Source organism: Cryptomeria japonica, chromosome 9 (assembly GCF_030272615.1).
Source record: "Cryptomeria japonica chromosome 9, Sugi_1.0, whole genome shotgun sequence".
Lineage (NCBI taxonomy): Eukaryota > Viridiplantae > Streptophyta > Pinopsida > Cupressales > Cupressaceae > Cryptomeria > Cryptomeria japonica.
In genome coordinates, this window is record NC_081413.1 from 217558273 (window position 1) to 217630361 (window position 72089).

The following is a 72089-nucleotide window of genomic DNA, read 5'->3' on the forward strand; positions in this document are numbered from 1 at the left end:
TGTGACTTGGGTTGCGAAGGCGGTAAATAAAACCTACGGAGATAACACTTGGTGCTCACAAACGAGGATGGGTGGTGATTAAATTTCAACATGGAGGCCACCTTTTCTTTGATTACATCGAGGCAACAAATCGAGCTTATGGGTAAAATCATAAAGAAGAGAATGAAAAATCTCTTCAAATTTGACAAGGAAATCTTCATACAAATCATGGAGATCCTTCTCGGTGAGGAATTTTTTATGACTGAACATAGGTACAAATTCAATATAGACATTATGTCAATGGTGGTAACGCGGGGGCTAGAGGTTGGATGGAAATAAGATGTTGAGTGGGTTTTGAAGGGTTGTGTGGAGAATGATTGGTTGTATGGCTTGCAATCGGTGTTGGAACAAGCGACTTTGAGGGCAACGTTTATGCTTGTAGAGGTGGCCAAGGGCTTAGATGAGGAGACTCCTCAACAACTAATATCATTTATTTGCTGGGCAAAGGAGACTGATAAGGATGAGCATCAAGCAGACACGTACATTGGTTGGGATTCACTGATACATTACTTGTGGGTGAAGGAATGAGAGTGAGCCAAAGGAAAGAGGAAGGTTTGGTCAGTGGATGAACCATATGCAAGTTTCAAGCTGAAAGACTAGTGGGTCAATGGGCCATTAAAAGTAGCGAGGAAGAAATAAAATAAAAATCATTGTGTATTTTGTTTAATGCTTGTTTTATGTAGTTTCATTACTAACTATTATACCTTTCAAACTGTTAAAATGTATAAAAGGGCATATAGGGTAGAATACCGGATAGGTAGGGGTAGGGTTTTGGTTGAATATTCATTAGACTTTGGACTTCTTTTTTGAACAATTTTTGGTGCTATTTTTGATGTAGGGTAGATGATACTAGACAATTACTATACTCTTTCTTTGAATATCAATAAAATATATATTATTATCGACCAAAAAACTTTGAGGTACGATCCACATCTCCTGTACCACTTTCATTCACCCCCTTTATATAGCTCGCCAGAAAATATGCTTGAGATCAAAGCAATGGGTGATGAGGTCCCAAAGTAAGCCTCTCTACTAAAAAATTAGAAGCTATTGTGTTTTTCGCTTACCCCCAAGGTTACATGAGCATTCAAGGAAGAGGATACACACAATAACTTGGGTTAAACAAAAATATGCAAGCACACAAAATATAATAAATAATGTTCTTTAACCTTAGAAATGAAATGTGAGTAATCTAATAAATGCAAATGCATAAGTTTTATGATAGAGTCTTCTTTCAACATCCCACAACAAAGATTTCAATGTTTTGTGATCAAATCTTCCCCAATCATTTACCAGAATAGCTACACAGATAGATCAATAACACGAAACTTTTATCTAGTTGAATCAAAGTACACTAAATAACAAAAATCTAATAACATACAATGAAAAATAACAAAGATCTAACAACATGCGATGAGAAATAAACCAAGATCTAACAACATGCAATGAGAAATAACCAAGATCTACTAACATGCAAAGAGAGATAACCAAAACCTAATGACATGAAATGAAAAATATCAAATATCTAACAACATGCAATGAGAGATAACAAAGATATAAGAACATGCAATGAGACATTACCAAGATCTAACAACATGCAATGAGAAATAACCAAGATTCAATAACATGCAATGATAAATAACAAGGATCTAACAACATGCAATGAGAAATAATAAAGATCTAACTACATGCAATGAGAAATAATAAAGATATAAGTACATGCAATAAGAAATAACCAAGATCCAAAAATATGCAATGAGAAATAACCAAGATATAATAACATGCAATGAGAAATAATAAAGATATAACAACATGCATGGGAGATAACAAAGATCTTACAACATGCAATGAGATATAATAAAGATCCAATAACATGCAATGCTCGAGTTAACAATGATCTAACAACATGCAATGAAATAACAAAGATCTAATAACATGCAATGAGGTAACAAAGATCTAACAACATGCAATGATAAATAACTAAGATCTAATAACACGTAGCAAGAAAGAGCCAAAATCTAACAACATGCAAAAAAGATCTAACAAAATGCAATGAGATCTAACAACATGCAAAAAGCTCTAACAACAATTGTTGTATGAGAATGTCCCGTATGTGTCTTAGGATCCTACAATTGTCAAAAACTCCAATTTTTTTTCTCAAAATTTATTAATATGAAGGACGTATTCCATGTCAAGTTCACTAGAATATAAGGACAAACATTAGAAACTTGCAATAAATCCTCAAAAAAGTAACCACAAACCTTAAATTTAAATGCTAAAATTAATCCTATGCAATAAATAATGAAATAGCATGCAATCAATTATGAAACTAAACACAAATTAGCATAAGAAAGATCAAATTAATAACGAATGGTGAAAGTTTTCAAATTAATATATTTGTTTCCATTTTGGAAATTGGAAAGGAAGTAAGTTGATATAGCTACTATTTTTCAAAAATTATTAAAAAAAAATAAAGACATTTGTTTCTATTTTTGAAATTGGAAAGAAGGTAAGTTGATAAAGTTGTCATTTTAAAAAAAATAGTAAAACAAATAAAGATATTTGTTTCTATTTTTGAATTTGAGGATAGATTTTTACATTTAATCAATGCATAAAAAATAATTAAATTAATTATTTAAAAGAAAATAGTAATTAGTAATTATATTAAATAATTCAATTTATTTAATAAATGTGGAAAAGTGAAGGGAATGCTAATTTTCAAAAAATTAAATAATTTAAAGAAACATTAGATTAATTGAATAATAAAATTATTTGATTAATTTAGAAGAACAATTAATGAAAATATTGTTCAAAGGCATTAGACAATTTTTTCAGTTTCTACACTATTTCTTTTCATCTCAAGGAAAACACCTCAGGAAACATCCCTTGGGCTTGGCCTAATAAAGCTTAAATCAATAGAAGAAATTGTCCATCCTTAATAAGTGGTCCATTATTGTCCCAACTGATCAAGTTGCAAGTCCCTAACTTTGACACCTTTGATACTTAGTCATAACGTATCTTTAGGGATCTGATAATCTACGACTCTAGGAACCATTACATCCAAACCTTGTTCATATTTGAAATAAAGGATTTTAATCAAAGACATTAAGTTTCCACAATCCATGATAATATGCTTGAAGACTTCGAGATTCAACTGTGTTTATCTTTTTGAATCAATATTTCAGATCACACTCCATGATCCATCATCGAGATAGTGAGCTGGAGAGAAAAAAGTGACACAGCGAGGTAGAGAGCAAGATAGTGAGCTAGAGAATCTTTTGGATTCCCTTTTCTGCTCTTTAGCTCACTATCCTGATGATGGATCATGGAGTGTGATCTGAAACATTGATTCAAAAAGATAAACATAGTTGAATTTAGAAGCCTTCAAGCATAAAGAATTTTAAATAATTACAAAAAATAAATCATCCCTTTGGATGGAATAAGCTTTAAGGATAAAACTCGAGGGGTTATAAGATAAGTCAAGCTCATTAAAATAAAATGGAAAAGTAATAACCTTTTCAAAGAAGAGTCAAATACAAATAAATAACCATGCAAGAGAAGCATTTCATTGTTGTATTAATGAACTTAGACTTTTAAAAATTAAGCAAATAAGAGGGGTTATAAGATAAGTCAAGCTCATTAAAATAAAATGAAAAAGTAATAACCTTTTCAAAGAAGAGTCAAATACAAATAAATAAGCAAGAGAAGCATTTCATTGTTGTATTAATGAACTGAGACTTTTAAAAATTAAGCAAATAAAATTAGGCTACTTTGTTAGAGACAAATATATGTTATTACAAGTGCCACTAGTTGATTTGGCAATGCAATAATGTTAATGTTAGACAATTTTTTTATAGAATTTATAAATTCTTTACTTGTCACTTTTGGTGACCTCCACAATTGTAGAATTGATCTTTGCAAGAGTGGATCTATACTTGCCCCATAAATCTAAAATTATGGACATATATATGAACTTGACTAGTTTGGATGTTTAGAACCTGTTTAAGTAGCTCTACGTATGTTCTTAAATGACAGTACAAAGTAGAAGTGGAAGCTTGTAGGCCTTCATTAGTGTATATACAATAAAGAGTGAGGGGTTGTCTTTAAATACAACACTGTAATACATAAATTATTAATTTTTGTGTTTTTGTTAACTCACAATGATTAATTGAAGATAATACATGACTTTTAAAAGTTCAAAATCTAATTTGCATGCACAAAACTATATTGATTCAGTTATGTGATTACATTAGTAGATTAAATGAAATAAATACACATTTATTTATCATCTTTCTCTTCCATTTATATGCTATTCATTACATAAGAATAAAGTTAAAATATTTATTGACTGTTTGCTATAATTTTTTTTGTTTTTCTAATATAAAAGAAAAAACTTTAATAATTGTATGTTTTTTCAATATAAAAAAACAACTATTATAATTATATGTTTTTTCAATATAAAAAAACAACTATTATAATTATATGTTTTTTCAATATTAAAAAACAACTATTATAATTGTTGTAATATGTTTTTTTTAAGGAATTTTGATTTATCATACAACTCTGAATACTTTTTAGTATATTTCCTATTATAATTGTTGTAATATGTTTTTTCAGTAATTTTGATTTATCATACATCTCTGAATACTTTTTAGTATACCTCCTAACTTCCACACTTTCTAAGCCGTCCATTTCGCCTTTCATTGCCCTGGGCTTCATTAATTTACACCTAATGTGGTTTTCCAACTAAAATCAAGGGCTGCCGTAGAAATTGCAATATTTTGCACACTGCCGCCATTACTAGGTAGACACTCCATTTTTGCGGCCGAGGCGGCTCTACAGGTGATGGTTCGTTAAGGATCGATCGCTGAAGAAGAAGCTATTTTTCTGTATGCTCAGAGGAAAGTAGATAAAAAAGGGAAGAACGAAGCAAAACAGGGCAAAGGCGCGCTGACGCATCGCATGGCAGAGATTTGGGGGGGAGGAGGAGGAGGAGGAAGAGGAGGGCAGGGAGGGGAAGGAGAGGCGTCAGGGTCGTATGGAGGGGGCGGAGCAGGCGGTAAGCTCCGCACGTCGAGGTCAGCGCGCCGAGCAGCCTCCACACCGTATGACCGACCGCAGACGGGGCGCCATGCACCAGCGGCTGTTAGGGCAGCAGCGAGAGCAGAGAGTGATAGCGGCAGCTGGGTGTGGAGAGCAGTGGTGGATCCGGCCAGCCGTCTTATAAATAATGGTGCGGTGAAATGGTTCAAGACCGTCTTCAGGAAGCGCGCTCTCCCGCCGCCCACGCAAGGTGTGCCTCTTCCTATTTTTCTACCTTAGTTTTCCGCCAGGGTTTAATTTTTTCATTTTGTCTAGCTAGGGTTTGCTTCATTTCATCTTGTCTGTGTTTTTATTTTTATTTTTTATGTTAAGAGTAGATATCAGGTGCTCAAGCTGTATCGTGCATTGGAAATCAATGCAATTTTATGTTGTTGTGAAGCTACTTTTTGTCAAGTTTGACTGAAGAGTATTAACGCTCCAAAAATGCTGATTTATGATTTTTTTAAACGTCAACTCATTATCCTGGAGAGTTGTTTACATATACATAGGGTTTGGGATTCTCCTACAGGCTCATCACAGCTTAATGTGTAATTGCTTTAGCTGTGAGCCAAACTTCATATACTCTACTGTGTTAGTGTGGATCACCTATTGTTATGAGATTTTACCTCCCTAAGGATGAACAATGAGTAATTGACCCAGATAGGTTATTTTCTGCCATTTTATTATTGCCAATAACTTTTAGGAGAGGTATATTTATTTTTCCTCTGAATAGTAAGATAGTTTGAAGAATCTATTTACGGTAATAATTTATCATGCTAGTGGAATTGTTCTTAGGGGCAAACAATGTCATATTGATCCAGATAGGTTCTCTTCTACTAATTTATCATTGGCAATAACTTTTAGGAGGGATTTATTTATTTTTCCTCTCAATGCTTATATAGCTTGATGAAGCTATTTTCTGTCATAATTTTATCATGCCAGTGGAATTGTTCTCACGGGGATCATCTGTTGAAGCTTATTAAAGGGTTATGGCCTTGTATGCTGTTTTCATATCAGTATAAAATGCAGACCATCAGTAACTGTGAGGATAGCAATAGGGTCCAACAATAGTGACTGTTAGTTATTGGAAGAACCCTTTGGAATTTAGTGCTAAAGAAGTACATTGGAAGATGTCTTTTTGCACTTTGTCGTCAGGTACATTCAGGCATGTTTGGGTGCTACAATGTGTAAGTTAAATTGTTTTCTTATTGTAAATTGATCTGAATCGTGACTTTAAAGTTTAGTTGAGAACTACAGGTGTAAACTTTTAATGGAGATGATCATGAAAAACACTTCTGCCATATTGATTTTTTTTTTATGTTGAGACCATGTCTTTTAAAGATTCTTTGTTAATGATATCACAACTAGGAGGAAAAGTACTTCCATCATTGGTTCCGAATTATTGAGCTTTAGCCTTTATCCTTTTCCTAGTTTCAGATATCAATTTCAGATAATTTCCTTGTCCAAACATATTTGATTTGCATTAATTCAACATACAGTTTCTATATATAAAACTTTAGAATTTTCAGGAGAGATAACAGAGTGTTCCTATTACCACTTTATTAGATGCATCAACTCTCGCTTCTTCTTTAACAGGTTTTTGAGTTTTCATATATCTTTCTGGCTGTGATTGGAGATTTAGAAAACTAGGAAAGTTCTAGTTTGACTTAGGGAAAAATTTAGACAGTTCTTTAATATGATGGGATTTTGTCTGATATTTAGTACTCTCTCTCTCTATCTGTGACATGAGGAAAGTTCTAATTCCACTTAGGGAAATTAAAATACAGTTCTTTAATATGATGGAATTTTGTTTGATATTTAGTACTCTCCCTCTCTCTGTGACATATCTAGAAAAATTACAAGAAGCAATGATGATGGCTGCCTATGAAAGTAGTTTGTGTCATGGTGATTCTCAGGATTCCATGTAGGAAGTATCTTATGTATTTGTGGCTTCTTTTACAACCAGTAATGGTATTCATGATAGGTTAAAAGTTTGCAAAAGGATTGTCAATTGTTTGTTTACAAAGAATATGGAGTAGGCTTCACTGAAGATTATTTCCTTGCAGATAAACATGCTGTGCTTTAAAAAAAAACAAAATATGATTTGGGAAAAGGTTGTTAACTAACCACATGTTGCTTTTTAGTAGTTGATAGATTGTATCATACTCAGAGAAAGATGGCACAATTACAAGCATTGCAATGCTATCCAAGCCTCTGATCTAAAAAATAATGGGCAAAGTATAGTAGGAAAAAAGTATAAAAAAGACAATGTGCAGATATAAAGAGAACTGGTTAAGACATTTGATTTCAGATATATGGTCCCGAAACAAGGAACCATGGAAGTAATATCAAGAACCTAATGGTTCTATGTTTCCAGTAATAGTAGACTTATTGGATTGGGTGGTCCTTAGAAAATTCATAGGCCTTCTTTCCCAGTCAGAAATACAATGACAGCCTAATATTGTTGTAAAAAAGGTTGGAGACTGGCTCAGTTAAAATAGCCCCGCAGGTCTCAATCTATGGGTGGAATCCAACTTTGCAAAATGTTCTGTGCTTGCTTTCAATGTTTGTAGTTATGGATTGTTTTAATGCTAAGTTTCTCCTTTATCCAACCGTTAAAGATTGGTTTTGGAGAAAAATTTTCTGGGACACTTTGGTTTTGGTTTTAGAGGGAAGATCAAGTTTGCTTAGAGTTTTTAACATCACATGCTTTTTTTCAGTGAATATATTGACTGATTTTTTCCATTATATACTGCTGAAATTTCGATACCTATTTTAACAGAACTTCAGGAAGAAAGCCTTCGAGAAGTCGAGGAAGAAGCTGTGGAAGTAAGTTTATTCACATCTTGAGTATTCTGAAGTACATTTTACTTTGTCTTACTCACTTACTCATGTTTGTTAATTAGGCTGATAACATATAAAAAAGCACACCATGTTGTTCTGAGGTGCACAAATATTATGAATTTCTGTTGCTTTATGAAACTGGGTATTTGCTGTTTTTTGAAAAAAATGTGTTTCCTTGATGTTGAATCATGACCTTTACTTGTTGTACTGGGCATTCTCTATTGATTTTCGTTTAGTACTCTCAATTTTCTTAAGGTTTTGCATTGTTTTGTGTACCTTAATATTTTCTCTCCATTTATGATAATATTTTCTGAACCTCGAAATACCTTTTTTTTGCCTTGCGCAGTTGGTAATACTTGTAGAAGAGACTAGATTCTTGTAGAATAAGAAATCCAGTAGCTTTCTGTTAAGATTTAGTATTAATTAGTTTGCTTTGATGTATTTTGTTCTTAATCAAGATCATGTCTTTTAGTTTTGATGGGATAAACAATGTGGCAGAATATGGCTCAGTGTAAAACAGGACTTGCTTCAGTCTAATAGGTTTAATAATTGTTTAGTAACTATGGCTTGTTTTGGGAAGCATAAATTTGTTTTGTGTACAAGTTAGGTTGATAGCATTTATCTAGCATTGACTGACAAATTTCAAAAGAAAATAGCAAAAAATCTCACTAAATTAGTTGTAATCAAATTACAATTTCATTGTTATTGTGTTTTAGGATCTGAAAAAAAGTCATTATTATTTAAATCCCCTTTTCACTTTTTATGAAAATTATTTATGGCCTGTGATGGTGGTTGTGCACATGGTAATAAGATTGACATCCGTTAGTTGGTGAGAATGATGGCACCTGAGAACAGATACATTTGCATATATGGATTGCATTAATATCCTATCTCTAGGGCTTGACTAGTAAAATGAGCCATATATTGGCAACATATGGCATGTAGACTATAGCTTAAGACAGACAAAGGATCTGCTAGGGCATGCTCATATGGTGATGATGACAACGGGGACTTTTAATGTTATTTAGACTGCATGACTGCAGTTTGTGCCTGGCCTACCAGAAAGCAATGTTACAGATTTATGGCATGCCTAATCCTTTTCTGGATCATCATGCAGATCATTCCTGGCTTCCTTCACAGCTACCATTTCTTACTAGTGTCAGATCAGATTTTGGTTCGCATGTCATATCATTTTCCTATCTAGAACTACATGTAGATTCTATAAATGGTGCACTGTCTCTTTGTGGTTGCATTTTGACAGAGCTTTGGCTGGTTCACTTTGTCTCTTGAGTTCAGTAAAATTCCTTTATAATCCTTCATTATTAAAATTAGAATATTCTTCATAGTATTCTTTATTTTTTTTATTATATCTCTCCTTGTGTGGGTATCTTGTTAATGGGTGGTTATATGACACATGGTAGTGGGGTTCAAAAGTGATGGTTGTATTTTTAGGAGTTTATAACTTTATATATTGAGTTATAAAATACTAATAATAATCCTTCATTATTAAAATTAGAATATTCTTCATAGTATTCTTTATTTTTTTTCATTTTATCTCTTCTTGTGTGGGTATCTTGTTATTGGGTGGTTATATGACACATTGTAGTGGGGTTCAAAAGTGATGGTTGTATTTTTAGGGGTTTATATATTGAGTTATAAAATACTAATAATAATAATCCCTCAGAGCCTTAAATCTTATTCTTTGTAGACTTCAATTGTAAGGTGCAAGGTACTTATATTCCCAGTTAATTGTCACATTTCTAGGTGGATTATTTCACCTCTCTTTGGGTTTTGCCATGTATTTTAAGGGGATATCTATTTTTCACCAATGTAATTTGGTTTTCTGATTATGTAATTAAAAAGCATAAGGCAAAATGAGTGCATTTTTTCTTTTTATTGTTTATCTCATTGGAGTTATTCTTGCACTTTTTATCATATCACTAATATAAAGAAGTTGCATGGACGCTTTTTGCAGTTCTGAAAGTCCCTTAATTGTGACCTAGAGACCCAGCTTGATAGTATTTCTCCTGCAATAATTTTTGTACTGATGATAGTAGCAAAATGAGTTCCAACTCAACATTATGCAATAGAGGACAAACATGCTCCCTATACTCATGAGTCATGGGCCATCTACAAAGCTTCTAACTCTATCTCTTTTGGATCTTGATTCTTGACCTACCATCAAGGGGGAACCCAAGATGTTTATTCTCCATTTTAGTGACACAATTGATGGAAAGGAGTTGGATGTTTGGCCTTAACAATAAACAGTTAGAACTTCCAAACCATAAGAATTATGATGGCCTGATGACAGTGTTCATTAACACTTTGACAGTCCTTAAGGGGACTATCAAAAGTGCTTTTATTCTTGAAACAAGACAACTAGCAATTTACATTTAAGATAGTTTTTAAAGGGACTATCAAGATGCTTTTATTCTTTGGTCAAAAAGGGAAGATATTGGCTTGTTGGCTGCATCTTTGGCAAGTATCCTGCCAATTGGTCCAAAAATGTATTGACCAAGTTTTGCTTCTTTATTAAGGTAGAGGCTGATGAACTCCATTTCTCTCAAGGTTATTTGAGTCTTGTCTTCTTGTCTCCACAGTGTGTTAAGAAACCCATTGCTTGCTCTGAAGGTGGAAACCAAGAAACAGAGGGGTCGTTAGGGTATTTTGAAGTTGAGAAAGTGTTTGCATCTCAAAGGTAGACCACTTAATTTGCTCTTGTTAACTCCTCTGATTCCTTTGAGTGTTTGGAAACTTGGATCCTTTATCTAACAAAGAGAAGAAGTTTTGCACTTCTCACAAGTGCACAAGATTCTCCACCTAAGAATGTATTGTTTTACAGCCAAAGGCAAACATCCTTAAGCAGAAGTTGCAACCTGAAATTTTTTGGATTCAGGTAACCATTCCCAATGCTTTCAATTCATGGCTCATTCTTATCGTTAATGCTTATCTTGGCAACAATAGAGAAACTTTATTTCATAGGAGTTGATGGACAATATTTAGTTACCAACTGGTGTGTGGTAAGTTAGGGGCAATACGCACCTGTGTTCTCAAGTATTTTGTAACATTTGCCATTGAGCCATAGCTAAACATAGTGGATAGTGTTGCTGCTTCATTGGATTACATCAGTTGCTACTTTGAACACTTTATTAGTATGATTACATGGCTGTCTTGGATAGCATCCACAAGACCTACACAATTCATAGGGATGATAGAATAAATAAACTTCATGCTTTTGTCTTTTTACTATCCATTTTGCGTAAATTCTCAACTATGAACTATTTGAGAAGATGAGGTAGACAATGTTATCAAGCTTCAATTATCATTGTTCAGGTCTCTTGTTTATGCATGTTTTAGTGTTTTGAAGAGTTGGGACTTTATTATTTTTAGGCTTATCCAAGATTCAATTGATTTGGTGCACATATCTGATTTGTCCATTAAATCTCCTTACCATATACACCCATCTAGAGTTTTAGAATATAACTCCAAATCAAGCACTCACATGAAGAGGGAAAGATGGAATTGAACACTTCTGTGCTATGAAGTGTGCTAATTTAGCAGCATATTTGGCAATGACTAGTCACCAAGCTTGATTTGATATTTGGATATCATTGAGGTAACATAGAGCCCTGCGATGCCTAGAAAATATCTTTCAAAACAAATTTTGGGATCAGTGAGTGGCTGGTCAATCCCCTTTGGACACACCAATGCATTTGCTACCCACATAGTAGCAGAGATTTTGAAGCGGTTGTGATTAATCCTGGATCAGACAAGGTGGCAGTTTGAGTTGGCTTGGATTGATGCATTTTGAAAAAGACATGTGTAATTGCAAGGCATTTAGATTGCCAAAAGGTCACGTTTTTGTGTTTTTTGATATTAAAAAACTTAAAAGACTTATTTTTGTAAAACCAGTTTTTAAAAATTTTTACACTTAATTTTGTTTTTTGGCAATGGTTTTTGCAATGAAAAGATAGTAAACCCTAACCCCAACCCTAACTTTATTTTTTGATAAATTCATCATTCCATGGGGACGCGTCCCCCCCCTTTTTGGGCGCGTCCCCCCGTCAAAAATGTCTCGGGGACGGGGGGACGGGGACGCGACGCCCCCCGCCGTCCCGCCACCGCCCCCGTCCTTTGAGAGACGTGCAGACGTCTCTCCAGGGACGGGGAGACGCCCAGATGTCTCCTTTTGCCCCCATGTATATGCAATGTTTAAAATTAAAATTTAAAAAAAAAGTGACTTTTTAAGTTTTTTGAGGGTTAAGGGGTAACTCTAATTGGACGTGGGCCAATAGAAAAATAACACCCGACGCCTTTCGAAAATAATAAAAGTATTTTTGGCGCGCAAGGGGCGCTGCCCCCAAACCCCGGTTGAAAAATATAGGGGGAAACCGCGCTGATAGAAGTAGGGAAAATCTAACCTCTGAGTCTGATTAGGCTCAATATAACAACACAACTTAGAAATCTTGGTATTTAGATATAGTATTTCAAATTTCCTAGTCTCATTTGAAATGTAATTCTTATACTGTAATATTGTCATACATCTTTTCAAAACTAGTTTTTCAAGTACTATATGTATATGTATAATTATATCAGCACCACCACCCCGCCGCCGTCCCCCCGCCGTCCCCAAACTTAGGCCCTTGGTGCCCCTGTCCCGGAGACGCGTCCCCCCGTCCCCAACGCCCGTGGAACACTGGATAAATTGAACTTTTTGTTTATCTTGAGGTTTGCAAATTTATCCATAAGAAAGATTTTTGCTACTTTGTCTGCTACATACATGTACATCATAAATGATTTTTTAAGGCTTCATCTGGGCAAGTTGGTCGATGCTTTTCTAGACAAATATTTGTTAAAAAAAGATATTTGATAAGCCCCTAGTAATTTTGGAGTCAAAATTGTGATTTTTATCAATAAAACCTGCATTTTTTCAATGCTACATATTGTTTCACTGCTTTTTGAATTTTTTAATGGTGATTTTGGCAATTTTAAATTAATTTTTGGTACACCCTAATCATAACTTAACTGTAACCTGGTTTTTTCTGAATTAAATCTTGATTGATTGACAAGAATCTCGATCTTTTAGTTTCCTGAGTTATTCCTGAGAAAGTTTTTTGCTAATTTGTTTGCTTAGTTGATGCACATCATAAATGATGTTTTTAGGCCTCATCTTCGTAAGTTTGTTTATATATATGCAGACAATGTTTTTGTAAATAAAATGATAACTGATAAACCCCCTAATAACTTTGCAGTAAGTTTTGGCTTTCTTTTTCAACGTCAGATAAAAGCCAAGATGAAGGAGCCTATTGGGAAAACCTTGGTGAAACTCTTGGGCTTCCTCATTTTGAACAAGGTGCATCCAAATAGAGTTATGGTCCTTGTAGAGTGGCGTATGGAGACTCTTTTGAGGTCACACACTCTAAAGGAACTTTATTTGTGACGGTTCACAAGTTGCTGTAGAGTTGGGTCCCTTGAAAGAGGCGCTTTGCTTTGCCCAGGTGCTTGCTTCCTCTGCATACAACAACCATTGAGCTTGGAGGCCTTTGCTTCGCAATGTGTCATAAACATGGTACTTAAGTAGTGATGACATTTAGTTGCTTATCATTCAAAGGCCTATTCACAGGCAAGGCTCAATTAAAGCACCCATCAGAAGAACTCTTTGTCCTAGGCTAACCAGTCAAGTACCAGATTTATAATCTTGCTGCAAGAAAAGCCATTTTGCATTATGATTAGTAGCTCCTCTTTTATTACCATCCTTATGCTTGCTTTCCATAATACCAAGCTATGAGATTTTTACACCACTTTGCTGTAGGAGAATTTTTTTATTTTTATTTATTCTTTCCAACAAGGCTGAAAACATGTTTGTTAGTCCAAGCACAAGGAAATGTATAATGGTTGAGTTCTGTGGGTGTGAACAATCTAAATGGTTTAAAGAAAATTTATATATTGCTTTAGAGGATTGATTTCACTAAATAGTTGAGCAATATTTTTTCACTTGGGTTGGGACGCAGTAGATTTTGGATTGCAATTGAATAAAAGCTAGTGTCCCCAGAGATTTGTCCCCATTTTGCAGTTGCCTCGTATATGTTGTCTTACAGGTCTGGGGTACATATTCTGAATGTTCCTACCTCATCTACTTTGAAGATGATCATTTGGGGATATTGTGTCCCCTGTTTATTTTCTCTCATTTTGTTTTATTTTATATGCATTTAGAACATGAAAGTCTGTGTTTTAGTGAGCCCTTTTTGGTTGGACAAGGCAACACAGGAACTCATAAAGCAAAGAGCATCATGATCCCCTAAAATTCTAGAAGTGACAATTCAATAGGAAAGTAGCATGAGGATGGACAAGGCAAAATGATGAAATGCTTGGTTCAGGGATGTGTCTGTATGGAATAGAAGAATATAAAACCATGAAGCAAAAATCTAGAAATATCACAATTAATTGGGACTCATCCTTGGGGCAAACTTCTTTTTCCTAGAAGCCATCCTATATTCATTTAATTGGTTTTTTGGAAAAAATCTTTCGAAATATTGTAAATATTGGACTTATAAGTGTATTGTGTCATGTATTGCACCAATGATAGAAAAGTTAAAACTATGCATTTGTGATCATTCATTGCTGCTTTTAATCTTTGTTGTATGATTGTGTGATGTAGAGAATAATTCTAGCATCTCTTCAAGAGTAAAGGCTATACACATTGGAAAATAATTTGTTAAATTTCAACTTTTTGTATTGTTTTGTAGCACTGTAGTGTAGTATTGAAAGGTAGACAATATACTGAGGGGGGGGGAGAATCAGTATGCTCAAATTTCAATTCAATTAAAGATTAATCACCTTGAATTACTTATCCAAGCATAGATCATAAACATCAATGCAACTTATTCCAATTTCTTAATGATGCAACAATTGAACAACATAAAAGAACACACATCCACACAATGAACACCAGATATACACGGAAACCCAAGATGGGAAAAATCACGATGAGAATATTTGCTTGGATCTACTGCCCAAAATTAGCCTCACAAAGAAATGAATTACTTACAATGCAAAGTAGGCACTAACCCATTGGAGACACCAATCCCCTCATGTGTTTGCAGGCACTAACCCATTGTAGACACCAATCCCCGACACAAAGATCTGAACACCAACTTAGTAGGTAAGACACCAGTGTTGCCAAGTTACAAAGATATATATGCGGACCTTCAAGATTGGTAATTCAGCTTGCACTTGACATGATCAACCTTTATACACTCTCACACAGCATATGGCCATTCTAATAATGGCACATGTGATTGAAATGCAACTAACATTACTTTCATTTTGTTTTTCGCATTGTAGTTGTAATTACATAGCAATCCAACAACACACTCACACTAGGACAGATCCTAGACACTATATATATAAATTACATTTACTATTACATTCATGTGTTGGCCCAAAACATAGAAATAATCTCCGCAATTCCGCCACACAAAATCTCCTTAGCTTAACATGTCCAAACATGTAATAAGTAAGGTCTAATAGTCAACACACACTACACTAGAAGAAAGAACATGCCACATTGTTACCAATGTAGCCCCATATGGTCCCAACAGTCATCCACACACTACCTCCAGTGAGTGCATGCCACAAGCCTTTGTCGCATCAAGTCGAAGAAACAACTTGGTTAATTATCCAACTCAAGGACTCTTCTACCACTTCAAACTTTCTCCTTGCCAAACATAATTCTGGAAACTTTGGGATATGGTGAAACATGTGTAGAAATTGCAGGACATAACTCGCAAACATGAAGAAATGCGGATCACAACAAGTTACCAGATCAAACTCACTGTTTGGGTAACTTACTTTAAACATTCTAGATCACTTCCACCAACAAGAAAGATGCAACATGATATCATTAATATTCATCTATTGAATCCATCACTATAGCTAGCCACATGTACAATCGTAACTCAAATTGCTCTGATATGACATTACAGTAATATACATTCTCTAGTCTTTCAGATGCCATTGCATCAATGACAAAGATGACTAGCACACTTGACACACCTTTGACATTAAGGACAACATTTCTTTGACATTAACAACAACATATTTCCAACAATCTCCCTCGTTATCATTGATGGCAAACAACAAAATGTTGCTGGCACATCAACACAAATGCAATATTTCAGGAACAAGAACTCCCCCTATCTTAAACAATTGAGGCTCTCCCCCTCTATATAATTAGCATTTTGAGTCTATTTCTCCTCCTTTGACATCAATGATAAACGACAACTGGTCAATGCACAATCCGGAAATGTCTTCCAGATAAACTCCCTTTGAGTCCACACTCTGACTCTATGATTGTGCACGTCCAACTTTTGAAGCACTCTACAAAACCACCAAGTCTGCTTGCAACCGGGAGTCAACACTCCCTCTCAATTGATACTTCCTCTTGATTCAAGAGGAGGGAGCAACCACTCCCAAATTCTTCTTGAAATACTCAAAAGTATCCTTAGAAAGGGGTTTTGTGAAGATATCTGCAATTTGTTCTTTAGTCTCAACATACTTCAACTTCACCTCTTTGTTTGCAACTTTCTCTCTTAGAAAATGATAATTGCATTATGTGTTGTCCTTAAATGCATCAACAGGTCCTTTAAAATATTGATAGCACTTGTATTATCACAAAGAATTGAAATGGGTTCATGAAATTCTACCTTCGTCTCCTTTAAGTTTTGCATCATCCATATTACTTGAGTGCAATGGGAAACTTCGACAATGTTAGAAAATCGCCAAACTCGGCGAGTCCAAGTCCGAGACATGCTCGCTGAGTCTCTGGAGCTCGGACTCGGGCTCGGCGGAGTTTGGCGAAACTCGCCAAACTCGGCGAGTCTTGTGCCTGGGACTTGGCCAGCGGCAAAGCCCAAAAAAGGCCAAAAAAAATGCATTTTTAAAAGTTTTTTAAAAATGAATAATCTCGTCTTTGTTCACTACAACCTCTGCCTGAGAATGAGAAAAACTAGGGTTACAACATGTCAGCCAATAGAAAAATAACACCTGATGCCTTTACTAAATAATAAAAGTCTTTTTGGCCCCACAAGGGGCGATGCCCCTTGACCCCTGATGAAAAATGTGGGGGGAAATTGCATCGATAGAAGCAGGGAAAATTTAACCTCCGAGTCTGACACTGATTGGATCAACCAAGTAGATATAGAGGCTGAGGTTGTAGCCATGGCAAAGGAGGAGCAAAGAGCACGAGTAGAGACAGGAGATACTGATAGTGACACAGATGTTCCTGATGTTGGTGAGCATGGCATGGTGTCACGGGGAGCGACTATGGCTGCCGAATCATCCATGACCCACCTTAAATGCCTTCGTAGGGGGCTAGGGTGAGAGGGTGCACGCTCCTCTGAGCCATAGGCTTGTAGTTGTATTTACCTTTGGTATTTGTGTGGAACATTTGATGATGATCATATGATGACATGGCTTTTTTATTCCATGAGTTTTGTAATATTGTATATATTTGACAATATTTATGTATCTATGTTTGTTATTTCCTTCAGCTACAATTTGCGTTTATGCTAATGTGATTGATGTATACTTGTGTATGTAATCAAATAAGCCGAGTTTGATGATGTTATTGTGTCTTTAAGGTGTATTCAATAAAGGGTGCATGAAACAAGTTTTAAATCTTTAAAAATCTCTAAATTTATTGAGTTTTTCACTTTCCCGAGTCCAGCCGAGTCTGACTCCGAGTCTTGAGTCCGAGTCTGTGTCCCGTTTCTTTGATTTTGCTAATGCGGTAGACAAGGACGTTGAGTCTTGCTTCTTACTCAACCATGATACTAGACTATCACCAAGAAAAAGTGCTCTTCCACTCGTTCTCTTCCGATCATCTATACATTCAGCCCAAGCTCCATTCATGTATGTAGTCAAACTAAACTTCTCACTTTTGGGATACCATAGACCAAAATCAATTGTTGCTTTTAAGTATTGGAAAATCCTCTTCACTACCTTGACATGAGTTTCCTTAGGTGCTCCTTGAAATTTAACAACCATTTCAACCACTTGCATGATATCCGATTTGGATGTAGTCAAATACAACTCTACCAATCATTGACTTGTACAATGTCTGATTTGTTGGAGCAAAATGATAATCCTTACTCAACTTACACCCAATAAACCATAGTTCTCACTAGTTTGCACTCTTCCGTCTTGAACTTGCCCAACATCTCCTTTATGTACTTGGTTTGAGATATGAATATACCTTTTTTGACTGAGAAATCTGTAAATCAAGAAATAATGAAAGCTCACCAATCATTGACATCTCAAACTCCTTTTGCGTTATATCTTGGAACTCTTTATACATGACATCATTGCTTCCTCCAAAGATAATGCCATCAACATAAACCACAATTATCAACAACTAATCACCATTTGATTTTATATACAGGTTGTTGTCTGTACAACCTTTCCTAAAATTTTGTTGCTGCAAATACCTATCCAATTTGGAATACCAAGCCCTTGGAGCTTGCTTGAGTCCATAGAAGGCCTTCTTGTATCTACATACAAAATCTAGTTTGTTTGAACATTGAAACCCTTCTGGTTGTTCAATATAGACCTTTTCCTTTAACTCGCTATTCAAAAGTGCAGATTTGAGATCCATTTGATAAACTTTGAAGTTCTTAAATGCTGACAATGCTAAAGCCATTCTGATGGCTTCTAATCCTGCTACTGAAGAAAATGTTTCCTCAAAGTCTACTTTTCAACTTGTCAAGCATATCGTTTGCATACTAATTTGATCTTATTCCGAATCACCTTTCCTTCTTCATTCAATTTGTTTCTAAAGACCCATTTAGTACCAATATCATTTTTGTCTTTAGGTCTTGGAACCAAATCCCATGTTTCATTTTGAGACAACGCTTCTTCCATAGCTTCTTGCCAACCTTTCTCCTTGCTAGCCTCTACATAATTGTTTGGTTCAATATTTGATTGTAAGGCAAAATGCTCTTGTTCACTTGCTTTCTCTATTCTTCTCTAGGTTTGAACATCATTGCCTTTATCTCCAATGATCTAATCTTTAGAATGGTTCTTTTGCATATACCTTGTGGGAGTCTTAGTATTTGTAATCTTTGATTCACTTCTTGTGGGAGTCTTTGTATTTGTAATCTTTGATTCACTTCTTGAGTCTTCATCACTTCTGCGGACTGAATCAACCTTGTCATCTTCTTCCAGAACTGTAGGCGATTACGTTGCCTTTTCAATACTCACATTGATAGTTTCCACTACTCTCTTTGATCTTTTTTATAACATCTATATGATCTGCCTGTCATGGAATAACCAAGAAAAATACCTTCATTAGATCTAGAGTCAAATTTACTCAAATTCTCTTCATCTCTTTTGATGTAGCACTTGCTTCCAAAGATTTTGAATTGCCCAACTAATGCCCGTGTCCCTTTCCATAGCTCATATGGTGTCTTTGTAGTTCTTGGTGTGATCTGAGCTCTCTTCAAAATGTATATTGATGTCTGACAAGCGTCTTTCTAGTACATATCGTTTGCATACTAATTTGATCTTATTCGGAATCACCTTTCCTTCTTCATTCAATTTGTTTCTAAAGACCCATTTAGTACCAATATCGTTTTTGTCTTTAGGTCTTGGAACCAAATCCCATGTTTCATTTTGAGACAACGCTTCTTACATAGCTTCTTGCCAACCTTTCTCCTTGCTAGCCTCTACATAATTGTTTGGTTCAATATTTGATTGTAAGGCAAAATGCTCTTGTTTACTTGCTTTCTCTATTCTTCTCTAGGTTTGAACATCATTGCCTTTATCTCCTATGATCTAATCTTTAGAATGGTTCTTCTGCATATATCTTGTGGGAGTCTTAGTATTTGTAATCTTTGATTCACTTCTTGTGGGAGTCTTTGTATTTGTAATCTTTGATTCACTTCTTGAGTCTTCATCACTTCTGCGGACTGAATCAACCTTGTCATCTTCTTCCAGAACTGTAGGCGATTATGTTGCCTTTTCAATACTCACATTGATAGTTTCCACTACTCTCTTTGATCTTTTTTATAACATCTATATGATCTGCTTGTCATGGAATAACCAAGAAAAATACCTTCATTAGATCTAGAGTCAAATTTACTCAAATTCTCTTCATCTCTTTTGATGTAGCACTTGCTTCCAAAGATTTTGAAATGCCCAACTAATGCCCGTGTCCCTTTACATAGCTCATATGGTGTCTCTGTAGTTCTTGGTGTGATCTGAGCTCTCTTCAAAATGTATATTGATGTCTGACAAGCTTCTCTCTAGTACATATCCAATAACTGCTCCTACTTCAACATGGTTCTTGTCATCTCCTGAACAGTCTGGTTGTTCCTGTCCGCCACTTCATTTTGCCAAGGAGTCCTAGTAGCTGAATACTCTCTGTGGATCCCTGCTTTGCACAATATTCTTTGTATCTGCCTGAAGTAAATTTTCCACCTTTTTTTAATCTCAAACATTTGATTGTTCTACTGGTTTTATTTTCCACCAAAGCCTTAAATGCCTTAAACTTCTGAAAGGCATCTAATTTATCTCTTAGAAAACCAATCCAAGACATTCTAGAATAATCGTCAGTAGGCATAATAAAATACCTATCACCTTGTAAACTCTTTGTTCTCATGGGTCCAACTAGATCAACATGAATCAAATCCAATGTTTTTGTGGTAGAATACTCTTTAATATGAAATTTGGTTTTCTTCTGCTATCCCTCATGACATGGTTTACAACTGGTAGATGGAGGCTTTTTGATTTGAGGCATGTCTCTTACCATGTCTCTTACAAGATCATTGAAATTAATGTGTCCCAATCTTTTGTGCCAAAGCCAACTTTCTTCTCTCTATATAATAAAACAATCTTGTCCATTTATCTCACTTGGATGATAAACAACACTATCAGTCGTGCTTCCTTTTGTAACCAACTCTTTGGTAGTATTCTTCTCGATTTCACAACCTTTTGTATTGAATGAAAGAGTGTATCCATTGTCACACATTTGACTTACACTTATGTTTCAAACCTTCTACGTAGAGCACATATTAGGTTCTTGTCTTACCACCATGAAGACTCAAAAGTACCCTTATTGACAATTTTGGCAACATAATTGTTACCAAGAGTAACATCTCCATCAAACTTTTTGAAATTCATGAACTTACTCTTATCTCCAGTCATTTGACTTGAACTTCCATTGTCTATGATCCACAAGTTCTCTCCTTCTATGCATGAAGAGCAGTCTGAGCCACCAAAGACTTCTTTGTTTTCTGTTCTTCCAGTTTCTTCTTCCAAACCTTTCCAGAACTGTTGCCTTGACTCACTATCTTATTTCCTTCAATTTTTGGTTTGGGAGAACTTACAAAATTGCTTCTATAGTTTCTTGCAATGTGTCCAAGGTCGTTGCACTTATGACAAATGATATTGCAATTAAATAACGGAGCAAACACATTTTTGCTAACAAAATTATTTCTTCTTACAAGACTTTTCTTGCAATCCACAACCTTATGACATTGCAATTAAAACAATAACTAAAAAAAGAATGATTGAATCTTGGATGCCCTATTCTACCTCCGAACTTGAATGAAACCATCATCCATCTTCCTTCTCTCTTTAGTAGTCACAATTTGTTTTGACTTTGAACTTTTGTAGCCCTTTTCTTCTGGATTCCTTGCCACTGTTTTTATAAACTATTTTGCCATCTTTCCATTTTGTTCTTCTAGTAAAACCAATGCCAGTTTTGATATGCAATGACCTTTGACTACCAATTATCTGGTCAATCTTCTCTATACTCTTTCCAAACTTCAACTTTAATTGACTGTTTGCTTGTCAAGATCTCGTCTTAATGCTACAATTTTGGCCTCCAATTTTTCACGGTCCTTATCTCTGTTTAGCAACCTCTTTTCAACAATTCTTCAATCCTTTTTGCTTCTTCTATTTCAACATTCAATTCAATGCCTGCCATTTTTGCCTTGTCAAGCTTTTGAGCCAATTTATATTTAGCTTTCACTTCTTTAGTGATTCTCCAGCCTGATTTCTTGGGGGATTTTCTGGGGCAACAGATTGCCAGACTCTCAAACTCTAGAGCCATCAAATAGGATTTCATCCTTGCACTCCAAAAAGCATAATTAGATCCATCAAAAAATGGAGCACGGTTTGAGGACAAACCTTCTTGAGCAACTGAGTATGCCATCTCAGATCTACCTCAAGCTGTTAAGCTTTATCCAAGGAGTTTAGCTCTACCAATTGAAGGGCACAATATATGTTAAGGGGGGTGAATCAATATACCCATATTTCAACTCAATTAAACATTAATCACCTTAAGTTACTTCATTAAGCATAGATCATAAAACATCAATCCAACTTAATCCAATCTTCTTATTGATTCAACAATTGAACAACATAAATGAACACACATCCACACAATGAACACGAGATATACATGGAAACCCAGGATGGGAGAAACCATGATAAGACTCCTCGTATGCTAAGATTGCAAAGATCATAGAGCGACTTCGAGTTTCCTACTATGAACTTGCGACTTTATGTTGGATATGAGCTCATTTGGCTTGACGTGTGCTGATAATCCGAGGGGACTTACGTGAGGTGAATCGATCCTTTCTCAAGAAGATTTGGACAATTTTGAACTCCGAGGAAATATGCAAATGATTTAGTAGTGAGAAGTGCTTTGAAATGTTCCAAAGAAATATGCTGAAAGTAAAAGAGAGTAAGGGTTGAGAGATTCTATTCTACTCCTAAGGACAATGATGTCAATGGATAGTGCTCCGATGGACAAATTCCAAATAAACCAAGTTCTGCTTTGCCAAGATCAAATACAACTCCACAAAAACTGGTGCAATCTTCCAAGGGTTATGCAAAGAATTTTCATATCATAGTGAACACCATCATAACAAACAATGCACATTTAACAATTGAAGTTTAGTATCCATATTAAAGGCTTAGGGTAACTTTACATTGCAACTTACAATCAATAAGATGCAAAAAGTATGAGCCATTGAAATTCATCAAACACCATCGCATTCTCCATTAAAACCAAAGCACTTCATTTAACAATTTGAAAGCAAATCTAATCTACTCAAGGAAGAGGAAACCACGCAAACTCCCAAAACAATACAAGTAATCACCAAAACTTCAATGAGCTACTTTTTATTCTCGTAGTTTCTAGCAACAATTTCACAAAATTCTCCCTCGATTACAAATGAAGGGGGTGAACCCCTTTTATAGGCCTCAAAATGACAATAAAACGACCAAGATTGAATTGAAATCAAGGGCTTAATTAGGGTTTGACTAATAATAGCCCTTGTGGCACAAGGTAGTGTTGACGTGTATTTCATACACAATCATACACAGAATAAAATACCGACAGGCATCTTATCCTCTCTTGAGAAAATAGTCTCTAACTGCTGAAGATCTGCGAAAAGGATCAGTTAGATAGACTCCAAGGTTCTTTTAGTGGGGTCTCCACGTGTGGACAAGCTTTTTAGTGGTATGATGTGATTTGCTGTTTCCTTCAAGGCTTCTTACGGATTCAATGGTTCGAAGATTTTACTAATCTAAAAAGGAACTTTCAAAAAAATGGAAAAAGGACAGGGTTTAAGTAAGTCTAATCTAGCCTAATCCTATGAACGACTTAGCATGAACGAGATTTGGCAAGACTCAACCAATTTCAATTTTGCCATAAGATAACAACTCAACTGAAATTAGTGCGATCTTCTAAGGTAATAATGGTGTTCAATGCATCAAAGACCAAGGATACTACTACGAAGGTACATATCCTAGATGCGAAAATGCTTGAAGGTTAAGGACTCAAAGTGTTTTCCAGTCGACCACGCAAGGCGTTCCTACAATCAGCAAGAAGCTAGTGGTTTGGATTGCGAATCCTACCAAATATCAAATCTCACACTTAGTCTTTCAAACTAACAAACTACCTTGATTGAGCGTGATTCAAGTACATCCAACAACCATGAAGATAACTCAAGGAACTTGCAACAAAACACCATAACTTCAATATTTTATTGATTTCCAAGTCATCATATACAACAATTGCTTGAATTTCTCTCTTCAAGACTCAATCTTGCTACAAAATAAAATTGCTTACACTTCTAATCTCTCTATTTCACTCTTAGCTATTTTTCTATTATTCTTCTTCTATTCTATTACATTGAAATGAAAAATGGGGGGTATAAATAGCATCCCCAGTTACAATGAAAGGTCCAGATTGAAAGCAAATCAATGGACAAGATCATGACACCTAAACCCTAATTAGGGTTTGTTACAAATGACCTCCTTTTTACTGAACAACATTAAATACATAGCCAAATATTAAATTTGGCACAAAAATCTTGGAGGTATCAACCAATGAGAAATAAGATGTCATGTCATCTGTAACAACCTTTCATCTAGAATCTTATTCCCTTTCCAATTCTCTTTCTTAGCATATGCAATGAATTTAGTCACGATTCCTTCGATTTCTGTGCTTGGAATCTCAGGAAGATTCTTGATACTCTCCTCTAAGTGGATGACCTGATCAAATGCATCTAGAAGAGCTGCGTCCCAAGTAGGTTCAAGTTCCTTTGTTCTATCAATCAGGAGCATGGTGGCATACATCTGATCATACTGCTCATCTGTAACATCTGCGTCCTTGCGAAAGATGATCGTGATTCTATCCTCAAATTCTTGTAAATCCACATCTGTCTCGACCTCGATCCTTCTGCCAAGAATGGTACGAAGTACCTCAAATACCCTGTCCTGGATCGGATTGATCACCTCCTCAACTTGGCCACATCTAACACTGATGTCCTCAAAGAGAACACTCTTTATATGGAGTAAGGTTGACCACCGAAACAAACTGTGAGAATCACCTTCTAAGATCCTCTCCTGCGCTAAAATTCTTCTGGATGTGTGTCTTATAACTTTCAAGACAGGGATGACAACGTCCTTGGTATGGGCAAATGCAGCTACTGTTGCCATCAATCTGTGGATTATCTCAAGAACTTGGATAGCCTGATGGGTGATCTTCGACATCCTTGTAATAAACTCAATGGCCACCGTGTGAGATCTATCCATCCAACCACATGTACGCTGGACCATGTTCCTGAATCTTTCTGCTTCATTGATTGATTGAAGGGGCAATGCCTGCAATGGTGATCTAACTGGATCCTGACGTCCCAAAGGTTCATTGATGTGACTGAAATATGTCCTCCATGCTCCGACCTCTCTCTCAAGCTTTCTATTCTTTTCTACTTCTTCTCTAAGCTTGTCCTTTAATGCCTCAAATGTGTCGGTGGCATCATCTAAAGTCTGCTCTGCTGTGGATGGTCCCAACTCAATAGTCTGTATATGATAGTCTTCTGCTAGGATCTCACCCTCATATTTGTCTGCTGCCGGTGTAGCTATCTGCAGTTTTCTAGATCCAGTCTCATCTCGAATCATCTTGGACATCCTTGTAGCCTTCTTCTTCTCTGTTGTCATATGTGAGCGTCCAACAAGGCTCTCTAAATCAATTGCACTGTCCTCGTCCTCAATTACGATCACCTTAGTCAATCTTTCCTTCAACCAATCTGGGATATTTGATCTTGTCTCTTGAACTTGAATCTCTTTATGTACTATTTCTTCTTGTCTGGGAGGAGATGTTACTTCATTATCATTATCTAAATCATAGTCTTGGAGAGATCCATCGGATGAAACATGCTGTGCCTGTTCTTCCTCCTGTCTATCATTCTGTACCATCGATTCCATGGACTCTTCCACTCGAACTGTTCTATCCTCTGGTCTGGAAGAAGTACCTGGTGTCTGATCTTTGCCGGCACTTTGCTTTCTCTTGGAAGGCTCTTTCTTTTCTGATCTTTCTTTTCTCTTCGAACCTCTCGAATGGAGATTGCCCTCACTGGCACATCGAAGGTTACCTTCACCTGAATTCCTAGGATTAGGATTGCCTTCACTAACACTGGCTCCACCTTCGGCTGGCTTTTCTTCCAAAGTAAAAGACATAGCTATGCCTTGTTCTCTCAACTTCTGATGCTGAACGTCTACCCATCTGCGAGTACAAGACAAGACTGGTGCCATCAAATCATCTAAATCCACGGCCTCGGGCTCATTCCAATTCAAACTAATTGTTTTGCTTTCTCTATCATATGAAGATTGGATGTGCCTGCCGTTGTCCTGAGCTTGGTCGGCCACTCTGTAAATCTTACATTTCCTGATGAAATCCAAAGGCAATCTAGAATGTATCTTACGTTTCACTTCAAGATCATCTAGGAGATTCATCATAAAATCTTCAATTTGGTACTCATGTCTAAATCTTCTACCGACCGTCTCCTCTAAATGTCCATGAGGATCAAAACTATTCCTCCAAGCAAAAGATGAAAAAGGATACAAGGCTAATTCCCTCTCTGCGTCATCCATGGCTGAGACATTGGGACATACCTCAACTGAATTACCTAAAATAATAGGTACCTGAACTCCATTCTGATGTCTGTGTCTGAATGCCTTCACATATGCTGCCAACTGCCTTGTTACTTCAAGTAACACAATTCTGTCTGTCGGGTACCTCGGCAACATGTATGGAGGTAAAGGACATCCATACACTCTAATGTAAGTGAACTTGGGAAACTGAATGAACCAAGCACCGTACCTCTTGATTAACTCCTGGGCATCCTGAGATAATCTGTTGTGAATCCCTCCTTGCAACGTCCTTGTGATGTTCATCGTGAAAGTATCATTGATTAACTTGTAGTTCTTCCCTGGTGGATGATGCAAGTAGGTATAGGATTCACAAACTCTGACCTCGCCGGGTCCTCTTCCAATCACTCCTCTGTGAGGTAGTCCTGCGTACTCAACGCTCCTGATTAAGGCATAGATGACGTATGAACTCATGTGGAAGGACTTAGTAGCCCTGAGTCTTCTCAACTGTACGTCTAAGCAATGGCTAATTATCCTAGCCCAATGTATTGTACCCTTTCCTTGAACAATCACCTGGATGAAATAAAACATCCATTTCTCAAAATAGAAGGCGTGAGGTGCTCCTGTAACTCTGTTGAGCATGGTAATCAAATCTCTGTACTCCTCTTGGAAATCAATCCTATGTGGTGTGTTCGGTACTTTGCTCAGACGGGGACGACTCTTGAGTAGCCAGTTCTTGTTGATTATGCTTAGGCAAGCATCTGGATCATCATCGTACACTGATCTGGCTCCTTCAACGCTCTTGTATATCATGTCCCTGTGCTCTGGAAGATGGAAGGCTTCACTTATAGCTTCCTCTGAAAGGTACGCCAAAGTGTTTCCCGCGTTGGACACAATTGTCCTGGACTGTGGATTGTAATGACGGGCACACTCGATCATCAACTCGTGGCACTGAATGGCTGGAGGAAAACCGGCCGCCTTGATGATGCCACTCTCTATTATTCTCCGGGCGACAGGTGATGGCTTGCCGATGTAAGGGACCTCTCGGAACTTCTTCGTGCTAAAGTTCCCCAAGTTTGTATCTCCAACGTTACTCCACTTGGACACGATCTTGGTCTCCACTTCTTCGGTCTTCTGATCTTCTTTCATGAGAGCCGAGCGACTGGTGGATGCTCCCGCCTTTGGGGTCGCCATACCTACACAACATTTCATTGTAAGAAATAGATTTTGCAATAAATAACGTAAATAAGAGAGATAAATTTTAGGAAACCTCATGATAAGTCTCTAGAGTTATCATTTCCTAAAATAAACGATTGAGCTAAGAGAAATTCAAGAATCAAAATTTCAAAATTTGAAATATGACGATGAATGAATAAAACAATAACAATAGATCGCCATACCTCGATAGAGAGCTAACTCTAGAAAGCAAAAACAAAATTCGCCTAGGCAAAATTGAGGTATAAAGATAATCTTCAATATGATCTCCTCAAATTTGACTTCGCCACCTCTGGTCTTGGGAGAATGTGATCTTCAATTATCGCCTTGAACTTGGTCGCAAATGGATCTTCAAGTTAGCACCACCCTTTGGTCTTCAATGCAATTCGCACCACCTTTGATAGCTTACGCCACCTTGGATGGAATTCGCACCTCTTCAAACACACTTCGCACGCCTCACACCACCTTGGGAATGTCTACGCCACCTTTGGTTTGAAATCGCACCACCTTTGGAATGTCTAAGCGCGCCACCCTTGGATGAATGAAACTCGCACTATATTCGCCTCTTCTCAATTCGCATGAAGGAAGGCCGACTTAATAAAAATAAAACCATTTTAAACGATTTTTAAATGATTTGCAATGAAATGACAAGGCCGACCTCCACATATGAGCGCTCAAATCGATTTTTATTAATTAATTAATTAATTATTTAATGCCTTGCGTTTTTTAATTGCAAATTTCGATTTTTAAATAAGGCAAAAATAATTAATAAATGTTAACGCCATATTAAATGCCAATAAAAAATGGATTTTCAATTTTTTAAATTGATTTAGCATTTAAAGAAAATTTGAATTGTTTTAATTTGGCGCCAAAACTGGAAAACAAAGGGAACGTACCTCATCGCTCTGGTCCCTTGGAGAGGGACAGGAGCGATCCATGATTTTGGTCTAGATTCTTGCATTTTCAACGTTCAACTCCTTCATTTCCACGTCCCAAATCGATCACCTGGTGGTCCTTCGAATTTGATTGCCTTTCTTGTGCGAGCAAATACATCACATGACCATTATCGCCCTGGTCCCTTGGAGAGGGACAGGAGCGATCCTAAGTTTTTTGCTTGAAATTCTCCATTTTGGTACGATCCTTTCCTTGTATCATCTTCCAAACGTCATTTAGAACCTTGTGCGTCCTTGTCTTAACGTGACTTTCAAAAAATATCATGTGTTTTGTCTAACATCGCCCTTGTCCCTTGGAGAGGGACAGGAGCGATCTCCATGTCTTCATGTTCGTCTTGTATCTTTGACCTTCGAAATATCAATGCTTGTGTTCTTTTGCGCTCATTCCCATTTGCTTTTATTATGCGTTTGGATGTATTAAAGGGACCATCGCCCTTGTCCCTTGGAGAGGGACAGGAGCGAACCATTGATTCTCCTTGATCTTGGCGACTTTTAAACTTCGATCCCCTTTGCAATGTCCTTCAAACGTCGTCCTTCGCACTTCCTAACCTCGCTTCGCCTTGATCTTTGAAGGAACGTGGGTGTTTTGATAGTATCGCCTTGGTCCTTGTCCAAAGGACAGGAGCGATGTGGGGCCTCTACACCATTTGGCGATGTTTGGATGTTCAAGACTCTTGTTTATCACCTTGTTGTCATACTATGGACCCTCCAGAACATTGCAATATATTGTCCTTGCATGAATTTTGCATGAAATGATCAATACATCTAATATCGCTCTGGTCCCTTGGAGAGGGACAGGAGCGAAGTTCATCATTATGTGCTTGTTCTTGTTTGTACCAACTTGCAATTATCTTCATTGCGTGGAATGATGTCCTTTCGACCCTCTTGGTTGCTTGAAACTTGTTTGCCTTTTGAAATTTACGCCATTATGTAGATATCGCTCTGGTCCCTTGGAGAGGGACAGGAGCGATCTAGGTCTTTAGAGTGCAAATCCTTCCATGTGATGACCTTTGCAACGTTGCGCTTGATGGAAATGCCTTGAAATGTCTTCGCCACCCTTCATCTTGACTTGGATCGGCCTTGAACCTTGGAGGGACGACCTTGAACTTGCGTAGAGAGTATTATCATCATCATCGCCCTGGTCCCTTGGAGAGGGACAGGAGCGATCCTTCCCTTGTAGCTTTCATCTCACTTTGCCATGCTCTAAGTTTATATTCAATGGATTCGTCCTTCTTCCCTCTATCCGCCCATGCCTTGACATCATTCGTAACTTTGTAAAAAAAAGGCAATTATATCAAAAATCGCTCTGGTCCCTTCCTGAGGGACAGGAGCGAACTAGGCATTTAACACTGGTATGGACGTCCCAAAAATCTTCAATTTATATTCAATGCGCTCATCTCATGTTCTCCTTTGTTTTTGAACGTAAACTTGTCTTGACCCTTGTCTGGACTTTGCAAAATGAAGGAAATCGCTCTGGTCCCTGGGAGAGGGACGAGAGCCACAAGGTACCTCGCCCTGGTCCCTTGGAGAGGGACAGGAGCGATTTAGTCAATATAGGTCATTCTCCTTCGTTTTTGCATCTCAAATTATATTCATTTGGCAAAGTATCTTCCTTCGGGCGTCCTCAAATTGCTAAGTTATCAAAATCTTGCAAGGACAAGGTGAAATTTGAATTGTAGCTCCGGTCCTTCACTGAGGGACAGGAGCGATTTTCCTCCTGGAGGCATGTCTGTGCTCATAAAAATCTTCAATTTATATTCAATGGAAAGATCTTGTCGTTCTCTATCACTTCAAACGTAAAATTTGTCTGGATTCTGCAAGGACAATGAGATATTTGAAAATGAGCTCCCGTCCTTCACTGAGGGACAGGAGCGATTTTGCTCCTACAGGCCAAAATAACAAGATTTTTCACATTTTAACACTTCACGAGGCGAAAACAAATCAATTCCAATGCTCAGGATCAAAATTCAAAAAAGTCAAAATTTGGTCAAAATATTCAATCAGACAAAAATTCACATTGACGGTCAACACTTAGACAAATTCAAGCTCTGCATGAACATTCCAATTGAAAATTAGACCATTTTGGCGAAATCATTGCATTCAAAATTTGCATTCTAGAAAAGAAGCTCAAAAGCTCTCTCAAAAACGACTGGATTTTGGCTTAAAAAGGCAAAATTTAAAACCCTAAGGCTTAGCCCTAAATCCAGACAACTAACTGACTAACAAAACCCTAAAAAAGAAAGCGAAAACAAGCGAAAAACAAGCAAAAAGAGGGGGTCCCCATTTGCGATGGGGCGATGTGTGAAATGGTCACAACATCTGGCGACACCACTGAGAAATGTTGCAAAACATTTGGGAATCAATCCTTCTAAAGGAAGACTCAGAAAACCTCCCTCAACAAAACCGGGAGTTAAGAAACACTTACAAGAAGAGACCATCATATTGAGACAAAGTATCAAGTCCACAGTTACCCATGTGTGTGCAAATGCGTTAATTCCCCTCAACAAGACAATCATGATCTTCAGGTTCCCCTGTGATAAGCTACGTAGTTTGTCTAAACTCCAAAAGCATCCTGGATAGAGCCTCGCTGCCAGTCAGACGTCCATAGTCCCGACGAGGTTATCGCCGCAAGCTCACGAACATTGCTCCATTGCCAGTCAGGCGTCTATAGCCCCGATGGAGTTATTCGAAAATTCCCTTTAGCCAATTTGATATTTCCTTTTAGCTCATTTTTTTCTTTCTTTATTTTCTCATTTTTTCATCTTTTCTTTTGATACTGCTTTTCAGTTCTGTCAATTCTTTGGCTTGTGAGTAGTGAAACTCACTAGGGTTTGAGGATTGCGGTGGCGCTGAAGCTAAACTTTAGATTTTTCACTGATCACAGCTTCGCCTGTAAACCATAATGACTCGGAGATTATAAGTGTGTGAAAATATAATAACTGGAGGACAAAAATACGTGAGTTCAATAAGCTAATCTACTTCAATGCAAATACGTCCTGACTCAAAGCTTCATTAAAAGAAACTCCCTTTGTAATTCCAAAAGATCTCATGATTTTCCAAATGCATCCAACAACCTAGCAGGAAGTCAGAGCGTTACATAACAAAATCACCCACTGTCAAATGGATACCCCTCGGGACAAAACAACTAACCTAAAAAAAACAAAAAACACCTAAACTAAAACAAAACGGAAACAAAACAAAACAAACGAAAAAAAACAACGAAAGCACACTAAACTAACTATGTACAAGGGAAGGCCTTGGCATTTTAGGATTGGAAATAATGTTTGAGATATCTCCCATTGACAGGCAACGGGATGTCCTCTCCAGTTAAAGTCTGCAACCTAAATGCATTTTCTCCCAATATCTCTGAAATTTGATAAGGGCCTTTCCAAAGCTTATCAAACTTATCATGTTCTCCTCTTTTCTCATGTGCTTTGTCCCAATACAGGACGAGATCTGAAATTCGGAACGCCTTGACTCTTGCTCGTCGATCAAACCATCTCTTCACCACTCCTTGGTGTTTAGCAAAGGTCTCTAGTGCTTGATCTCGTTTCTCTTCTAAATTCCTCAACTGTGTCAACCTGGCCTGCACTGCATCAGTGTCTTCCATGTACTCCTGAATGAATCTCAAGGTTGGAATCCTGAGTTGCATGGGGAAGACTGGGTCTTGGCCATAAACTAGAAAATAAGGCGAAATGCCTAACGCGTTCTTTGTTCTGATTCTGTCTGCCCATAAAGCAAATCTCAACTGGGTGTGCCATTCTCTTGGACTTCTCTCTAATAATTTCTTGATAACACTGAGCAAATTTTTGTTTGTAGACTCTGCTAATCCATTACCCTGAGGATAATAATTCGATGAAAACTTGAGGGTTATCCCGTACTCAAAAGCCCAATTTGAGAATCTCAATGATGTGAATGCCGATCCATTGTCGCAAACCAACGCATAGGGGCATCCAAACCTTGTGATTATGTTCTCCTCTAGAAACTTGATTACAACTTCAGTAGAACAAACCTTAAGTGCCTGTGCCTCTGACCATCTAGTACAATAATCTGTAGCTGTAATGATGTACTTGTGTTGTGCTGAGGATGCGGGGTTGATGACACCAATAAAGTCCATTCCCCATTTCGCAAATGGTCTGTCTTCAATCACTGGATTCAGTGGCATGGCAGGATTTCTTTCTCTAATAGCTGCGACTTGACATGTGTGGCAAGTCTTAATGTGATTGAATGTATCTTTAAAAAGCGTAGGCCAGTAATATCCTGCTCTTAGGATCTGGTGAGCTGTGGCGAGGTTGGCTCCATGTCCGGTTCCAAACTTGGAATGGAAATGTTCAATTATCTGCTTTGCTTCATCTTTGCCAACACATCTCAGGTATACTCCTTCATAGTTTTTACGGTATAAAACAGATCCTTGAAGCATGTAACGTTGACACTTTAATCTTAATGCTCTTTTCTGTGTAGGTGTCATATGAGCAGGACATCTGTGATTAAGCAAATATGTCACAATGTCTTTGTACCATTCATCAGGTGTGACATCCTCTAATTCATAAATTTGTTGGACTAATCCTGGCCCATCTATTGCCAATGTCTGCGCCAAAGCTTGTCCTCGGACAAGTTTCATGGGCTGTATCTCAATATCAAATTCTTGGATAATGGCGACCCACTTTCCTCTTCTTTCTCCTAATTCATTTTGCATGAGAAGAGTCTTGACTGCCACATCAGGCACTATTGCATAAATCTTGGCTCTCAGGAGGTAATGTCTGAATTTCTTCACTGCCTTTACTAATGCGTATGCTTGCTTTTCAACGTTTGGATATCTCAATTCTGCATCTTTCAACGGGGTGCTCATGAAAGCAATTGGGTTTTCGTCCCTCTCTTCACTTCTTTGGGTGAGAATGGCGGCACAAGTGTATTCGGAAGCGAAGGAATATAAATAAAATGGTTTGAGATAATCTGGACTAATCAAAACTGGCGCTTCCATGATTGCGGTCTTTATTTCTTCAAATGCCCTTCTGGCTTGTGGAGTCCACTCGACCTTGGCATCTTTCTTTAACATTTCATTCAATGGTCTGACAATCTCGGCAAATCCGGTAATGAACTTTCGGACGAAGTTGATCTTGCCGAAAAATGATTTGAGCTCTTTCTTGCTTGCTGGCAAATTGATAGTAGATATGGCCCTCACCCTTTCAGGATCAATAGATATTCCTTTCTCTGAAATGACATGTCCTAAAAGCTTTCCTTCTGTGACTCCAAATATGCATTTCTTTGGATTAAGGGAGACACCGTATCTTCTACACCTTTGGAAGACTCTTCTCAAATCGTCCACATGATCTTCTCTCTGCCTAGAGAAAACTGTGATATCATCCATGTATATAATAATACTTTTACCAATTAAATCTCTGAAAGCAATATCCATAGCTCTCTGGAAAGTGGCCCCGGCGTTTATGAGTCCAAAAGGCATCCTCTTATAGGCAAATGTTCCCCATTTGGTGGTGAAAGCAGTCTTTAGTCGATCTTCAGGTTCGACTAGGACTTGATTGTATCCTGAATATCCGTCTAGGAAGGACATCATCTGTGATCCATTGACAATCTGCAATACTTCATCTAATGATGGGAGCGGATAGTTGTCTTTCTCCGATGCTCTATTAAGATTTCTAAAATCAACACACAATCTGATCTCTCCATTTTTCTTTCTAACAGGTACCAGGTTGGCGACCCACGTCGAGTGTCTTACTGGGAAGATGATTTTAGCTGTGAGTAACTTCCTTACTTCTTGGTATATCAGTGGTTTCAACAAAGGATTGACAGGTCTTTGTCTTTGCCTGAATGGCTTACTTCCTGGCTTCAACGGGATTGTGTGAGTGATAATTGCAGTGTCGTAGGTCTTAAGATCTTCATAGCTCCATGCGATGACATCTGGGAAGTCCCTTATGTTTTTCAGGATTCCATCCTTTTCAGTCGCTGTGCAGGACTTTCCAATGAAAACATTCTTAACTTGTGTCTCATCACCTAGATTGATTGCGTCACACATATTGCCCTCTACGCTGTGATTCTTCTTTTCTTTCAACTTGTCAGGATCAAAAATCCTTTCTAATTCAACCATTCCTTTCGGAATAGTGTTTGTCTTTAAGTTCAGGACCCCTTCGGCATCGAACTCAGCTTCACCTACTTCATCTTCATCTATGATCTGTGTTAAGAAGACGTCCGTGCTGGTTAGGAAGTCTAGAATGTGCTTGTCGTCTTTGAAAACTTGGAAATTGGTAACGTTGTCTGGGACTGAAGGAACTGATATTAACTCGATTGTAAACTTCTTTAACCCTTCCATCGCTAATGGAATCAATGAGCTAGCGGCCTGTGCAAGTGAATTGGCCACTTGATTCTGATGTCTATAAATTGAATTGATATTGAAAGCTTCGAAACTTTCAATTAGATCCCAGACTCGATTCCTATACTTAGTTAGCCTTTTGTCATGGCAAACATATTGCTTCCTGATTTGTCTTACTGCGATTTCTGAGTCTCCATATACTTGCAGTATCTTCACCCCCTTTTGGATGGCTAGCAGTAATCCATGAACCAAAGACTCATATTCTGCTACGTTGTTGGTACAAGGGAACTGCAATCTGTGAGCGGCAAGGTATGTTTCTCCCTTAGGACCAATTAATTCATATCCGGCTCCGGATCCTTGTTTGGACTTAGATCCGTCAAATCTTAATGTCCATATCTGATTTTCTTGATTGTCTGTCTCTGGACTTTCATGACTTTCATCCGTTGTATTGGACAAAACTTCACCTTCCATAGAGTTCTCGGTCTCTGTAGAGCTTTCGTCTTCTGAATCTTGAGCTTCCTCTATAATTAGTGTCTGCGGGACTCTTTTATATACTTGCTCCAATGCTGTCTGGCATAAAGCACAAGATAACTCTGAGTGGACGGCATTGTGAATTCTACACCAATTCGGAAGGAGCAATTCTCGGACAGATGTTAGATTGCCAAGTTGCACACTCTGCTGGATGTTTCTTTGTACGAATCTCCTGAAATTTTCAAACATGCCTTCGTCCTCTTGATCGGATCCTTGATCACTTTCAATGACTATCTCCGTCGATTCCATGACCTCCTGCTGGGTATCCTCATCTCGCACATCTTGTATCATCAAGATTTCTTCCACTTTTGGCTTGTACGTTCCTAGGTCGGACTCTAAAAATAGAACTTCGTTGTCCTCTCCATATTCAGTTATCATCAACCTCAACCTTGGGGTGCTATCAATCTTAATCTGGTTCGGGACTCCTCTCCATGGTAGCCACATGTGTGCGAAATCGGTCGATACATATCCATTCAATTTTCGGGACCAATCTCGACTCAGGAGCATTCCATATGAATCTGGAATATCCACCACTGATATATCTATAAAATTTTGGACTCTTGGGTCTGCGGCCAATTGCATGTGAATGTTGTTCAACTCTCCCATGACTGGAACTTCTGTCTTGTCCAGCTGAGTGACCTTTCTCTTGGTAGGTGCGGGAGTTATTCCAAGTCTTTGACAAACGGCTAAAGGCATGACATTGCTTGAGGCTCCGGAATCATAAAGGCAATTGTGTAATAGCTTTCCAAACATTCTGACTGATAACAGGAACGGGGCCGGTTCGTCCTTTCCTTGAGCAGGCACTGAATTTCCTTCACTTAATTCTTGATGTTTAACTTGATTAATCTTTGAGTGATCTTCCTTCGCTGGGCTCTCCTCTTTCGAGTGACTGGCTTTGCTTGTAGATTTATCCCTTTTAACCACATCTTTCTTGATTGCGACTTCCTTTTCGGGAAGAACCAAGTTAGTAGTGAGGTTCTCTTTGACTGTAGGCTGGGCTTTCTTTGTTTCGCCTCTTTTGAGTAATACTTTTCCTTCCAACATATCTTCCTTTTTAGCTGGGAAGGTTATAGTTTGAACCATGCACTCATTTTGTTCGGGTTGTTCTTGAGAATCGGCCTCCTCTTGAGTCATATTGATAGTGGCTTGGACACTTGACCTCGTTGCACTAGGTTCGCTTAAACTACTGATCACTGCCTCTTTAATTTCTGACACTTTGAGCAACTCATAGAGTGGTAAACTTACCTTGACTTTCTTGAGTTCATCTAACACCAAGGCGGCCAATCTTTTCATTTCATTTCCCGCGGGAGGTGAAATATTTCTTTGTCTGTATTCTTGAGTGTTTTGTGGATATTCAGGGACGTTGCTGGCTTGGGGATCTGGCGGAGTTGAAAAATTGTTTGGAGGAATCGATGTTGTTAAAGGTTCAGGATTCCTCTGATTCCTGTGGTAAACTCTTTGGTTTGCACCTCCTGACGATTGGTGGAACACTTCCTTGATTCCCTCTACTAAGACACTGTCGTTCAATGGTGGGAAATAATATTCTGAATCCTCTACAGGTCCATTTGCAGATGCTGGCGGAAACTGAGATCCTGGTGGCACCATTGGTCCATTGGCCGATTCTGGAGGAAATCTCCCATTTTGTACTTGACTAATTTCTTCTTGTGAATATCTGCAGGTTTCAATGATCATAGCTTGACCATACTGCGTGGTTGGAACAATTTCGTACCCTGTGGTAGGAGGATTTTCAGGCGGATTGGTAGTACGCATCTCTTGTTGGAAAATGTCGGCCGCAATTTTGAACTCAGGACACTGCAACTCGGAATGCTGGTTCGTGTTGTGGAGTCTGCACCAACTGGACAAAGCTGCTTCGGCTAAAAACACTTTGCTTGAAGAGGGGTTCTCTTGGCTTTGCGCATTTGGTGGATTGTCCAAGGGCGTCACCACATTTCCATTGTTTGGAGCTGTATTCCATGGTCTTCTTTGGAAACCTTGATTGTTATTTCCTTGATAATTGTTTCTGAATCCTTGATTATTATTCCCTTGGAAATTCTGGTTGTTCGTGTGTTGGCTATGGTTGGCCCTCTGCATGCTCTGGAGTTGATTATTCTGGTTCCTCAGGTGAGTTACCTCGGTCGATAGCCTCTTGACTTGTTCAATCAGCTCTTTCATTTCGTCTTTCTCTTCTTGTGTCCTTGACGAATTTGTAGCGTTTTGCAGGTACACAGGTTGAGCGGGTGGGGCTTGAGAAATTGGAGCTCCTGGGTGAAGGACCAACTGATTTGCCGGCTGTACGTTGGGATATGTCGCTTGCGGAATTGGATTCATGACTGGAGTTTGGTTGGCCAAAGCTGTGCCAACTGCCTGCATCTGGTTAGGTGCTGCGACGGGTCCCATATGTAGTAGTGGTCCAGTGATGTTTTGTCCCATGTGCTTACTCACTTCAATGGTCTTTGCATAGGCCGCATTTAGATCATTCGGAGTCGGATGTGTCCTCACGAACATAGCTGTGAGATGATCTAAGGCTCCATAGTAAATTTCCCTCGGATCTGCAATAAGATAAGGAGGACGTAGCATTGTGTATGCTCGGTGAAATCTGTCGTTGAAGGAGGTAATAGGTTCATGCTCTCTCCTTCGAACCTCAACAAACTGTCTATATAACTCTGCTGGTGTAGTTGGGATGCCAAATTTGGCAATGAATGCGTCTTTCATCGCGTCCCAAGTCCTGATGGACCCTGTAGGCAAATGAATAAACCAAAAGTATGCCTCTTCTCCCAATGAGTAGGGAAAAAGCCTACATGCCACATCTCCATATTCAATTTGTCTGTTACGAAGAAGGTCCTCGAACATTTTGATGTGATCTTCTGCCGTGCGATGGAAATCACTAACATTGAACTTGGAACAAAAGTGTTCTGGATTCTTCGGCATATCATGGTAAACTGCAAATTCCAATGGTGATGGATTGTTGACTAGCCACGTCGCACCATTGAGTACATGAGGAGGAGGAGGTGGAGGTGGAGCACGATGAGCCATTGTATTCCTTGAAACTGAACTTGACGAACTAGCTTGGCTCTTTGTTTGTGAAATTGCTTGGATACTAGATTGGATTGCCGCTTGCACTTGTTCTTGAAGAACTTGTGATGATTCAGGAGATCCTTCCAATCTTAGTTCGAACTCTTTGGGAGTGTCCTCTCTCTTAACTCGCTTTGCTTTGGAAGTAAACTGAAGTTCACTTAGATCCTTGATGCCTGGTGTGGACCTCAACAACCTTTGATGTTTCTCGGGCGAGAATGAACCAATGCGATCCAGCGTGAAGTCTTGCAAGGATTATTGTGGGTTCCTTTGATTGCGAAGATTTCTAGCTATGACCCTTTGATGTTCTTCGGCTCTATCTTCCTCTTGCTCTAGGATGATTCTGACTCTGTTATATTCGACTTGACTTCTCCTTGCGTTCCAAGCTACTTGATTCAATTGGGAAATGATGTCTTCCTGGGTATTGCCTACTTGCAAATTGGGTTGCACTACTTGATTCAGTCCTTCATTCGGCAACACCATCGTACTTCATGATCATATTTGCAATGTTTTCTCTTTTTCAAAATCTTCGGACTTCGACCTTTGAAACGAAAGAGCCCTCCTTCTAGCGCCAATTCTGTTGACGTGTATTTCATACACAATCATACACAGAATAAAATACCGACAGGCATCTTATCCTCTCTTGAGAAAATAGTCTCTAACTGCTGAAGATCTGCGAAAAGGATCAGTTAGATAGACTCCAAGGTTCTTTTAGTGGGGTCTCCACGTGTGGACAAGCTTTTTAGTGGTATGATGTGATTTGCTGTTTCCTTCAAGGCTTCTTACGGATTCAATGGTTCGAAGATTTTACTAATCTAAAAAGGAACTTTCAAAAAAATGGAAAAAGGACAGGGTTTAAGTAAGTCTAATCTAGCCTAATCCTATGAACGACTTAGCATGAACGAGATTTGGCAAGACTCAACCAATTTCAATTTTGCCATAAGATAACAACTCAACTGAAATTAGTGCGATCTTCTAAGGTAATAATGGTGTTCAATGCATCAAAGACCAAGGATACTACTACGAAGGTACATATCCTAGATGCGAAAATGCTTGAAGGTTAAGGACTCAAAGTGTTTTCCAGTCGACCACGCAAGGCGTTCCTACAATCAGCAAGAAGCTAGTGGTTTGGATTGCGAATCCTACCAAATATCAAATCTCACACTTAGTCTTTCAAACTAACAAACTACCTTGATTGAGCGTGATTCAAGTACATCCAACAACCATGAAGATAACTCAAGGAACTTGCAACAAAACACCATAACTTCAATATTTTATTGATTTCCAAGTCATCATATACAACAATTGCTTGAATTTCTCTCTTCAAGACTCAATCTTGCTACAAAATAAAATTGCTTACACTTCTAATCTCTCTATTTCACTCTTAGCTATTTTTCTATTATTCTTCTTCTATTCTATTACATTGAAATGAAAAATGGGGGGTATAAATAGCATCCCCAGTTACAATGAAAGGTCCAGATTGAAAGCAAATCAATGGACAAGATCATGACACCTAAACTCTAATTAGGGTTTGTTACAAATGACCTCCTTTTTACTGAACAACATTAAATACATAGCCAAATATTAAATTTGGCACAAAAATCTAGGAGGTATCAACCAATGAGAAATAAGATGTCATGTCATCTGTAACAACCTTTCATCTAGAATCTTATTCCCTTTCCAATTCTCTTTCTTAGCATATGCAATGAATTTAGTCACGATTCCTTCGATTTCTGTGCTTGGAATCTCAGGAAGATTCTTGATACTCTCCTCTAAGTGGATGACCTGATCAAATGCATCTAGAAGAGCTGCGTCCCAAGTAGGTTCAAGTTCCTTTGTTCTATCAATCAGGAACCTTGGAGTCATCCTAACTGATCCTTCGTGCGAATCTTCAGCAGTTAGAGACTTTATTCAAGAGAGGATAAGATGCCTTTAGGTATTTTATTCTGTGTATGATTGTGTACAAAATACACGTCAACAGGTAGTAGGTCTACTAATTATGAGAAAACAACACGCCTAGTAGGCATTTAATAACTCATTGTTTAAAAGAGTGTGTCCATTATCCCTCTCTTTGGTGGCAAATGCAACAAATTTGGATATGACTATTTCAAGCTCATCCACAAAGACACTTGGCATAGTCTCGTGTTGGTACTCCATAGTAGCTAAGTCCTTTTCACACCTGCTGAAACTCTTTTCCCATTTTGGTGTTGCTTCTTGGATTGTATGCATGATGTTTGTGAATATGGAAATGTTCTCCAAATCATGTTTTGAGAAAGTATTCATTCAAAAAATTCCTTCCAGCCTATCTGCTGCCATCTCTTCATTGGTCAGCCTCTTTGCGAACAATGCTTCAACTATATTGAGGTTTCTTTCGCGAATGTTCTTGATCACTTTCCTCAGTCGAGCAGACTTTTCATTTGACTTGCCAAATAATTTCTTCCTTGTGGTTATTGCACAAAATCGTTGAGGGAAGTCATATGCCTCATTTTCCCTTATCACTTCACCATCTCTGAGTGGTTGCTTGGGAATTTCCATCAGTGCTTCCAGGCGTGGAATGGTTTTATCCTGGCAAATGTGTATCCTCCCATGCTTGACCTATACATTGTATTTTGCTAAGGATAGCTAGGATTCTTCCATACATCTGGGCTAAATCCTCAATGATCTTATATGCATGATCATAAATACTCTTTACACACTTCTTGGTGCCTTGGGTGATTTTCCTCATTTCTTCAAGGCCATCAATTGATTCCTTTGGAAGAACTATAGGGGGAACGAATGCTAGATATTCCTGCCTAACTGGATGCATTAGGCGCTGCACATATCTACACAGAGCTTTGTTCTCACTTTTCAGTCTTTGGTATTTTTCTTCCATCCTCTTCATCTGCTCTTTCAATGCCTAGGTGGAATCAACAAAATCTTCCATCACTTGTGCCTTGGTAGCATGCCCCAATTCAATTGCTGTTACTTCATATTCTTCTGTAGCAATTTTCTCCTTGGCCTTGTCAATCCTCGGTACTGCTACATGCAAGATTCTAGATCTTGACTCATCCTTGGTAATTTTGGAGAATTTCTTCGCCTTCCTTTTCTCTATTGGCTTGTTTATTTGGTTCAGAAACTCCTCGAACTCAAGCACGGGATCAATTTCTTCTACAGGATACCTCTTCATTCTTTCCCTCAGCCATTTTGGAGTGGCTGATTGCTGATCATGCACTTGTAATTGTTCCTGCTCCTGCGATATTTCCTAATGGAATTCTTCATCAGGAATTGTTTTGAGACATCCCTGAAGATTCGTATCTGGAGGAAATTTTTGCTCTTCATTCTTCTACTGACTAAATTCTTTGGAAGCATTGACACTTTGTATATCTTGTGCTTTTGGCGTCATTTGGCCTTCTTCCTGTGATTCTCTTCTTGTGCTAGATCCAATCTTTTTTCCTGTAAAGAGACCAACTTCTTGCACGCTTGAGGATCTACTAGGTGGTGGTTGTGTTACTTCTGGCCTTTGTCTCTTTTGTGGTGGCCCTTCACTTGGAATATCTTGCCTTTTCCTGGATTGCGTATCTGGGACAATACTCTTCTCTTTCCCATACCTCACCTTTTCTTGTAAATCCCTCCTGTCTTTTGCTTCAACTTCTAATGTTTCCTTGGTTATATCATCATTTGACTCCAGATCTCCCATCAGGTCATAATTTAGGCCATCATTTTTTGCTTTCACTTTGTTGATGTGATGTTCAATCTACCATTTTGTGAACTTTGTGACTGACTTGGATAATGTATCAAGATCTGCTATTTCAGGTTCAGATCAATTGGGCGGCTGAGTAGGCTTATCTTTCTCCTCCTCAAAATCAAGATGAACCACGTTCAAATCTTTCTACTTGATTTGGTATTGGATGGATTTCACATATTCTGATCACATCTTGAGTGGTATTCTGGATTGCATCCTCCTCCTGATTTCATAATCATCTTTTGCATTACCCCATTGTCCTCAATTTGCATCCTATGCCTATGCATTCTGCTAGCCACCATTTTTATTCTATCATAGGGGTTAAAATTTGACCTTGTTGTGTAAAATGAGAGATGGTAAAATTGCAATTCTTCCATTGACTTTTCTGCTACTAACAGTGATAGGCACACTTCGTCAGAATTTCCCATGACTGGAAATTTAATTCCACCATTCTTCTTCTAGATTTTATCATAGGCCTTCAATTGCCTTGTTACCTCAAGTAGCACCATCTTGTTAGTTAGGTACCTTGGAAGTTTGTAGGGATTAGAAGAGAATCCTTGAAGTCGAATGTAAGTGAAACCTTGGGAACTGGTTGAACCATGAGCCGTACCTTTCTATCAATTCCATTGCTTCTTGAGACAACCTCATGTGAAGGCCACCTTAAAGAGATAAAACAATATGCATGGTGAAGGGATCATTGGCTCTCTTGAAATTAGTAGGATTGTATAGGTGCAACTCAGGATAACATTCGTACACCTTGAATTGTCTTGGACCACACTGTTGATTTTTATACTTTCAGATTAATATAAAACTCAAAAATCAGAATTTAGTTTCTAACTAGATTGTTAGCTGAAAGATTTAGAGATTTCTAGATTTAGGCATAACATAGAAATGAACAAAAATAAGAACAAGACACGATTACCCTAGGAAAAACCCAGCCAGAAAAGATCCTCAGATCTGATTATGGATTATATTCATATAATGATTACAACACTTATCTCAAGTACTTGAAGATGTCTGAGATGTTTGCTTTTAGGGCTGATGAAATCTTCGACAAGTCTGCACTTTCATAAGCATCAAGTCTACCCCTTTAACACACCAACCGGCAATCAGGTTTATACCCTAGATCTGCACTTTTAGTGCATCTTAAGTCTGCACCTTTGCTTGAGACTGGACTGCAACCTTAGCGCCTTGAACCTAGAACAGTTCGCCCTCCTTTATGATGGTATTTGCACTTGATGTTAGCACCTTCAATGACAGATATAATTCGCAAATATTCCTTCTTCAAACTTCGCATTAAGCAGATGTATAATTCACATGGAAAGATCTTGTATTGAATGATTAATGAGGTGAAGTTGTCATTTATTTATATGTGGTGCAAGATCTAGTTAGGTTGGCTTTTGCCTAATTAATAACTTTTATTTATTAATTTCTCCTTGAGCGAATTGCCTTGTTAATATAGGGTCGGCCCTATTTATGGGAGCACGTTTGAGTGTGGCGTGAGGATTTAGGGAGTGTTGTGAGGGAGAGGGCCCAGCCCTACACGTTGAAGAAGGGGCCAGCCCTTTGGGCGGATTCCAATGTTGCCTAAGGCAATTGGAATCCGCCATTCCTACCTAATTACAATGAACACACACCCTATGGGTTCCTTATACATCAAACCTTTGAATATAGACATCCTTTCTAACATGCAGACAATGTAAGAGCTCATATAAAAGGACCGGGAATGTCTCAAATTCCTCAATTATTCATCCAAGTTGTCATTGATTAACTTTGACTAATCTATGACCTTCACCTCATCCATTACTTCTTCAATAAAGTAGAACATCCATGGCTCGAAGACGAATGATTGTGAGCATCCCATGATTCGGCTCAATAACATCACGAGGTCACTATATTCTTGCTTGAAGTCCATCCCCAACAAGTTGCCTAGGCATCTTGGAATGATGAGGCTTAGACTTTTGTATCCACTTATGGTTGATGACTTCTGCACATCCATTTGCTTGGAATCATAGAGTGTCAACGACCTCTCCTTTGTTTTATATACCATGGAATGATAAGTCAGAATCCGGAATGCTTTGGCAATTGCTTTTGCAGTGAGATTTGCTAACAACTTGCCATCATGAACCACAATTGCCGTTTGCTCGGAATTGTAATATTTTGCACATTTGACGAACAATTCTGAGCAATGGATAATAGGGGGGGGGGAACTAGCTGCCACCACAACTCCACCTTGAGTCATCTTCATAGCTAAGGCTGACGGAGGATGTCCTTCATGACCAAACATTCTTCTTCTTCTGAATTTATCCAAATTGAAAGTTCCCAGGTCGGTGTTGTGATTCCTGGAGAAATCCTTTGAGCTCGCTCTTGATTTGAGCTTGCCTTGACGTGCTTGGCAACTTTGATTCCCCCATCAGACTTCTTGCAAAATAAAATAACCAATGTTAGAATTATGTCGAGGAATATTTAATTCATCATGAGAAGAATTCCACAGTTTGTATTCTAGACTTGGAATAATTTTGAACCTCCGAGGAAAAGAATTCCTTGATGAATAACCACGCCTCAGCTTCAACAACACACTTTGCTCTTGCTTGTGGTCTTCAACCTGCAATGTGAAAAATGAAACTTCACACCCCCTTAAATAGAGAATTTGCCCGCTTTGCTGTCTAGTTGGCACTGGGGTATATTTAGCAACTCATTCAATTGTTTTGAAAACATCTTTCTTGTTTCTGTTCTTGGGAGAGACTCTAACATGTCCTTTTGGTGGAGCCCTCACACCATACTTATCTAAAATATTACTTATATTTTGAATTATATGTGTCACGCCCCCCTTTTATTAAAAATATCATTTTGGGCATTCAACTCTATTTTTCATGCCACCTTCTTGGGCACATTCTAGACATGGGGATGGATTTTTGCCTTTTGATGTTTTATCCTTAGCAGAGGAGAGAATGCGCCCTCAAGCGCACTTGGGCATTGGAGGAGGATTTTAGGTGTTGGGAAGAAATCCTAGAGTGGAGAGGAAATGCGCCCATGAGCACACTTGAACCTGGGAGAAGGAATCTCCATACTTGTCAACTTTTGATCATTTCATGCCATTTGAGAGGTTGGTGCATTTTAGAGGGGGTCAAGGAATTTTCCTTACCTTAGTCAAATTTTGTGTCACTTTGCGAAGTTGGGCACACTTTGGCAGTGGAGGAAATTTCTTGAATTGCGGAAGAATCCTTCTCTCCTAGTGATTTGCGCTACATGAGACTTCCTTTGGCGCACTTTGAGGGTGGAGAATTTTTCTTGCCTTAAACTTCGCTGCTTTGGACCCTTCATTCTACCGGACTTCGATTTGGATACTCTTTCTTTTCTTGTAGTCAATGCTCACCTGTTGGCGAAAATGGACTTATTATAAATAGAAACTACTAAAAATTGTAAGTTTGTCCAAACGCAAAATTAGGGCAAACGGAGACAGTGATTTAGTAAGTTCTTCCAAACTCAAAATTAGGGCAAACGGGGACACAATGAAACTAAAAATAGTAAGTTCATGAAAAGCACTCAAAAAACTTCACGGGTAGGTCCTTTGAAAGATTTTTCTTTTCCACACTCAAATTTCACTATCCTCTCGATCACGAACTTCCTCTCTCCGAGTCTGCAGGACAGAAACCCTAAAAGCAGACGATGCTCGATTCTAGACTTAGCACAAATCACCAATATCCTTCCAAACACTGGAAACTTTGGGAAATCATTGCAAGACTACCAGGAACTCAGAAGTAAGTGACCAAGTGGACAAAAATGTGTATATATTTATTTTTGTTTTATGTGTATTTTTGTTTTAGGTCTAAAATGTGTATAAATATATTTTTTTTAATGGATATACTTAAAATATACCCAACCGTAACTATTTTTTGCTCTACTGGTGAGCTCAGACCTGAATTTAAATCTGAACCTGAACCTAAACCTAAACCTGAACTGTTAACTTAGTATTATACTTATGCTTGGATTGTGCATGCCAATGAAAGTGTCTATAGTGTGATCACTGCATTAAGATAAATGTAGTCTTGGTTATTCCTTGTAAGTTTTATTTCTTCCTGAATTCAGTGAGGTCTGCATAAATCTTTTCAGATGAGCATGGAGTAATTCTCTGTCGTGGGACATGATTTAATTTTTCTTGGAGAACTTGTGGATCTGCATGTTGAATGTAAAAGGCTAAGCCTGTTGTATGGTCTTTTGTTTGTGCTCCCATGAATGGCTATTAGTATTTTTAGTTTGAGTATCAGATCCTTGTTCCTTTACATGGAGGTGAAAGGGAAAATATGGCAGTCCACCACCTCCAATAATTTGAAAGAGTGCTAAATTGAACGAATCACCATTGTGCTGCCATTAACTTACCTGCTACAAAGCATATCAAAATCCTGCTCTAGTTATTAGTATTACTTATGCCTGGTAGTATATCCATGATTCTTGAATTTAGTCCATGTTGTGTGGACATTAACATATGATGTGATTGTTTTCCATTTATGGGCTTCAATTGGTTATCAGGTTTAAGGGCTGTGTAACTGATAGTGTGTGTGAGATTTTTAGCTTTTTATGTAATATTTTTTTATGATTCATAACCTCTAACTGGTTGGAATGGCTATACTTTGCTGATCCCCAGTTTGGTCTGTCTAATTACTTGTTATATGTCAGCAGAATGCTGATCTAACAGAAGTGACTGATAAAGAGGGAGAAATCAGCCCAGTGGAAAATCAAAGAAATGAGTCTGAAATTGCTGGACTCGAGCAGCTCTTGAAAAATAAAACACTCTCAAGGTCAGCAATTATCTTTTAAGTTTTATACATTGGTTGCTTTTGAAGGTTGTTTTATTCCAGTAGATCTTTGTAAGGTTCATCCTTTTTTATCTTTCCTTTTTTATCTTTCATTATCATCCTTATATGTCATATCGTTTCTTTTCACTCTTTGTTTTTTCTTCTTGCAATTAATATCAATTTGGTTATAATGAAAAGGAGGTGAAATCACTTTAATACAAACTCAGTGTCAATTGTATGTCGAAATAAATATTAATAAAAAATGCAAAATAAACATTTTATCTATGATACACTTTTCTTGTCTATGCTATTTTCATAGCGATTCACAGTGTTGCATTTCAACCTTTTTGTTTGCTGCTAAATCTTCTAACTTTACTGATTCTTCGTCATGTGAGAATTAAATTGAGTGAAATTTGGATGAAATCAACTTATTCTCTCTTCAACAGCTATCTTCAACTTCCAAGCTTTAATTCAACCTGCTTTCCTGGTGTTGGTAATGGTTTGGGAGTCACCTTCACACGCATGATTTTCCAATCCTCAATCACAATTTGGAGAACCTTGAGCAAAACCAAGCCCTCCAGTAGATTATTGGAATATTTTCTAGGTGTGCAAAGATAAAAATTGGTCCATTTGAATCCTAAAACTTCCCTCCTCTTCCGGCAAGCCAAGGATTAGTCTCAGGCTCTTAGCTAATCCATCATAAATAAAAATTTTAATGCCTTAGGAGGGAGGTTGTTAAACCACTTTATACTTATTGAGCATAACAGATCTTGACTCGTTGGAGGAGTTATACTGCATATATTAATAACTAGGCTTTCTGTTATGTTCCATGGATGTTTTTGAAAAGATTATTGACAAAGACCTGATTTTGTAATACTCAGGGAGGAGTTCAATCACTTGATAGGTGTATTACAGTCACGTGTTGTGGATAGTTCTCCTGGCATGGAAAACCGTGAAGAAAAAATGAGAGAAGAACTAAATGGTAGAAATGAACCAAACAATGTGCAAATTGCAGAGACTCAGAGATGGCGAGATGAGAGGAAGAAGGCAAGGGAAGAAAAAGATAACCCTTCTTGGGGCAATGGCTTGTTTCCCGATGCATTGTCTCCCTCTGTTACTGGAAATGTAACTAGACACATTTTGCTCTTGTGTTCTCTATTGTTTAGTTTAGTGTGTATGTCATTTCTTCCAAACTACTTTCAAGAGTGATAAATCATCCTATTGCAGTACATAGTTATCCATTTTCATATTTTGGATTTAATGGCACATTTTGCAGGTTTGTGATGATGCTGGTTCAACTCCAGCAGATATAGCAAAAGCTTTTATGGGTGTGCGGTCTCACAGGGCACCAACATCCACTTTACGTTTGCAGCGTAGACCTTTTGGAGATGAGAGTACACCGAATCGATTATTTCGAGATACACACACCCAAGATAGATCCAATGCTTATCAACTTATACCAAGAACAACAGAAAGTGAGTTGTTTGGGAATGGGCAGGTTCCAGACAGGTTGAAGACCCCATCCAATAGGCTTAATAGCCTCCCATATCTGAGGTCTCAAAACAGAGTTAAAGGCCTGAATTATACACCATATGCCAGAAATCTTCGTCAGCAGACTCATTCTGAGGTATTCTATGGTGTTTTGTGGCACATCCAATTCACGCTTTTAAGGTTGATAGGCATTGCATCTAATCTGTTCTGTTCTGTTAATGTTTCAGTGTCATGACTCTTTTTTGTTGTATTTGCAGCATATAGGTGATGGGACTCCAATTAGCACCCCAGCATCACATTGGACACCAATACAATCTCCACTTACAGGTGGACGACAGGTGAGATTTGAAGTTTGCATGAGAGCAATTGAATGAAATATTGGATATATCTTTCAACTCATTGTTTTTTACTAATACAATTGATAAACATTTCTTTCAAGTGTCAATAATTTGCTTTGATCTTGCTTTCTGTTAATAACTGTTGGTTATTTACATGACATGATTTGGCTGCCAGATGTTGAAAAAGAGGACTGGCTCTATGTTAGATGATGGTATGACATCAGGAGGGCCAATAAGGAGAATCCGGCAAAAGACTACTTTTTACACCCCATTGAGGAATTCTGATCCATCATGTTCAACCAGTAATCAGTTAAATCCTTTCTCATCACATGCAAATGATTTTGGACAAAAAACAGTGGCTGGAGTTGCTACAAAGCCTATGGAAACAGAGAAACAGAAATTTCTGTCAGCATTTCCATTACAAGAGGAGGGCACAAAAGCTTTGACTTCAAACCTTGGGTATGTGCCGCAACAATCCAGTGAGACAGCTCGTAAAATTTTGGAGCATCTGGAACGAATGGTGCCCTCGCCTAAAGAAAAGTCTGTGGAATCACAGTTGGCAATTGCAAGGTCCAAGCCTCCTACACAGCTGAATGTTAGCATGCTTAATGGACATGCAAGAAGAAGTACTGAGTCTGTAGACAAGATAGCCTTTTTGGATATGCATGGACAAAGCACCTTTTCTCTTAAGGGCAATAATCAATCACGTGGTCAAGAAGCTTCTGCTTCGGAGCAAATATTTGAAGGTAATGGAAAATCTCCCTTGACAAAAACTTTGGAAAATTCTGTGGAAGCACCTAAGTTTCATGGTACTGGAGATGTAGATCTCCAGCATGTTAATGGGAGTTCATCAAAGGCGGACATGAACTTGCAAGTTCTTTATAGTCCTCCTGTTTCAGAAAAAGAAAATGGTTTCCGAATGAGTGCACTTGAGGTATGTTAGTCTTGTAATTGGTTACATTAATGCTATAATTGTTGCATTGTATATGCTTTGTATGTTTATATCTGTAATGTTTGATTGTATTATATGTTTTCTAGGTGAGTTGAAGCTTTCTGAAGTCTAATTAATATTTTGAATATTTGCTGACCTTCTTTGAACTTACATGCCACAGGAGTCTGATGAAGAGGGCCATGTAAGCAAAAATGCTACTATTTTAGTTAACTCTCAGACTGGAAGTGGCACATTTATATCTCATGGAAATAGTACCGATATTACAACTTTGAAAAGGGATAAAGCAATACCATCTATAACTTCCTCAGAAGTTAATACTTCCACATATGCAATTTCTGTCATGGCTGAGCCATCTACAAATAATTCAGGGTTTACCTGTCCTGTTGTTTCAGCTGCTAGTAATTTCCCAGAACCACCAACCTCAACAGCAACACCATCACCTTTGTGTAAAGGTAATATTCAGCCCATGACGGAAAATATTACTCCAACTTACAATTTTGGCTCAACGAGCAGTAGCAAAGGGCCTGTTTTCTCATTCTCCACATGCGTATGTACGGATGTGGATACTTCCAAGCCAGAATTTGATTTCAAATTTAAAAGCAAGCCTGAAGAAGCTTTCAGGTTTGTCTCTACTTAGCTTGCATCCTTTAATTTGCTTATTATTCTTTAAGTATCAATATTTTGGCTTCTGAGATGATTGATGCTTGGTTCTCAATGATCTATCTGTGCAATTGGTTTTCGTATGCTAAAAATATAATTCTTTTGTCCTACATGATAGAACATTCCTCACAATTTCAGATTTGTTGCAGCAGTACTGCTGTAGCTGCAGCTGTGTCCACTTTGCCCAATCAAACTTCATTGGGATCATCAGAACCTTTGGCTTTGGTCTCCAAAGTTGCATCTAACCCAGTATTCTCAGGCATGTAAACTCGAGCTTCATCTGTCTCTAAATCTAGATCTATGGGAATGTAAAATAAAGACATTGAGCCCTTGGCCATTCTAAAAGTTGAAAAGTAGATTACATTTCATGTGTGTGGATCACTCTAAACAAGCAATTTGTTTTTAGGTTAACTTTTGGGTATACAATTATCAACATGCTGGGAAAAAATCTACAACTGCTGTAGCTTACTCAACAGACAAAACTTCTGTTCTAATAGTTGTTTTTATGTATTCAAGAATTTTAATTTATTTGTTTTCACTAATTGCTTCTTGTTTGTTTGGCAGGAAACTTGTCATCTGTATCAAGTACAAGTAGCAACTTTTCTACATCAACTGTTGCAATACCTGCCTCAAGTGCCAAAGTTTATAAGACTGACGGTAACAGTTCAGTGACATTTTATCCTCCTGGAACAAGCTCATCTGTAACATTTGGTAATACAATTTCTGTATTTTACTTAAGTCTGTTGATCCAAAATGTATGAGGCACTATGCAATTCTTCTTTGTAGCAGAAGAATTAGCAACTTGACAAAGGAAGTGACTGCCAGGCGTCCCCAACTCTACTACTTCTCTGCCATGTCATGTCCACTTTACAATATAGTCAACATTAATTAATGTAACCCTATCTAACTTTGCCTAGGGTTTGCTAAAATGTTGGACTTTGAAGATTGATAAAGGCAAGCAATTGCATTTGAAATAAAGTTGCCTCATTGCTATACATTTTTCAAAGGGCACTCTTCCTGGACTTAGGACATACCATTTGGAATTTAGATGTTTTCAGTGTTCCACACCTTTGTCACAATGGGCTTAATATGCTCCTCGATAGAACCCCATAGGATCCTTAATGAATTGCAATCATGTTGTACGTCCATTCAAATAGGAAAAAAATGGTGTCTACATTTGGAGCAGCAATGAGAAAGCAACTTAAGTTACAACTGCGTTGCAGTTGCTTATGTGGCAAATTTCCTGCCGATTTTGGTTTGCGTTGATTTTTTTTTCAATTATTGCAATGGGCTTAAGATAGGAATTGGGGGAGTTCCAAAATAGGAGAATGTGGACACAATTTAGAGGCCATTATGGGCCTGCAATATCAATCCTTAGATGCTTTGATAGGAAAATTATTGTGCTCATAATTCACCAGATAATTTCACATCTTATAGTGGTTTTAATGTATTTGACGAATTATAATCTATTTATTTTTCACTAATTGCTGCTTGTTTGTTTGGCAGAAAACTTGTCATCTGTATCAAGTTCAGGTAGCAACGTGTCTACAGCAACTGTTGCAATACCTACCTCGGGTAAAGTATTTAGTGGAGCTGTTTATAAGACTGATGGTAGCAGTTCAGTGACATTTTTGCCTCCTGGAACAAGCTCATCTGTGACTTTTGGTAGTACAAGCCCTCTATTTTTTGGATCAGCTGTGGTTACTTCAGTATCGAGTGGTTCAGCCAGCCCATTTGGCTTGACTGCATCTAGTTCTTCTAGCTCTGGCAGTTCGCCTTCTGTTGGCCTCGGTACCAATCCATTTGGCGTAAACACACCTGCTCCATTGTTTTCTTCCAGCACTTTAGCAAACGAAACTGCCACTACAACCACATTTGCTGCTTCACGTAACCCTTCATTAGGGTCGAGTGGTACTTCTTTTGGTGGGAGCAGTGTTCCTTCATTTGGTTTAAGTAATACTTCTCAGTTTGGTTCCAATACGTCTGTTTCATTTGGATTGAGCACCACTCTGCAGCCCAACACCTCTCCTTTTTTTGGATCGAGTACCACTCCACAGTTTGGCTCCAATTCATCTTCTTTATTTGGATCAAGTAGCACTTCTCAGTTTGTTTCAAACACCTCAACTTCATCAGTCTCAAGTATGATGTTTGATGAAAATACATCTTGTTTTGCCACAGGTTCCCGTCCTCCTTTCGGTTCTGGCAGTACCCCAATATTTAGTTCTGGAAGTACATTTGGATCAGGCAATTTATCATTTGGTGGAAACACTACCTCATTTCCTTCTTCCAGCACTACAGCATTGGGTGCAAGCAGTGCCTCCTTTAGTTCTGCCAGCACTTCACCTTTTGGTGGAAGCATTGGTTCATTTGGTTCTAGTAGCCTTCCAGCATCTGGTGGAAGCAGTGCCTCCTTTAGTTCTGCCAGCACTTCACCTTTTGGTGGAAGCATTGCTTCATTTGGTTCTACTAGCCTTCCAGCATCTGGTGGAAGCATTGCTTCATTTGGTTCTAGTAGCCTTACAGCATCTGGTGGAAGCAGTTCTTTATTTGGCTCTGCTAACACTCCAATGTTTGGTTCAAATAGCAATCCGCCATTTGGTGTGGCACCGTTCTTTGGGGCTTCCTCCGCTGCTTCTTCCTCACAATCACCAGCAACCTTATTTGGATCTGGGTTTGGTAGTACGCCAGCTCTGGCCTCCACAGGATTTTCTTTTGGAGGATCTGTTGCTTCAAGCAGTGGCTCATTTTCTGTTGGAGCCTCAAGTGGTACCTCACCTGGTACATTTACATTTGGTTCCAAGGACACCACAACATTGGCTCCACAATCAATGTTTGGGTTGACAAATTCAAATCCTACTTTTGGTGCAACCGCAGCAACACCACCTACCGATCAGATGGAAGACAGTATGGCAGAGGATCTTGCGCAAGTATCTGCTCCACCTGTATTTGGTGGACAGTCAGCTTCATCAACCCCAGGATTTGTCTTTAATTCTCAACAAAGTGTGCCACCAAATTTTATGTTTAATTCCCAACCAAGTCCACAAGTAGCTAATCCTTTTGCAGCCGGTGGTCAAGGGGCATTTACTCCTCCAGCAGGGGCACTTGAGTTTTCTGGTGGAAGTTTTTCTCTTGGAGCTACAAGTGAAAAACCTGGCCGTAAGTTTGTAAAGATAAAACGAGACAGAGGAAGAAAAAAGTAGATTTAAGCATCTTTTGGAGCTAAACAGCTTTTAGATATAATGTATTACTTGTGCTTTCTTGGCATGTTCAGGTCTTGAGGGTTAAATAATGGATGTAATGGTCTTGCATTAACTGATAAATTTTAAAAGAAATCAGCAAAAATTCTCACTAAATTAGTTGTAATCAAATCGCAATTGCCAATTTATTATGTTTTAGGATCGGAAAAAAAGCTATAATTATTTAATCCCCTTTTCACGTTTTATGAAAATTATTTAAGATCTGTAATGGTGGTTGTACACACGGTATTGCGATTAACATTTATTAGCTGGTGAGAACGATGACATCTGAGAACATATAAATTTGCATATATGGATTACATTAATATCTTATCTCTGGGGCTTGAACGGTAACATGAGCATTATATTGGCAACCTATGGTATGCAGACGATAGTTTATAACAAACAAAGGATCTGCAAAGGCATGCTCATATGGTGATTATGACTGAGGAATTCTAATGTTATTTAGACTGGATGACTGCAGTTTGTGCCTGGCCTACCAGCAAACAATGTATCAGATTCATGGCATGCCTAATCCTTCTCTGGACTATCATGCAGCTGTCCTGGCTTCCTTCCTAGCTGCCATTTCTTACTAGTGGTAGATCAGATTTTGATTCACTTATCAGATCATTTTCCTATCTAGAACTACATGTAGGTCCAACAGGCGATGCACTGTTTCTTTGTGGTTGCGGAGATCAGAAAAAATTCTTTATAACCCTGCATTATTAAAATTAGATTATTCTTCATAGTATTTTTAATTTTTTCATGTTATCTCTCCTTGTGTGGGTATCTTGTGATTGGGTGGTTCTGTGACACATGGTAGTGGGGTTAAAAAGTGACTGAGTGTATCTTTAGGGGTTTATTATCGAGTAATAAAATACTTGTAATAATCCCTTAGAGCCTCAAATGTTATTCTAGCTAGACTTAAAGTGTAAGGTGTAAGTTACTTGTATTCCTACTTTATCACATTTCTAGGTGGATTATTTCACCTCTTTGAGCGTTGCCATTTATTTTAGGGGCACATCTATTTTTAACCAATGTAATTTGGTTTTCTGATAATGTAATTAAAAAACATAAGGCACCAAAATGAGTGCATTTTTTCTTTGTATGGTGTACTATTGGTGTTTTTCTTGCACTTTTTATCATATAATTACTGTAAAGAAGTTGTGTGGATGTTTTTGGCAGTTATGAAAGTCCGTTATACCTTGATAGTATATTTGTCCTTGAACGGACATGTCTCTCCTTTAATTATAATAATTTAATCAATATTATAATGTTTCATCAATCAATTATTAATTTAGAATAATATAATAGATTAATATTGAATATTAAATTTTATATGATTAATAATAATATAATAATATAACATAATAATATATTATTATTAATCAACATATATTATATGTATTCTAAATGATCATGCGACTCAAGCTACAAACATTAACACTCCCTCTTAGCTAGGGAGGATGATCAGGCAAAATGTGTAGTGATCTCCCATGTCAACACTTATGGCCCTCACCATAGATACATAAAACATAATTAACACTCCCTCTTAGCTAGGGAAGATAAAATCAATGCAAATGCATTAAGTCTAGATTAATTATGGAATAGAATTTTTTTTTTTTTATCTCACTATGATATCAGGAAGTATGGTATAAACAATAATATCAAGGCACATGATATTCACCCTAACTCAAAAATATCATCTCATGATATTGGGAGTATTTGCATCAACCATATGATGCTCATCACAGGGGACCATAGTCTCAAGGTGTGAATTTGCCTCCGTCGGCGATTCTATCCATGATCTCTCACGTGGATTGCCTTAGTCGGCGATTCTAGCCACAAGCTCTTACGTGGATTGCCTTAATCATTTGCTGTCAATGCTAATAGCTGATAGTTATCGATGTGTTATCCTTGAAAATCGATAACTATCGGTGACTAACATAACACTACTCGATATGCAACCCGATCTAATGCAATCTGATCTAATGCAATCCGATAATATATATTAATCGGAGTCATCATTATGTTAGATCGATATTCATCTAGATACAAGATTCATTAGATAGATGAACATGAGAAAGATGCATAGTATGATTTAATCAATAGTTTGGTCATATGCAAATATAGAATGACTATCAAGGATGATTCAATTGCTTGATGGTTTTATCATAGTTATCGATATGATAAATGATTGAATGAGAGACTTCATTTATCCCTCATTCAATCATTTATCTTACCGAAGTTATTATGCATTAACACTCCCTCTTAGCTAGGTAAGATGAATGTAGACAATATATTCAAGCATCATAATTTAATAGATAGTGATCATTTTAGTCATTCATGAGAATCACACCATCTAATCATTTGGTATGTAGTATCACCTAAACACGTGATCCTGAAGTTCATCACATCAATCTTGCGATTGATAGGATATCACCTAAGCATGCGATATCAGTATTGCTTACATGCAATACTTAAGGATAATCATATGTGAAATCTTAATTTCTCACCTTATCCTAGTTGTGATAAGTGCACTAACATTTTATAAAAATGTTATATCACCTAAATACATGATATGAAGTATCACCTAGACACATGATACAAATGTCCATCACGTCAATCTTGTGATGACAAGATATCACCTAAGCACGTGATATCAGTATTGCCTAAACACACAATACTTAAGGATAATCATATGAGAAAGATTTAAATTCTCATCTTATCCAAGTTGTGGTATGTGCATTAACATTTCATATGAATGTTTTACCACAACACAATCATGGCTTCATCCATGATTCACCAGAGATCCACCATGATAACTGGTTTGGACATTATAAGATCGTCACCTTATAATGTCTCCATACAAGTGTTCATTATTTTGAGAGATCGTCACCTCTCAGATATGAATCCAGGGGATAAAATCCAAAAATGTCCTGTCATGACAAAGAAGTTTACACATTAAACATGCAAATACAAATTGCAAAGAAAATTACCTTTCTATCATACCTAAACCTTTTCTGAAGTGATCAACCTTCACTTTGAAAGAGGTTTTTTTTTTTGGTCAGAATATCTGCAGTTTGATCTCCAAGGGAAAACCCCCCTACTCAAGGGAGAAGCACCCAACATAAAATGTCTTCTTTATATATCAAATATGTCTAGCAATAATGCAAGATACGGGCCCAATATATGTTGCTTCACTCCTTGAAGCAAATTTCACAAGAGCAAATCTAATTGGCCTTCTTCAGAGGGTCGATCTTCTCTAACTAATATATAATCTGCTCTTCACATAAATTGAATGGATCAGAGAATGAGTTTGCATCTTCTATATATATGAGGGAGGCACCCTTTCACAAGGGGTCGGTCCTTAATGACACCATTTGTCTCTTCACAAGGGTGACCACTACAACATCAACACTCCCTCTTAGCTAGGGAGGAATCCTTGTTAATAATATAGTCATGAAATGACATCCACCATGGCTACTCCTAGAGAGTGGAACACGATTCATCACGGTACTCAACATGATGATATCCATCATGGCTAGTCCCATGTATGAGAATGCATATGAAGTATGAACACAAGTGCCCATCACAGAGTTTCTCAACGTGATGTTTTCATCTCATCATGACGTTCACCATGACTACTCCCAAAGGGTGGAACAAGGGCCTTCACCTCAAACTTCTCCCTCACAAAGAAGAGTGTATTAACAAGGGCTTGCTCCTCAAACTTATCTCTCACAGAGAAGAATGTATTAAGCATATTTTCATGATGGTGTGGCTCCCTCTGATATCAACCTTCTGACCTCCTTGTCTAAGGTTGCTTCTGATGAAATGTTAGACTCCCTCTAAATCTGATATCAACCATCTGACCTCATTGTCTAAGGTTACTTCTGATGAAATATTAGACTCCCTCTGAATCTGATATCAACCATCTGACCTCCTTGTCTAAGGTTGCTTCTGATGAAATGTTAGACTCCCTCTGAATCTGATATCAACCATCTAACCTCCTTGTCTAAGGTTACTTCTGATGAAATATTAGACTCCCTCTGAATCTGATATCAACCATCTGACCTCCTTGTCTAAGGTTGCTTCTGGTGAAATGTTAGACTCCCTCTGAATCTGATATCAACCATCTGACCTCCTTGTCTAAGGTTGCTTCTGGTGAAATGTTAGACTCCCTCTGAATCTGGTCTCAATCATCAATTCGTTTATAAGCATCAATTTATTTCTCCCTTTAATTCAATTTTATTGTGCTTTCATCCTGAAGGTATGTCAGAGAGAGATTACAAATAGCTCATAAACTAAATTATCTTGAACAGAAATACCAATGATGGAAGCATACAAGATTTTACTAGCCAATATTATAGCATAAATTACAAACTCAATAATTCATGTGCCTTAATAAAACATGGAATGCTTATGTTAAGTTTAAAACATTTCCTTTCATAAGGTGAGCCCATATAAGAAATATCACGCATGAATCATCTCTCATCATAATTCCCTTTGAATGATGTAGAACATTTTCAGAATTTTGATCAACACTTTCATTATTATCTACCACACACAGTCATTAATAACTTTTGCAATTTACCAAATTTATCCAATCTCTTCAGTGAGATGTTAGAAAATCTAATTACAAACATTTCCTCCAAGTTATAGCCAGATCCAACGGTTAAAACAGAAGTTATGACATTTTTCGCAAAACTGCTAACCCTAGATAGGGTTTCAAGTGACCTACACCAAAGTCGTCATATCTTGCACAAAACTGAATCAAATTTGACGAGATAAACATATTTGAAAACTAGAAACACAGATCTTTCCATCCATATATTATAGTCCTCATTTTGAGAACAACCAAGGGCCGTGCAATGGCATATTTGAGACTAAAAATTCTAAAAAAACTGAATTCTCCAACCCTCTCCAACCTCCAAATTAAACTTCACAGGCCTGAGCTTTGATACCATGTTGATTTTCCCAGGTTTTGATGGATGTATTTTAATGTATATATCTAATTCAATCTGATACTTGCATTCTTGGAATACTATATATATTCCTTTGGAGAGGCATGTCCTTGAACGGACATGTCTCTCCTTTAATTATAATAATTTAATCAATATTATAATGTTTCATCAATCAATTATTAATTTAGAATAATATAATAGATTAATATTGAATATTAAATTTTATATGATTAATAATAATATAATAATATAACATAATAATATATTATTATTAATCAACATATATTATATGTATTCTAAATGATCATTCGACTTAAGCTACAAACATTAACATCTCGCAATAATTTCCTTTCTGATAATGACAGCAAAATGATTTCCAACTCAACATTATGCAACAAAGGATGGTATTCCTACTTTATCACATTTCTAGGAGGATTATTTCACCTCTTTGAGCGTTGCCATTTATTTTAGGGGCATATCTATTTTTAACCAATGTAATTTGGTTTTCTGATAATGTAATTAAAAAACGTAAGGCACCAAAATGAATGCATTTTTTCTTTGTATGGTGTACTATTGGTGTTTTTCTTGCACTTTTTATCATATAATTACTGTAAAGAAGTTGCGTGGATGTTTTTGGTAGTTATGAAAGTCCGTTAATTGGGACCTAGAGCCCCACCTTGATAGTATATCTCTCGCAATAATTGCCTTTCTGATAATGGCAGCAAAATGAGTTCCAACTCAACATTATGCAACAGAGGATGAACACTTTCCCTATACACATGGGCCATCAACAAAGCTTCTAACTCTATCCCTATTGGATCTTGATTCTTGATCTACCATCAAGGGGGCACCATAGATGCCCATTCTCCATTTTGATGCCATAATCGATGGAAAGGAATTGGATGTTTGGCCTCCACAATATGCAGTTAGAACCTCCAAACGTTAAGAATCATGATGCCTTGGTGACAGTGCTGCATTAACACTAGAGAGTCCTTAAGGGGACTATCAAGAGTGCCTTTATTCTTGAGGCAAAATGATTAGCACTAGAGAATTTTTTTAAAGGGACTATCAAGAATGCTTTTATTCATTGGTCAGAAAGGGAAGTTATTGGCACGTTGACTACATCTTGGCATGTATCCTGCCAATTGGTCCAACGATGCATTGACCAAGTTTTGCTTTTTTATCAAGGTGTAGATTGATGAACTCCATTTCTCTCATGGTTATTTGAGTCTCGTTTTCTTGTCTCTACAGTGTGTTAAGAGACCCATTGCTTGCTTTGAAAATGGAAACCAAGAAAAAGAGGGGTCTGTAGGGTCTTTTGAAGCTGAGGTACCCTTTGCAGCCCAAAGGCAGAGCACTTCATTTGCTCTTGTTAATTCCTCTGATTCCTTTGAGGGGTTGGGTCCTTTATCTAACAAAGAGAAGTAGTTTTGCACTTTTCACAAGTTCACAAGATGCTCCACCAAAAAATGTATTGTTTTACGGCCAAAGAAGGCAAAGATTCTTAAGCAGAAGTTGCAACCTGAAAAGCTGTGGATTAAGGTGATCATTCACAATGCTTTCAATTCATGGCTCATTCTTATAGGTAATGCTTATCTTGGCAACAATAGAGAAACTTTATTTCATATAAGTTGATGGACGATATTAAGTTGCTAATTGGTGGGTGGTAAATTAGGGACTATCCAAGCTTGTGTTCCCAAGTGTTTTGTAACATTTGCCATTGCGCCATAGCTAAACAGTGGATGGTGGTCAAGATTTTTTTCAGATGCACATGATAAATGATGTTTTTAAGCCTCGTCTTGGCAAGATTGTTTATATCTATGTAGACAATGCCTTTGTAAACTATATGATATCTGATAAACCCCCTAATAACTGCAATAAATTTTATCTCTTTGTCAACATCAGATACAAGTGAAGATGAAGATGCCTCCTGGGAAAATCTTGGTGCAATTCTTACGCTTCCTCATTTCCAACAAGGTGCATCCAAATAAACTCAAATTTCTAGTAGATAGGCCTCTGGAGAGTGTAGGGTCCCTTGAAAGAGGCTCTTTGCTTTGCCCAGGTGCTTGCTTCTTTCGCTTACAACCACCATTGAGCTTGGAGACCTTCTCTTCGCTATGTCTTAGACATGGCACTTAAGTAGTGACGATAGACATGGTACTTAATTAGTGATGACATCTAGTTGCTTATCATTCGAAGGCCTAGACATATACAAGGCTCAATTAAAGCACCCATGACAAGAATTTTGTCCTAGGCCAACCAGTCAAGTAATAGACTTCAAATCTTGCTGCAAGAAAAGCCAATTTGTATTATGATTACTAGTCGCCCTTCTATTACTATCCTGATGCTTAGTCTCCATAATGCGCAAGTACGATATTTTTTTAAAACTATTTTGCTCTAGGAGATTTGTTTTTCAACAAGGCTCAAAACCTGTTTGTTAGTCTAAACAAGCAAATCTATAATGGTCGAGTTCTTCGAGTGGAAAAGATCTCAACAGTTCAAATAATTATTATATATTGGTTTAGAGTATTGAATTCACTGAATAGTTGAGCAATACTTTTTGAGTTGGGTTGGGCTGTAGTAGATATTGGATTGCGATTGAACAAAAGAGACTATCCACAAAGATTTGTTCCCATTTTTGCATTTGCCCACTATATGTTGTGTCCTACAGGGTTGGGGTACATAGTGGGAATATCACCACCTCATCTCCTTTGAAGAGCATTTGCGGATATTGTGTTCCCTTTCTATCTTCTCTCAATTTCTTTTAATTCAGATGAATTTAGAACATCAACGTGTATGTTTTAGTGAGACCTTATTGGTTGGTCAAGGAAAATGTAATGCCCCTTCTTGGGATTTACTTGAATTTAGTCTTGTAACAGTAATTCCAACTTAAGATGAGAATCGTATTATCTTTACCAATATAACTTATAATAAAATTACCAATTTTAATGCTCTTTGTGGGATATTCTTGGTTTAGAGCTGCAAACAATATTAATCACCAGAAACTGACATTAAAACATTGAGTATCAAGAATCTACGATAGCATCTAAATCCATATACGCATCGTTCGTATCTAAATCAATACACCTTAATATTATTAATATTTTGTCGAAAGTATATTCCTCAATCATATTAGGAATTCATTGGAAATGCTTGCAAACAACAATATGAAGGACGGTCCTCCTTGTGTCACAAGAGCATGGAAGGACACAAGAGCATGGAAGGATTTTTGGTCCATTTGGCTCTTCCTCTATCAAGTCGAGGAGCATAGAGTGGATTTTTGGTCCATTTGACCTCCCAGCCCACGAGCATGGCAATGTTTCTTGTCCATCCATCTTGGCGTGGCCTACTTGATAAGATACATGAAGGTCATCCTTCTTTACCGAGACCAAGAGCACATAATGGATTTCCAGTCCATTTGGCCTCTAGTACATCCATCTCAGGGTGGCATACTTGATATGAAGAATTTCGGGTCCTCCATTTCATGAACTCGAAAGGCTGACTCACTTTACTCTATTCGCAAGACTACTTCACAAGTCCAAGACATGTTTTCTCAAGAAATTTTCTAGACTATTTCAAATTAGATGCATTTTGATGAAAAAATATATGTATTCTAAAATGGCTGCTAGAAATATTTCTGAATATTATTATTTGTTGCAATCAATTTTTATTTGAAATTGATGTCTTGGATGATTGATATTTGAATGATTGATGTCTTAATGATTGATATTTGACTGATTTGAGGCTAGAATTGTTGATGCTTGAATAGGTGTTTGAATGATGGATGTTTGTATGTTAGATTGATTGAATGAATTGTTAATTTAGGATGATGGTTTGCTGATTGTTTGTTGGCTTGATTTGACAAGTGATGATTGCTTTGATAAATTTATGAGTGATGATTGAATGAGTGCTGATTTGATGCATTGGTGAGTGATGATTGATAAGTGATCTTTGAATGCTTTGATTTGATGCATTGGTGAGTGATGATTGATAAGCAATCTTTGACTGCTTGGAATGATTTCTCCTTTATTGGTGTAAGGCACCACTTTTCATAAGAATTGAGTCCACCATTCGTTGTTGCCTTTTTTAGCATAATAAATTATTTTCTAAATAGATCTTTCTAACATTTCCTCCTCAAAATAGAACTTTTCCCTTTAAATCTTTCAATGTAAGGGAGAAGTCACACCTCTTCATCACGTCTTCCTTTTGCAAGAGTTAAAACCTTTCATAATTACCATACTTTGTAAGAGTACAACCCTTCATCATTTTTGCTCTTTGAAAGAGTCAAAAGCTTTCACAATTACCACCCTTTGAGAGAGTACAACTACCCAAGTCATAATTTCTGCCCTTTGAAAAAGTAACTAACTTATTTTCTTCCCTTTGAAAGAGTAACTAACTTATTTTCTTCCCATGACTTTCTTCTTCCATTAATACTTCCTTGATTCATATTCCCCATACATTCTTCCTCAGTGTACTCTTTCAAATGGACTATTTTCCCTTTTATATCTCATGTTTGAGGGAGTCACAACTCTTCATTTCATGCCTCTTGACAATTTATTAACTTAATTAAATTTTAATTATATTGTATTATACTTTTATACGTACATATTTTTTAATTTTATTATTAATTCCTATTTCAAAAAGAGAACATTATAATAATCGAGGAATTCATAAAGGAAAGTAGTGTGAGGATGGGGAAATGACAAAATGATTAGATGACTAGGTCAAGGATGTGTCTATATGAAGTATAATGAAAACCCATAGAAGTAGAAATCTAATAATATCGCGATTAATTGGGACCCATCCTTGTTGCAAACTTTTTTTCCTAGAAGCCACCTTTTTTTTATTTAATTGCTCGAGAAAGAAATTTATTAAAAATTGTAGAAGTTGGACATTTAAAGTCCTTTTGGGCATTTTTGGTCCCTTTTTGAAACGAATTTTGTTGATTTTTGTAGGGCAAAAATGGATGAACTTATATAGTTTGATCCTCTTCAAGGGAGTCTTACTAATGTGGTAAAATTAGAGATATAACATGTGCTACAGAGGTTCTTGTGGTTTTGAAGAGCTTGATTTAGTCTTGGTAATAACATGTATTGCACTAATAATATAAAAGCTATAACTATGCAATTGTGATCATTTATTGTTGCTTTTAATAAATGTTCTATCATTGTGTGATGTAGACAATAATTCTAGCACCACTACAAGAGAAAAAGCTATTCACATTGCAATTTTTTTTAAATTTCTATTTTTTGTATTTGTTTTGTGACATTCTAGGGTAGTATGGCTATCATTCTCGTTGGTATTTTCTTATTAACACTTTGTCTTGCTATTACGATGGAGAAAATTAATAGTCCATAATTTTTTTCTATATTTACATTTATGGTTTATTTTGATTTATTCTTTTTAGCTTTCACATATATTTCTTTGTTATATTTTATAGTATTATTTGGAACAATTGTCCCCTAACATTTCATTTTTTATAGGATTTTTAGGGTAGGGGAGAGAGGCCCACAGTGGAGCAGCAATCTACCTTGGTGGTCCACGTGGACAAAAAATTAATAAAAAATTCTTAGTCATATAAACAATCTTTGCTTGATTGAAAAAAATCATTTCCTTATGTGGAAACAATTTGCCACATGTATGCTACTCGTTGGGCCAATGGGTAAAATTATTATATCTAATTCTATGTTAGTCACCTATTTTTAGTTCCTTGGTTAATGATCATTTACTTTTTATATGTAATTAGCTTTTAAGCTTAATTTAGCTTTCACGCTTAATTTAGCGTTTAGCTCTTTAGTTTTTTACTTTAACGTTATGTTCTAATTATAGAACATCGTCTTGTAACCTCTATATATACATGTGTATATCGTTCAATGTAATTATCCGATTATTGAATCATTCATTCAATTTATTTTTCATGGTATCAGAGCATGGAAATTAAAAATTTCAAAAGTTTATTCAATTATTGATTCATTTATTCAATTTAGTTTTTATTGAAGAGATTTAAAAAAAAATTGTTTTCTTTAAAAAAAAAAAAAAAAAGAGCAGGTTTTTTTTCTCTTCCTAGGCGGATTTTTTTTTGCAGGTTGAAAATTTTCCTAAGGTTTTTGCAATTTCGATTAGGTTTTTGACCCTTTACTTCAAATCAAAATATTATTCTAGTTGTAGATTCTTGGTGGGTTTTTCGAGATTTTTCTGGGTGCATCGTTTTCCATGCTTCGATTTTTGAGCCGTCGGATCTACATTCTATTTTCAGATTCTTGGTGGGTTTTCTGAGAGCTTTTTTGAGTTGGTCATATTTTTCTGGGTACCTCGTTTTTCATGTCTTGAATTTTGTGCCAGCGAATTTGCCTTGGAATTTAAAAACAGTTTGCAATTTTTGTTAATTTTGTGGACGTCGGGAATTTTGCTGTCTTCTGGGCACCATTTATGCTATTTTAAGTTTGCAGAAAATTTTAATTTCTGGGTTTCTTCCAAACCTTGAAATTTGTGCCTTGGAATTCGTTGCAGAATTCTCCTATAGGGTTTCAGTTTTTTCAGCAGCTACTTCTATTCTGATTTTTTTTAAAAATTAAATTCTTTTGTCTCTTGCTTTCACTCAGTTGACCTCGATCAACCTCGATTTTCGTGATGGCATCATTAACCATCATGTTGGAACATAGTCGAAAGTTCAACGACCGCAACTACAACTCTCGGAAACAACATATGCTTACCGTCTTTGAGTATTGTTGCCTTGATCAACTTGTTTTGGGCAAGGAATCTCGTCCTACAACAACAGGTGATGATCAAGACAAACATGATGTGAAGAATCTAGAGGCTGTCATGCTTATCAAACTCTCCGTCATAGATGATCAACTCCCACAGGTGCCTTCAGGTAAAACAACAAAAGAGATCTGGGATCTTTTGAAGGATCTTAATGAAACATCTGACAAGAGCTGAGCTTTCTTTCTGAAGAATATGTTGTTTTCTATCATGATGGATGAGAAGTCATCTATCCAGGCACATCTTACAAAGATCAAGGACATCCGTGATCAATTGGAAGCTATAGGTCGGACCATGGTGGAAGAGGATATGGTAGTGATCACGCTAAAAAGCCTTCCCAGATCCTACGAGCATTTCATTGATACACTCAATATCTCCTCTACTAGTGTTGAGTTGAAGTTTCCTGATCTCTGCAACAAGCTACTACAACAAGATCGATGGAAGCAACAGTTTGGAAGCAGCGCTAGTTCATCCATTGAACAAGCTTTCACAGACTCAGCTTCGCATAAGTAGAATGGTAAAGCTCCGTCCTTCCAGTAGAAAGGAGAAGGTCAAGGTCAACCTCAACAGTCTTCCAAAAAGAAGAGCTTACAATGTTCCTACTGTCATATATATGGCCATTTGGTGAAAGATTGCAGGAAATTGATAGCATCCTAGCAATCCAAACAGGGAGGGTCCAAGCAGAAAGCCAATTCTGCCACACATCCTGATCAGAAGGAATCTGCCTTCTATGCGTTCATGGCCAGAACCTCCTCTGATGATGTTCAATCATCAGCCTGGTACATTGACTCTGGAGCCTCTCGATATTTCACACATCGTTGGGATTGGTTTACAAAGTACATGCCTTTCACTGATTCAGTGATCTTTGGTGGAGGTGCAGAGTATATTGTTGTCGGCAAGGGCAACGTTCAGATTCATCTAGTGGGAGGGATTTAATATTCCTCAATGTATACTTTGTACCTAGTATGAAGCTCAATCTACTGTCAGTCAGTCAAATTATGCAGCATTCACCACAACTGGATGTCGTCTTCGGGTTGCACAAGTGCATCATTGTTGACAGGGAGACTCGCACTACAGTTGCAGTTGGTATTGAGGATCATGGTCTTTATAGACTTGTTGATTCTATTGGTTCTTAGGAGCTCGCCATGGCAGCTAGGAGTACTTCCATCAGCACTCTTTGGCATCAACGATATGGGCATCTTGATGTCCACTATCTGTCTCAGTTGGTTCGAGAGGGTCTAGTCGTTGGATTACTTGAGATTCAAACTCACAATCATGGAGTTTGCGGAGCGTGTCAAGCTTGAAAGCAGCATAGGACTCCGTTTTCAGATGGAAACGCTTGGAGAGCATCCAAGGTCTTGCATCTCATTCATGCGAACATCTGTGGTCCCATGAACACTCCATCATTCATTGGATGCAGGTATTGTCTATTATTTATTGATGATTTCAGCATACGCATGTGGGTTTATTTTCTTAAGCAGAAGTTAGAGGTGTTCACCATGTTTCAAATGTTTAAGGTCTTAGTGGAAAAAGAGTCTAGTTGTTAGATAGTCACTCTTCGGTCTAACAATGGAGGGGAATTTTGTTCTACAGAGTTCACCAAATTTTGTGCATCACATGGCATTAAGCATCAACTTACCACACCTTACACCCCACAGCAGAACGATGTTGTTGAGCGTTGGAACCGTACAATCATTGAGATGGCTCGGTCTATGTTGGAGCATAGAAATGTTCCAAAATGCTTTTGGGCGGAAGCAATCTTCACTGGAGTCTACCTTCTGAACCGGTCTCTCACAAAGGTCGTTAAGAAGATGACTCCAGAGGAAGCTTGGTCTGGCAAGAAGCCCAAAATTAGTCATTTGAAAGTTTTTGGCTCTACAACTTATGTTTGGATACTAGTTGCCAAGCGCACCAAAATGGATCCAAAGAGTCGGAAATTGATGTTCACCGGCTAGTGACAACCACAAGGCATATCGGCTAATTGATATAGACACTAATCACCTCATATTCAGTCGAGATGTAATATTTGATGAAGAAATAGGGCCTTTTCAACCTTCCTCTCCTTATTTGAGCACTAAGGATCACCCTCCAAAGGCTGCAAGTATGGATGTCCGTCTTCCCTTAGCTCCACCTGATGGGAGGGATTCAGTTGACTCTAAAGTTGTGGGGTTTCCCAGGCATGACATTGCACCCCCCGACTTTCCTCAGGATCATCTAGATCCACATCCAGAGGAGCTTGCTTCAGATATTCCAGGTAATCTTCATCCTGCAGCAGATGTTGGTACTTCTAATCTTCATTCTAATTTCAAGTACTCATAGTGGGATTTGTTTCAAAATGCAAGCAAAAGAATGATAATCCCTAGTTGCTTGTTTGGATGACTGACTAATCTTGGATCAGGTCCAACCTTGGACATTGTGTGACACACTATAGGTACATGCTCGCAATGTCATGTGGTGAGTAGGCAGTTTGCTACCCACAACTTTCACTTCCTTTATGTATCCTACATCGTTTGCTCTCTCTCCAAACCACCACATTAACTACGCGTCCCTTCCCATATACCGAATTCTAATGTCACCAACTTTTGATGCATTTGAGCATTGAACGTTTCACAACCGTTTTTTCTCTCACCCTTTCCCCATTTCTTTTACACATCTCTTTGAATGTTCATTTTTATAGGCACCAATACATGCTTGACTTTGCAACATTCTTCACACCTCTTCTGCCTAAGCAATGCTTGACAATTATGGGTTGCTAGTACTTCCTTCTCTTCACAAGGATGTTGTATTCTAAGGTAAAATTTGTCTTTGCTTCCTCGTTGAATGGTTTGGTATGCATTTCTATACTTCCTATTCGGCTTTGTTGAATGCTTCTACTTCTAACATTTTTATAGGTTTCAATTATGGATTGGATCTCCAACCATTGCTAGGTTTGCCAGGGCCTTGTTGACTGGTTATCGATCCACATGAGGTTTTATTACGTAAGGAAACAAACCATAGGACCATATATACTGGGTGCTTCTATGATTTATGATTTTTAACTATTTGTTTAATTTTTCTTTGTATTTGGTAATTGAAGGTTTTGTTGTTTTGCGAGTGTTCCATTGATGAGTGTTTTTATGGTTTTTCTAGTTTATAATTTTGTTTAACGTTTTATAACTTGAATTTGAATGTGTTAGGGTTTTTGTTTCTTTTGACCATGTCCATAGAAGAACCATATGTGTTTTTAGAGACCATTTATAATCTTTTGTTGGGGTTTCATTGTGACTTACTGCTTAAATTATTATCTTGGGTTTATAGTTCTTTGAATTTGTTTTTGATTAAAGGTAAAGTGGGTTTCGAAGGGACCCAAAACCCTATAAATAAAACACTACCAACCAACTGACAATCTACCAACAACAAAAACTCCAAAATTATAGACCTAAATCGAATCAAAACAGAAAAAACAAGGAAATAAGAAACAAAGCTCTAATGAAGATTCTTTAGAGCCTCTACAACCTCTGCCTCAAGTTGATCTAGGTTCTCAAACAGGTTTTGCATATCCTCCAAGTCAACTTTAATATGCTCCATAGTTTTCTTATGGTCAAGCTAAGGCATCCAACAAAACAATCTTGAAAATTTTGAAGAAAACAGTCAATGAAGCTAGTAGGGACTAGCACGTTCAATTGAATCCCGCTCTATGGGCTTATCGCACTAGCATCCGTACACCCACTGGGGCAACTCCATATTGCCTTGTGTATGGGTCAAAAACAATACTACCAATTGAAGTAGAGATACCTTCTCTACGGATGTCATTGAAGAGACTCATTCCAGATGAGGAGTAGAGAGTATCCAAGTTACAAGAACTAGAGTTGCTATAAGAGTGTTGCCAAAATGCTTCCGATCACTTAAAAACATACCAGCAAAGGATGACAAGAAGCTACAATCACCGGGTCAAGCTGAGAGTATTTCAGTTGGGAGATCTTGTCTTAAGAGAAAATCCACACAACCAACAAGATCGAGAGAAAAAGAGAAAATTTGAACCAAACTGGTTAGGTCCTTTTGTCATGGTTGCTGCATATGTATCCGGAGCCTACAAATTGTCAACACCTGAAGGCAAGTGGTTTGAAGAACCTATCAATACAATGCATGTGAAAAAAAATTATGTCTAAAAAGAAAGAAATTCCAAAAATAGTGAAAAAGTAGAAAATTGAAAAACAGTGAAAAAGCAAAAAAGCCAAAAACAGTGGAAAAGCAAAAAATAAAAAAAAAAACAAAAACAGTGAAAAAAAAAATCAAATATGAGGAAAAATGCAATAAAAATAGATGGTGAAAACCTGGCAACAAGTGCTATCTATTAGCTGGCTCTTCCATCTACAAGTTCATGTTTTCTTCTGCTTTCCATCCGTCACATTTGTATATATCCATCATAAAGCCTTTTGTACATAATCAAGCAACACTATCTCACTATGGTTTGGATCATGGTTGTATATCCATAATAAAGTTTGGCAAAATCCTAAACCTAGCTAGGAGCAAAATTTCACTTTGAGCTTAATCAAATAGGCAGAATAATAGTTAGACAACACCAGTCAAGCAAAAACTGAGACACATCCAACGTTGAACACAAAATCAGATCATTAACATCATCAACTATCAGTCTAAACATGGCAAACACATATCAGTGGATGATATCTTTTTTCTAATGGTTTTAACATTTTGATAACAATGGTTCAACTATTATATCTTGATTTTCGCTATCATGATTCCTGAGTGACTCAAGGATGTCTTTGACTAGAGTAACAAGGAAGGAACATGATATTTTCTTGTCTACTATTTGTAAATTAATCGTTAATATGTGCAAGTTTGTCTGAGGACATGACCATCTGAGTATCATTGAAGACATTTCAGATCTGCACATAGGAATGGTTAATACTGCCCATTTTATGCAAGCAACACTCAGGTCATCTTGGTTCAATTATACCTTGATGCTTCTGCTAACTTGCAATACCAAAACCCAGGAAAGTAGTGCTCAAGTTATCATGGTTCAATTATACCATCGATGTTTGCACTCACTTCCCACATTTTAAAGGCTCAATGATGACAAAAAACAATTACCAAATGACCGGTCTGATCGTAGCATTGCATTTCATTTGCATATTTAGAAGTAGATTGCATTTCATTTTGCATGGGATCATAAAAACTCATCTTTTCCAAGGCCAAAAGCTTCAAAATGGTGTTATCTCTCTTATTAAGTGATTGAGTACATTGGACATCAACAAAAATAATCAATTCATCCATCCTGCATGATAAGTTAGTTCATTCCATCACATATAAGCATTGCACAATAAGAAATCATTCATATAGATAATCAAATCATTGATTCATTCAGTTAGATCACTCATTGCATAAAACATTTATATATCATCAAATCATGTACAATAGTGTGTCATCATCGCATTGCATCCATCTCATATTAATATGTATAGATAAAATCATAAAAATCGTCATAAAAATAGGAGGCATTTTATCGCACATGCATCACATAGTACATAAATCATTTGCATTCATCATAAGCATATATGTGTCATCATACATCATCGCATATCCATACATCAAAATCAATAGAAATCATCATAAATAAACTCACACTGCATACATCCATCATCTAGAATCCATAATCAAATAGAAAGTAAATGCACACATCATGTAAATAGTTGCATACATCCAATAGATACAATGCATCACCGTATAGCAAGTAAAATACATCCATAATCTCATAGGTCATATAGAGCAAATAGAATCAACTGCATATCATATCATCAAAAAAGAATTGATATCCAAGGTACAATGATATCACAAAAACATATGAGATACATCACAAAAATAAATCACAGGTATCATCAATGTCTCATCACAAGTGTATAAAAAATCAGATCAATGATCAATCTCTCATATCAATGTCAACTAGGATGACGAGCAAAACTTTCTCCAGATGCTGTCAGCCTAACCGAATCTCATGCTACTCCCCCGAATCTCATGCTACTCCCCCGAATGCACCAACATCAACACATCTAAATTTTCCTGCAACGAGATATCAAAAAAATGTCAGTTCTTTATCCAATCAATTTACTTGCTATCCTATCCGCTCACTGGAGATTTCCTTCAATCTCTTTGAACACCCATCAATGATGCTCGTTCATCATGAGGTCATGCATCTAGTCTATTCAATTTTGAGTTTACATCATTGACGCTCATCAATCATGAAGTCAATTAAACTCATCCTATCAGATCATCAAATTTTTGAGTTTGTATCATTGACCCTCATTGATCATGAGGTCAATCAAACTCTATCAATCATCAAATCAAGCAAAACATCAAAGTTATCAGAGGACTGACATTTTCAACAACCAAAGTTGCATAAATCAAATATCTTTATCGAGAAATCAATGTTGCACTGAATCCAAACAATCAAACAAAATCATCAATTTTCTCAATTGATCTCCCGAGGGGGCATCCTCGCATCGTTATCTATCAATCAACGTCTGGGGCATCATATCGCATCGACATCATCAAATCGAATTTTCTTTGAACCAATGCGTCGTCACACATCACTTCAAAGAGGGGCAAAATGTATACACCTAAAAATGGTTTGGAGATAATTGATTAAATACGTAGTTATTTAATTAAT

General features: G+C 37.4%; 1 protein-coding gene across 4 annotated transcripts; it reads left to right on the forward strand.

Annotated features, from left to right (window-relative positions):
- The first annotated feature begins 4719 nt into the window (after window positions 1-4719).
- LOC131044511 (nuclear pore complex protein NUP1) lies at window positions 4720-53848 on the forward strand. 4 transcript variants are annotated; one of them, XM_057977849.2, is made up of 11 exons: window positions 4720-5332; window positions 7904-7950; window positions 46907-47025; window positions 47904-48147; window positions 48299-48649; window positions 48771-48851; window positions 49027-49785; window positions 49964-50424; window positions 50613-50722; window positions 51028-51174; window positions 51970-53848. In XM_057977849.2, exons 1-11 carry the CDS (start codon window positions 5002-5004, stop codon window positions 53661-53663), a joined length of 4344 nt encoding a protein of 1447 aa, XP_057833832.2. In that variant the 5' UTR covers window positions 4720-5001; the 3' UTR covers window positions 53664-53848. The 4 variants fall into 4 exon arrangements, with proteins under 4 accessions (XP_057833832.2, XP_057833834.2, XP_057833835.2 ...); XM_057977851.2 differs by having other exon boundaries at window positions 51028-51126; XM_057977852.2 differs by having other exon boundaries at window positions 51028-51120.
- Window positions 53849-72089: the final 18241 nt, after the last annotated feature.

Bases quoted from the DNA above. Each gene is read 5' to 3' on its own strand.
- LOC131044511 (XM_057977849.2), top strand. From the start codon at position 5,002: ATGGCAGAGATTTGGGGGGGAGGAGGAGGAGGAGGAAGAGGAGGGCAG. The intron at 48,650-48,770 runs GTATTCTATGGT...TTGTATTTGCAG, and splicing joins GTCAGCAGACTCATTCTGAG to CATATAGGTGATGGGACTCC. The intron at 48,852-49,026 runs GTGAGATTTGAA...TTTGGCTGCCAG, and splicing joins CACTTACAGGTGGACGACAG to ATGTTGAAAAAGAGGACTGG.